Raw genomic sequence first — 69,396 nt, 5'->3', positions numbered from 1 at the left:
CGTTTCTGCTTAAATTGGCTGGAACTGGCTTCTGTGAGGTGCAAACAAGCATTCTGAGTGATGCATATTCACTGGCCCTGGGCAGCAAACCCCCTCTGGAAAATAAAAATGTCGGCCTCTCCCAGGAACAACCTTACTCCTGCTGGGGGGAAATGAGGAATAACTTACAGCTAAGAGAGCAGTGGGACTGCACCTAGAAGGGCTTGCTAAAAGGGATGGCGAGGGGCCCAAAGCCACCCTGATCTCCCGCTTAGTTGCCAAACACCCTCGTGCTCGACTCTGACCCGGCACACAGTACTTACTTAGTCTCTTAGTGTCTTCCTGCGACCTGAGCAATTTGGCATTGGGTGGAATAAACCAACTAGCCTGACCCTGGGAACAAGACAATTCTAATGACACTGAAATCTTATTTCCCTTTCTCTCCCTTCCACTCACCCTGCTCCCTGCTGCACCGCTGAAGACCCACTCACTGCTTAGAGGAGTTTTTTATTCCTTGAGGGTGGCTTTGGTGTGCAGAAAAGACTGTGCATAGCTCTATTTGGCTGCTGAAAATTAGTATTTATTAAAAATAGAGATTCAGAAATGCATTGCCCTTCCTTCAGCTTTTAAAATCAGCTTAGGAAGCTTATTATCCTATTTATAAGTCTAGCAAATATTAACAATCACTCTGAAAGGGCTTTTGATTAATGTTTGGTCCCATTTATACACTTAGTTAATTAAACCTCTTTAACATTTTAAGCAGCATTTGTACATTTAATATATTCCATTCCTCTTTAAGTACTTCATCTGACTGACAAACCTTCCCAAGCACTGAAGTGACTCTCATAAGATTTAATAAATTACGCATGCAAAAAACAGTCAAGCTTATATGCTCTTAAATTTTCCAACTATATGTAAATTTAGAAAGATTTCAACTTAGGGGCGCCTGGGTGGCTCAGCTGGTTGGGCGTATGGCTCTGGATTTCGGCTCAGGTCCTGATCTCAGGGTCCCGGGATAGGGCCTGCATCGGGCTCCACACTCAGCGGGGAGTCTGCTCAAGATTCTCTCTTTCCCGGGGCGCCTGGGTGGCACAGCGGTTGGGCGTCGGCCTTCGGCTCAGGGCGTGATCCCGGCGTTCTGGGATCGAGTCCCACATCGGGCTCCTCCGCTATGAGCCTGCTTCTTCCTCTCCCGCTCCCCCTGCTTGTGTTCCCTCTCTCGCTGGCTGTCTCTGTCTCTGTCAAATAAATAGGTGGAATCTTTAAAAAAAAAAAAAAAAAAGATTCTCTCTTTCCCTCTTCCTCAGTTCCTCCCCCTACTTGCACTCTCTCTCAAATCAATAAATCTTTAGAAAATAAAATAAAATTGCATGTACATGAAGCCTCCTCACTACGGGCTGAATGTTGATGCCCCCCAAAATTCATACATTAAAATCATAGCCCCCAGGTGAAGGTATTTAGGAGGTAAAGCCTTTGGGACATGATCAGCTCCTGAAGGTGCAGTCCCTAAAAATGGGATTAGCACCCTTATAAGTGAGCCCGGAGAGCTCTCCCGCCCTTTCTGCCCTGTGAGGACACAGTGCGGAGACAGATAGCTATCTAGGAACCAGGACGTGGGTTCTCACAGATGCCAAATCTGTAGCTACCTGATCTTGGACTTCCCAGCCTCCAGAACCATGAGTAATACATTTCTGTTGTTTATAAGCCCCCGGTCTGGGGTCTTCTGTTATAGCCGCCCAAACAGTCTAAGACAGTAATATATGCACAAATTCCTTTAACTTGAAAATATTAAAACTACAGCTTTAATTCCCTTAAACATTTGTGTGCTGAATTTTGTGCTTTCCCTGGACTACTAAAATGTCTATGCATAATAGAGATAATTTCCTTCTTTTAACTAAGGTTTTCATCAGTGAGAACTTTGGGGTGGATGCCGACTGGATCCTCACTGGTGGACCAGTCAAGTCCTGTTTCCTCCAGTCTTTAATTTTTTTTTAAAGATTTTATTTATTTATTTGACAGAGATAGAGACAGCCAGCGAGAGAGGGAACACAAGCAGGGGGAGTGCGAGAGGAAGAAGCGGACTCATAGCGGAGGAGCCTGATGTGGGGCTCGATCCCATAACGCCGGGATCACGCCCTGAGCCGAAGGCAGACGCTTAACCGCTGTGCCACCCAGGCGCCCCAAGTCTTTAATTTTCTAAGTTAAAAATCCCTATCCCCAAGGAGACCACTCCCTTAGAGACTGGTGATTGATTACTAGTTTTCAAACCAGAGTCCAGTCCCTAACGCCTATCCAGGGCCCACACCTGATTTTGCATTTATTTGACCCTTAAGGTATCATGTAACTATCAATTTTCCCATCCAACTCTAAAGAATCTTGCATTCTAGGAGTGCCCAGCTGACTCAGTCAATGGAGCGGGTGACTCTTGATCGCAGAGTTGTATGTTCGAGCCCCACATTGGGTGTAGAGACTACTTAAAAAATAAAATCTTAAAAAAAAAAAATCCTGCGTTCTTTTCATATGCTTTTTATGCCTGGGGACTGCACAATCCTCATGGGTAGTAAACTTTCATCTAATTGAATTCCGGTTATCTGTCAGAACTTTGTCTGATTATTCAGTCATGACTCCCAAAGTCATCCCCCAAGATCATCACTGAACCCCGCTCCTCACCCTACCTCACACCCTGTGGTCCCTGAGTTTCTCATTCCCCTGGGAATGGAAAAGCGGACTCCCCTAGGATCTACTTTCCTGGCAAGGCTAAGGAAAATGTTCTTAAGTTTGCCCAGAGGTTGTTTGGGGCTGGGGGGTTACCATGACACTACCGCCTCCTGCTTCCCACCCTTCCTGAGGCAGCCACTGCAGTAGGCAAGGTCTGCTGGGAGAACAACAGGGCTACAGAAGAGGCATTGAAGCCAAGTCCCTAATTTCCCAGAAGGATGAGGGAACATAACCGAAGTCATCACCTAATGCCTGAGCCGAGCTAGAACCCAGGACTCCCGACTCCCAGCTTCATGCCCTGGCCATGGAAACCCAATGCCCCCCAACAACAGCAAGGCCAGCCGAGCCAGGGAGGGCCTCACGGATCACAGCCCCCAGCCAATTAGCCCAAACATGAGAATACGCTACATACGGCCGTCCAGGCTGCTTGGTACACAGACTAGAAATAGGCATGGTCCTGCCCTTTCTAAAATAAATAAACATACCGTGTATTTGTCTTTCCACACTAAGGAGAAGCAATAATGAGGAATGATTTTCAGCTATAGTGGGAATGGGGGTGAGGGCTGGGCCTCAGACAGCAGAAGCTGGAGGAAAGGAAACAGAGCCTGAGGACAACCTCCAGGAGTCCTGACTTTGGGGTAAGTTCTAAATATGGTGGGCCCTCCACAACCAGCATGAAGAAGATCCCCTGTCCCTCTGTCATTACCATTTTGAAGAACCGCTCGTGGAGCAGGGACAGGACGGCTAAGCCGGAACGTGAAGCTTCCTGCTGACTTGAGCCCCAGGGCCATCTCTCCGACTCCCCGTCCGGCCCCCATTTGGCTCCTACAGTTCCTGGGGCCCCGATGGCACTTTCTCTTTCCCACTCGCCACTGTCTGCTCATCAGCGCCTAGTATGCAGAATCCCCAACACCCCTCCCTCCCACTGGCTCAGAAGGAAACCCACCATGCCGCTTTGGACTTGAGGAAATCATCACTAACGGACACCAAGAAAGTGACCGCTAGAAATGAAACTAACAAACATGAAAAACAATATTTTCAGAATTTTTTTTAACAGTTCTACTGGTGCCACCCGTAGATCTGAAATGGGGCAGCCTGCTTGACCCCTTCGCCCTTCCTTCCCTGCCACCTGCTTACCCGAAGCCCTCCATGCACCCCTGTGACCAGGCACTGTGTGTTGTTGTTGTGAGGGGCACAAAAAAGGCTCAGGCCGGTCTCTGCCCATCTTATGGCCCAGAGGGAAGACAGACAAACACGAGCCACAGAGGTGCAGCGGGAGAGGTGTCGTGGCCAGCGCGCCAAGGTGAAAGCCTCCTTGTACACGTTCCTCAACGCCCTCCCTCTTCTCCTCAACACTGTCGTCCAGCAGCTTCCAGGCCTGCTCTCTCTCCAGCTGGACCACCTCCTCTCTGTCCCTCACCTCCCATGATCCTGGCAGCCCTGTCCCAAGAGCTCCCTGCTGCTCCTCCAGCCCCTCCCCCCAGATCCAAGCAGGACCCTTCCCCCTACCCCTGGAGAACATCCCAAAGGCTGTCTGCTTGGTCAGCACTTGACAAAGGATTGTTCAATAAAAAGAAACATTTCCAACTAGATTAAAAATAATCCCAGCAGAGGTCTCAAATATGAAATCTTCCTTCCAGAATGTTAACCCTACAAATATTGGAGTTTGCTCCTTGTACAATGGGAAGCCACACAACCAATCCGGTCCTCTCTCTCAGACAGTTATAGAATTTATTTATCTGGAAACCAAACTCCTCACTTTGGGTTTCCTGTTTGCCACAGTGGATTCCATCCACAGTTCAGTGCCTCGCCAGGACCTGTTTTATTGTTGTTTTCAACAATGGCTTCATCGCCTGCCATACGGGCAGCGCTCGGCACATGCGTCCTTGAGTCCTGCTTTGCCTTTCCACTGCTACTCAGAATTCCCTTTAGAAGCTCTAAGTGCCAACAGGCATGTTTATTATTTGAGTCACCTGATCCCAGAAGAGATGTCACACAGGCTGCCAAATGGGGCACATTATTGCCAGGTTCTGTGCCCCGAAGGAGGGGCTCAGGGCAGTCCAAGCAGATGGTCTGTGAGCGCTGACAGCCAGAAGCTTGCACGAGGGCACAGACACCTTGAGTGAGCTGAATATTCAGCACGGAACGAGGACGTGCCCGCCACCCTCTCTGCTCAAAGTAAAAGAATGAGTTAGCACTTCTCTGGGCCTGACATGGGCTTGAACTTGCCCAAGAATGAAAGCTTTGGGCAGCTCCCCAGAATGTGACCCTAATCCCACGCAGAAAGCGGCAAGGGAAGGGCAACATGGCAGTGGGCCCACAGTTCTCCTTATTAGAAGGGTCCTGTCCCACCTTGCGCATGCCCACTTACAAAGCTGTTTTCAGTCCAAAGCAGGTACCAGTGGGGCCTGTCATTCCAAACACCTCTAACCCCATCAGAGTTCCCCAGAGCTGTGCCACCACCTGGGGCCAGATGGGGCTCCTCTCTGTTGGTTTCCTCTCCTTCCTGTGGAAGGAGATGTCCTCAGTCGAGCTGCCCAATGCTCCAGGAGGATGAGGGTAGACAGCAGTAAAAAGAAAGTCAGAGGAAACAGGCTATGAAGGATTCAGGACAAACTCTCAATGTCCCCCAATGAAATGAGCCCTGAGGGTCCAGGCCCCAAGCCAAGCCAGCTCCATTATCCCTTGCCTTTCTCTCTTCCACGCCTAACTGGGCCCCCACTATGACTTCTTCCTCTGCCCCCCTCAAGGTACCCATCCCTGGCAAACTTTCGGGTCGCTGCAACTTCCTCGGGCCTCTCGGAGCCTCCGCAGGCCCCCACCTTCCTCACCCTGACCAGCATCTCAGCATGCGAGTTGGCCAACTCTGGTCACCAGTACTTAACTAAACTGCACCTGCCTTCCCTTCGTGGGGGGCAGGGAAAGGGGGGTGGGAATGGCAGTTGTCTTCATGGCTCCAGACTCAGGCCTTATTTGTGTCCTTCCGCACTGGGCAACATAGTCACTAACCAGAGGTTCTATCGTTTCACCTACTGTTCCGAGGCCTCTGCGCCTGGTTTTACTGAAGGCCACCCTGACACGCCAACCAGAACCGAGACATATTCCTTTAGAAAAGCCCCCGCCCTCCCATTTCTCATTTTCCGGTTGAGGAATACGCCCCAAATTTCAGCTATTTGCCAAACAGAGATGATAGACACAACCTGTGTCCAATGAAGAGCCGCACTTTCCTGGCTCTGGTCACCACTTCCCCTCAGGGGCTCAGGAAGGAGCCGGTTCTGTCCTGTGGGGTCCTGGCATCCCCCAGACCAAATGGGGAAACGCACCACACCAAGTCCCGGCGTGGAGCCAGGCTACCCGATCAGGGCTCGGGAAAGGGACAGAGTCCTGCATACGAAGCTTCTCAGCCAAGGCCATCAGAGCGTGTGGCCCCTGACATCTCCTTTATCGTCTGCTCTGCACTGGTCTGTGGTCTAGGTTTTTGCGCTTAACCTTGACTTTGCCCCTGGCACAGTTCTTCCGAAACTCCACCTGGACTTGGCCAATCTAAAGGAAAAGGGATTTTGTCTTCACAGAGGCCCAGGGAGCCTGTCAAAGGCCTGATGAAGTTAGAGACCATCGTGTCGTCAGAGACCAAAAGGAATGAAATGCTCACACCTGAATGACAATCCGGGACATCTAGAAGGGCGCACCTCTTCCCTAAGAACACAACACACAGCCTCGCGGTGGTCTGTCCCCTCTCTGCTGACCAGCTTCAGGGCTCTAGCAGGTGGCCTGAACACCGGGGAGGAAACGGAATAGGATAAGGAAGCAGGGCCAGCAAAGGTGGGGCTGAGGGATTCCGGCTCTGGATGCTCAGAGCCACCCAGGGCTGTGGAACTCCGGGGAACCTTTCTGTAACCCCACCGCCACCCCCACCCCGTCTCCCCCAGGCAGGTACGGAATTTGCTTGAACGGAGTTTCCGACCAAGAGATCCAGTGGGTCCACCAGATGGCAGTGCTACTCCTGCCCGGAAGGGACAGAGCCTGCAGTGTGCGCGAGTGGCCACCAGGGGGCAACACAGGGACAACCGGCTTCGCTTGGCTACTGGTTGCCTAGCAACTGTGACGCAATGGGCTCCCAGTTTGCACCCTCTTCAAGGCCTCCCAGGTTATTTCTGGCAGAACAGACTGTTGCACAAGGAGTGGCCTCAGGAATCCTCAAACTGCTACTCTTAAGCCGTGAGAATCTAAAATGGTCCAGGGACCCCAAATGCAGCGCCACCCTGGCGTCTAGGGGGTTGGGCTACTGTCCCTGCTCCTCAGAATGCCAGGGATCAAGAAAAGAAAACATTTTCCATTTCCTTCTACAGCCCCACAGCCGCTGGGGTCAATCTGATTTCCCCAATGGCTAAAGAGAAGCCACCTCCTCTCTCACCCCTCCCCCACGCTCTCCCTTCCAAGCAGGAGCTAGATTAGCAGTATGTGACCTTGAGCCAGACCTTGAGCCTCCTGCGTCCCGGCTGTACTTTCGAGGGCTCAAGGGGGTGATGATAAGGTCCAGCTCTGACCTTCTGTGGTCTTGATTCTCTCCCTTTCCCCCGAGAATTCTGTCCTTGCCTCAAACCTCTCCCTGGTTTTGATGACCCTGAAAAGAGAATTCTTCCAATTCCAGTTGGATAAGCATGACCAGACAGACCAGAGGTGGAACCAAGAAAGTGAGGCAGACACAAGACAAGGAGTGTGGTTATAATGAGCTCAAAGCCTGTGCCGTTCTGGTCTGTGAAGGGGCCTGGGTGAGCCAAGGTCGGTGCCCGGGCAGAGTCAGCGGGCGCTCTGGCCGTGGCGTGAGTGGTTCCGGCACGTCTCTGGGTTGGGAGGAGCCTGCTGGCCCCGGGGCTGGGCTCTGCCTGGGGCCCAGGTGTGGATCACTAAGGTGTCAGGGTCTCTGAGGGCCACCACGGCCGAGGGTCACACAGGCATGTGCAGCTCGTTGTACTCATCCTGGCCGTCCTCGTCAAAGTTTGGCTCAGCATCTTCCGAGTCCAGCTGCAGAGAGGAGAAGGTCGGGGAGGGGCGGGGAGGCGGCGCTCGCCCTCCCGCTCCCCCAGCAACTTCTCAGGCCTCGCGATCTGCGGGAACCATCAGGGACCACAGCCCAAAGCACACGTCCCTCCAGCCAAAACCCTCAGGTCATGGCCCCAGTGACACCTCCTGATAATAGTAAAAACGAGAGCAACTCCCACTGCCCAGCCATCCGCAGCAGTCCTATGCTTTACTTCACACCAAACCATCACGCTCAGTGCTTTACGGGCACTAGGTTTCAATCCTCGCCACAAGTCTATAAGGTAGACTCCATTATCAGTCCATTTAAGCAGACGGAAGTAAGATTCCAGGTGCTTAGAGAACTTGCCTCCGGTCACACAGCTGGCAGGAGGCACAGCAGAGACTGGAAGCCAGGCCTCCCTGGTTCCAGGGCCCCTTGGGCGAACAGGGCCCCCAGCAGCTTCCCTTACCGCCTGCAGCTCCCTGTCCTGGAAGAGCCGGGGCAGAAGGCAACGCCTCAGAGGCACCGTGAGCAGCAGCAGGAAGGGAAAGGCAAGGGAGGCGGCCGTGGACTTGACCACCCAGAGCAGGGCGATGCAGCTCAGCTGGATACAGGTGAACAGGTGCATTCGCCACGTCTTCACCTGCAGAGTGGGCCTCAAGTGTCACGGCGCAGCGCCCAACCCGCTCCCACCCACACCTTTGGGGCCGGAGTTCCCCAGGTCCCCAGACTTACCCTCCACAGTCGCTCTGTCCATCTCCAGCCCTGGCACCCCTCGCACCCCCGCCCCATCAGGCCATCTGCCCACCTCCACGCTGCCCGGCCCTACCTTGGTCACATAGGGTTGCTCAGGATGGTGTTTTGCCGGCATGAGGATAAGCAACAGACGCTGGGACAGCTGGATACCGGACAGGGACGTGACCCCCATGTACAGGAAAATCCCAAAGAGTACGGCCAACGGGATCCGGCGCAGCACAGCCCCCATGACGATGGACAGGCCTGGAGGAGATGACACAGACCTACCTGACCCCTCGGACAGCCCCCATGACGATGGACGGGCCTGGTGAAGTGGGGACCAGCTGGGCCTCATTGCTACACACGAGAGAGGATGGAGCCGGACGGAGAACCCAGAAAGGGCTCAGGGTAAAAAGGCTCAGAGTGTCACGAGGCAGGTTGGGGTGAGAGCAGTGCTAGACACAATGTGTCGGAAGACACGGAGGGGACCTGGGGCCAGCCTGGGAGGGAGAGTGGATGGAAGGCCACAGGGTCCATGAAGGCAGGTGTGCAGAGCGGGAGCTGGGGCCTTGCGAGGTGCGAGGCGGGTGCTCTCACCCACGAGGCTGGCGATGAGCACTCCGGTGACCCGCTGCTCCCGCACCTCCTGGATCTGGGGCTTGTCGCCGGGCGCAATGGCAGTGCGCATAACCGTCAGGGCATTCACGTGGGTGACCGAGCGGACGGTGGCGGCCGTGAGCCAGGGCAACCCAAACAGCCCGCAGAGCCCACCCAGGGAACCAATCAGCAGCAGGTCCAGGTGGAAGCCGGAGCCCTTGAGCAGCCTCCGGGCCTTCTGGCTGACGATGAGCCTGCAGGCACAGGACGGAAGGGCGGCTGAGTGGCAGGGACGGCAGGCTGGTCGCGGGGCAGTGTAGTGGGGAAGGACCAGCGCAGACTGAAGAACCCTCCCTGGGATCTGCCAGCTTCCTCTTCCAAGTTCCCAAAGTGATGTTCTCACCTCGAAGCACATTTGAGCTAAAACCTCAGACTGTGGATATTTAAAACGCCACAAAAGCCAGATGCCAGATCTCACCACATTGTGGTTTAACCAAAATGAGACACATGTGAGCATCACTGGGTGAGAGAACACAGTGCCAGACTGTTGTGAGGACTGCCAAGTGCCACCCTGCATATGGTGGTGGGGACAGATGGAGCTCCTGTCACAGCACTGGAGGGAAACCGTGCCCCGGGCCATGTGCCCCGCCCCCACCCTTGCCACCCATCCTGCTGCCTTCCACTCCTCCCCAGCCTCCCCCACCCAGGGTCCCCCAGCCCTCTCACGCAGTGATCTGAGTCTCCATGAAGATCAGGATGAGGACCAGCAGGGCAGGGACAGCAGCTGCCACCATCATCCAGGGAGGGAAAGGACGGGTACTGCCCAGGGGTGGGATGAACCACGTGCGCTTATGGGGGGACGTCACTGAGAGCCCAGTGGGCACCGTCAGCTTCTGCGTGGCAGGAAGGAAGACGGGGTTCGGGGACATAGCCTCCCCACATAGCAGCTGCTCTCACCCAGCTCTGTGTTCCCAGTGCCAGGGCTCCAGAAAACCCAGATATGAACAGGTTTGGGGCAAATTAGTTTTTCATCTTCCGGAGTCCCTCCAAGGATTAGACACAGAACAGAGAATGACATCCTTTCTCCCTGAGCCCCAGGCACACCTGTCCTTTGGCCCCCAGCTCCATACCTGCTCCAGGAGTCTAGGCTGAGGGTCACGCAGAGCCTCAGACCCCCGGCTGGCCTCATCTGCTGAACCACTCAGCTGCCCCCAGCCCACCCACCCCAGCATGGCCCCAGCAGGTCTCCACTTCACTAAAAAAGCTGAATTCTGCCCATGACCGTGGCCACTGCGGCAATGGGAACTTGTCGTGGCCTCCCTCCCGAGACTCTGGGGTGAGAACCCGCTGCTGGAGGGAGGCGGGGCTTGCTCACCTGCGTGTATGTGTCTGTAATGGAGTAATCCACTAAGACCATCACCAGAATGGAAATGGGGATGCCAAAATCCCCAATGATGCGGCGAGCCTTGAGAGGGGCCAGTGCGGGAAAGGAGCAAAGGGTAGAAGTGAGGTCAACAGACTAACACAGGGACTTATTACTCCCAACTCTCTCGGGTCTGAGCTGGAGCCAGAAATCCCCCTCCCTGCCCCTCTAAATCCCACAGGTGCTGCCCAGCTCAGGAGGGCATTCCTGGTCTGATTGAACTCTGAAGCTTCTGACCGGGAAGGGACTGCACAGATGGAGTTTAGGTCCATGGGTTGACTGGGAGAAGGGGAAAGCCCCCCTCTGGAGCGGAGACTGGCCGTGAGGGCGGGAACTCGGGGGGCAGGGGGAACCCACAGGGGCTCCCCGCTCCTCAGCCACACACCTTGCCTCCCAGGAAGCGGCTGTTCCTGAACTTCCGCAGGAAGAAGGCAATGAGAAAGGTCCCAAGCATGAGGATGAGGGAGAGCAGAGCCGTGTTGGGCTGGTTCCTCGGGCCAGGCAGCCCCTCGGTGGGGGGCACGGCACTCCCGTTTAGCTCTAGCCCAGCCTCCGATGTCCCCTCAGGGGGGTAGAATGGCAGCAATGGGTGCTCCGTGAACACCTGTGTGGGTTACAAGGTTGCCCTAGCACTCACCTGGGCAGGTGACCCTAATTCTATCACCCTGATTTCATACCGCTGTGGGGAGGAGTGCTGACCCCTCACACACCTGGCCAGGCAACAGTATCACAGGATATGCAGCCACGTCTCACACACACCACACACACACACACACACACACACACACACACACACACTCCTCTACGAAAGGACCCCCATAGCGCTGACAGTGCCCCACACCATCACATACTGGATGAATCCTGCTGGAGTTCTAACCTGTACCCTCGGGGTGGGACTCCCTGCCCTGCAGCTCTGACCTAGCCCAGGGTGTCCCGACCCCCCACGCCCACACCCAGCAGAGCCCTCCTCCTCGTCCCCTCTGCTCCCAATGCTCCCTGCTGCCCCCTCCCATGCTCTCCCCACCAGGGCGCTGCCCAGCCCCCCCAACCCCCCCCCCCCCGACCTCTCTGGACCGCCACCTTGTAGAGCTTGTGGAAAGTCTCGTAGATGAAAATAAGCGAGATGAGGAAGGCGAAGATCTCCTGGGTGAAAGGTGAGATGTAACGGACCAGGAAGCTGCCTTCAGCGGCCACCAGGGCAAGGACAAAGACCACCAGCCAGAGGCCAACCCACACGCGGCCGGTGAGGTACTCCAGGTCCTGGGCTCGGCAGAACTGGAGGCCAGGAGGGAGGTGTGGTTACCCACGGCGGTCTGCCCTGGACATCGGGCCCTCTGGGATGGGACAGGGTGGGGGCAGAGTGGGGGGGACCCTCAAGGGGGAGGAGGGGAGAGACTGCTGGGACCCATCACCTGGGCTGAGAGATGGGACATGAGATCTCGGAAGCGGGGGGGGGGGGCAGGGGAGGGCTGTCACCTTGAAGAAGGCTTCTTCAAAGACCAGCAATGGCCCTGAGAAACCAACCACAAGCAGCGGCTGGGCCCCCAGCAGAGAGAAGAGGACGCCAAGCACCGCAGTGGACACGATCAGCTCGGACACGCCCATCAGCCCCTCAGTCTTCTCCCCTGGTGCGGGCAAGGGTCAGCGGGAGGGTCCTGCCTGGCTCCTTCTACCAGGCCCCTCCTCTTCATCTAGCCCACCCTGACCTGGGGACCCGACAAGAACAGAGCAGCCCTGCAGAGCAATCGATAGGTCCCGCTCCCCAGCCCCACCCTCCCACCTCCCTCACCACCACCCTCCCACTCCACCCCCAGCACCCCCCCAAAACACAGGCTCCCCTACCCCTTGTTCACCCTTCCTGCCCCCCTCTCACTTTATAGCTGCCTGCAAAAATGATCCCTGGGGCCCCTGACCACAGACCTTACAGGTGATGCTGGGTCCCCCTCCCCGGCCTCCCCTCCCCCTCACCTAGCAGCCCCCCGAAGGTGATGGCAGGGCTGAGGGCCGCGAAGTAGATGAAGAGCACGGCTGCCACACACTGGGAGTGCAGGGCGTCCCGCAGATCACTGGGGTAATGGGGGTACCGACGCTTCACATCCCGCACAAGCCCCCCAAACACCGAGCCAGTCCGCCGCAAGGGGTCATCTTCGGGGGTCACCTCGGAGCCCCCCAGCTCCACCGACAGCTCTGGGGGAACAAGGAGCTGCTGGAGCACAGACCACCCCCTCCTACTGCCCCCCCCCGGGGGGGTGCTCAATCCTTCCCATCTGGGGCTGGAGGCCAGCATCCAGGAGTTAGGGAGTCGGGACAGGCTGGGCTCACGACCTTAGGAGCTGTGGGGGGGAGAGCGGGGGTGGGGTGGGTATGAGCCCCAAAGGGTCTGACCTTTCCCGGGGGCCACATAGCTTCCCTGGGTGGTCATCTCCACTTTGGTCTGTTCACGCTCCCGCCGCTTCCTCAGCAGCTCCCGCTGGAAGGCGGCCACGGAACGCAGCAGGTCACGGCCCTCCACCTCTGACGGAGGAATCACGATGCTGCCATCCAGGAACTCACTAATGGCGCTCAGGAGGTCCTGCCGGTCGTCCGCCTGGTAGGCAGCCTCATGAAACAGCTGCGGGCAGGAGAGGCAAGGGCTGAGCCCCCCAGAGAGCCCCTGGGAGGGCTTCAGGGAGGAGGTGTGGGGCCGTCACCGAGCCAGAGGCAGGGTGGGTGTTTAGCCACATATACAGGTCCAGTCCAATTGTCAAAATATTGACTCGCTGGCCAGCAATCGGCCACAGCCCTGAACCTCCGAGTGCCTTCTATTCCTCTAGGAGCTTCCAGACTTTTCCACGATGCAACAACTCAAGGGGCAATGCTGGGCACAGCAGGGGCCCCCAGAACCATTCTGACTGGGGAGTTCCCACCCCCTACAAGTTGGGCAGTTAGCGTTCCCCACATCACCCCTGGCTGAAGGACCTTCCTGTCCCAGCTGAGGAGAAGCCACAGCAAAGACCAACATACCCAGGCCTCCCTTTCTAGTCTCATGCCACATTCAAGACTTGGGGGTCTGGGGTTTTTCTCCCCTTTCAACCACCTCCCCTTCCCACAGCCCCAGCCCAGGGCTCCCTTTTCTCCCCTCAGCCAACAGCTCCCTCTACCACCACTCCAGAGCACTGCCCCCCCCCCCAGAAGAGCCCCTGCAGGGCCAAGGATAGAGGCAGTAAGCGACAGGGAAAAAGGAGGGCCCGGGGGGGAGGGGGTACAGGCCTAGAGCACCCAACCCAGGGTCTGCAGGACCCACCTTGTCAGACATGAGGGTGGCAATGGAGCGCCCAAGCTCGTGATAGTCAGTGCTGGTTTGGTTGGGACCCAGCATCACAAAGAGGAATCGAACGGGCACAGGGACCTCGAGCACAGACTCCAAGAGCACAGCCTCATTCAGGCGCACAAAAGCTGCCGCCGGCTGCTCCAGGAAAGGCACACAGCCTGGGGGAACAGTAAGGCACAGGGCACTGGGCAAAGAGGAGCCGCCCAGGCTGGCCCTGGAGAAAACATCTGGGGCCATCATGTACAGTTGAGCAGGTTGAGTACTGCACAAAGAAACCCTGATCTAAATGTTTTTTTATATTTATATGTTTATATATTTATTATAATTTACCAATAGATGAAAAGTTACGAGTTTCCAAGAAGGAGTGCTTCTTTTTAATTCTCACAAAAGTGCTCTATGGACTAGCGGCAGTCCGAGATAACAGAAAACTGGATGGGAAGCAGGCAGAGGACTGGAAAGCGCGAGCTGGGGGCGAGACAGGTCAGGAAGGGTAGGGACGCACTGGGGGCCTGGCCAGCGGGCCAGAGCTGAGGCCGAGCAGAGCACGGTGGAAGCACACACACCCAGGACCCCTGCCTCCTCACCCACGAGCACAACGGTAGCCTCAGCATCTTCAGGGATCTTCTCCAGCAGCTTCAGACTTTTTCCCCGGTGACCATCTCCCCCAGGCATGTGGAGAGGCTTCTGAGGACGCAGAACTGGAATAGGGCTGGGACCCTGACCGGAGGCCGTGGCAGGCCCTCCCATCCCTTGTTCCAGCCTTGGACTATGCCCTCCAACCCCTGGACCTGGGCCCTGTTTTTTCCCCTCCCCAGCCAGGAAAGGGACCATTGGTGATGTGCCCCACATCGAGAGGAGACTGCTCAGGTGCTGGACCCCCCTCCAAGCTGGCCACTACCACCTCTGCCTTATCCTGTTGAAATGGGAGCCATGGGTTTGCCACATTGTCCCATTTAAACCTCCTGTTTCTTTAGGGCTGGGGCCCTCATGCATGTCTCCTATAGATCCCCCCACATGCCTCATATGGTGCCAGGTATCCAACCTTCCCAACCCGCGCAGGGAAGCTAACGGTGGCCTCCAGCTAAACCAGAGTGCCCTCAGTCCCCCAGCCCAGGTCCAAGCAAGGCGACTGACCTCCTTAGCATCAGGGTCATGAGGCCAGAGTGGGGCTGGCTCCCCCACGTCATCAGCCATGGTGGGCACGGCGCCGTCAGGGCCATGGCTGGGGGTGGGGTGATGATTCCCCAGGACCGAGTTCACGCTGGAGCTGGACGGGTTTCGGGGAAAGAAGCCACTGTCCTTGTCATCATTGGGATGGCTGTGAAGAGGGCAGAGGGGGCAAGGCAGGTTAGGCAGAGAGGCCCTTAATGCAGAGAAACGGAGGGTCAGGCTTTCACCCCTTCTCCCTCCATGTAAAAAAAGAAAACTTTCTCGTGGCTGGTGCTGTCCGAGCACAAATGAGGAATAAGCTTCCCATCGCTGGGGTTATACAAGCAGAGGCTAGAAAGCCGCACAGGAGAGTCTGTGCTCCTGGAAGGGCATGGGCACTAGATGGCCCCCTCCCAGCCCCCCCACCCTGGCACCTGTGTTTCAGCAGAAGGGTGCGCAGGACGCTGGCCCGGTCCTCTGGACGGATCTGGTCAGACACGATCATGGTCTCCACCACAAGGTGGGCGATCCCCGGCAGAGTGGTCTGCTCCAGGTCCAGGAGGGCAGCTCCTAGGGGCACAGTCGGGGGAGGGGGCGCAGTCCCATCAGAGAGGAAAAGCCACCCCACCGCCTTGCTCCCCAAGGGCAGGAAGACACGCCGGCTGAGCTGAGCACCCGATGCGCACGGGGCGATATGCTGTGCCACCGGCACAGACGAGCCAAACACAGGGACGTGCAGACGGAACACAGAGCAAGGGCACAGCCCCTCCAAACCCAGGGAGGGGAGTCACTGGTTAGCCTACTGCATGGGGACGGGGAGCCTAGAGTGGCACAGCCCGGCCCCTCCGAGCTTAGGGCTACGCAGGCAGTCGGACTCCACATCCCCAAGTGGCAGCCAGACCTCACCTGGGCGCCGGCCTCCAGGGAGGAGCTCCCCAGCGCTGGACGGCCTGCCGCCGGCCTAACTCCACGGTCTGTGAAGAGGGCACGCAGCCCAGGGCCAGGCCTGCAGGGCCCCTACCATGCGCGATAGTCCTCCTGAGCTCCAGAAGGCTGCGGAAGGAGAGCGAGGCCACGTGGGGCTTCCCCCAGCGCTCTGTCTCTTCCTCCACGTCCTCCTCGAACTTGATCCAGCGCGCCGTCTCCCGCCAGTGGGGCTCCTGGCTGCGGTCCAGCGTCAGCTCGTTCAGCTCCACAAACACCTGCGGCGGACGCCAGGGGTGAGGGGCCAGGGGCCGCCCAGCGGCATCGGCCGCCCGGTGGCATCGGAGCCGTAGCAGCCAGGCAAGGCTGGGGGGCGGGGAGGAGGGCAGGGGAGACTCAGGGGAGGAGAGGGGAGAGGAGGCCACAGGTCCACCCCTCCGGCTCCTGTACCTCATGAGGCCTCCGATCCAGCTGCTTCTTCTTCTTCTTCCTGCGAAGGATGGGGGCCAAGCCCCCAGGGCTGCCCCTCCCGGCCTGCGTCCGAGACGGCTTCTTCACGAGGTGCCGCCTCACGCCGGGGTTATCCTCTAGCCGGTGACCTGCGGGCAAGGCAGGCCTGGTGGTCCCGGGGGTCCAGCTCGGGGCCTCGAGGTCAGAGACAAGCCCTTCGGCCCCCTGCTCTAGTCAGCCGGGGGCCATGTCCACACAACCCCATAAGTCAGCACGGCCATGTCACAGACAAAGACACGAAGGCCCAGAGAGGGGGAAGGACGACCCCACAGTAGCACAGGGGACCACTGGCCAAGCCACTGTAAAAAGGCAAACCCCAACTCAGTCCACAGCCCCGGCTGCCTACCCTCCCCCACAGCCACTGCCTCTCACTCCAGAGCACCGTCACCTGTATCGAGTCACCAGGGCCCCCAATACTTTCCCTGTGTCCTCTCTTGGCACCCAGGTCTCCCCCACAGATACACATCTGGCAGACTCAAGCAGAGCTCTGGCCCTTCCTCCTTGCTTGCCCCTTCCAGGCCTGCGGCTGTGAAGAGGCCAGCAGCCCGGTTACTCACAAGGTGGTCCCCCTGCCATGGGGCTCAGCTGGCCCTGGGTGGGTTCCCCCAGGTCACCGTCCTCAAGGTCCAGCGCCAACATTTCTAAGTCCTCTGAGGCCAGAGAGTCTCGAGGGCTGGGGGCCGGAGCCATCCAAGAGCCCTGGACCTCCGCGTCCCCAGGCCCGGGGCTCGGTGCCCTGTTGGGCTCTGTGACCTCCTCCAGCAGGCTCATCATTCAACGGGTGGCCGAGCCCTCAGGCCCCGCTCCTCCCCAGAGCCCTGGCTCTCCTAAAAGGTGGGAGCCTGGACCAGTGGTCTTAGTTCAGCCTGAGCCTTCTGACTCCCCACAGCCCCAGGCCGGCTCCCTGCTGCTTCCAGCCCCCACCCTGAGTCTGTAAACACGCCCTCCCCCTGACCCCCCCCCCACCCCACTGCTGCCATCGGATTGTTCCTGTCCCTGTCCTCAGGCCCTGGCAACTTTCCATGACGTACTGAGCTCAAAGCCCTCCCCACCAACCCCTGCCCACACACTGTGCTTCCAAGGGGGAGGGAGGTGGGTTCAGTGGTGCCCCTGGCCTGGGCACAGAGCCCCGTGGGTGATGACAGGTGGCACAGAAACCAGGGCACTGATAAGATGGAAGGAATGTGCCGCGATCACAGCCAGGCCCTGCCAAGGGTGGTGCGACGAGTCAGGGCCCCCGATGTAGGGAGAAGCAGGACCTGGACGAGTGGCTCACCCTCAGGGGGCCAGCGTGAAGAAGACAAAAAGAGTTTTCCCTGAGAAGAGGAGCCTTGGGGGGAGGGGTATATAATGTCTCCAAAGGTCACGTGGAAGAGGGGTTGCCTTATTCAGGGGGTGACTCAGAGGACAGAATCAGGACAGAAGGGCAGAGGTGTCATGAAGGGAAATCTCAGCTCTGGCAACCAGAGAGGTGGCTTCGTGAGGTAATGAGCTCCCCATCCCTGGCCAGGTTCCAGGAGACAGGGATCCTGCAGAGGGGACTCAGCGCTGGGTTGGGGAGAGCACGGAGCTTCTCCAGGGCTCCCCACAGGCCGAGCACCCGTGGGGGTGGGCCAGGGGGGCTGCCACGGCATGTCACTCACTCTTCATGTCGTCCAGGTCCGCAGAGCCCAGCATCTGGGCCTCCGCCTCATCCGTGGGCACCTGCTGCTCCGGGCCTCCTGGGGTACCCAGGGCACTGCCTGGGCACAGCCGCTCCCCGCAGGTCATAGCTGGCCGACGGGCTCCACGGCCGGCTCTTCTCCCCAGCGACTCGGGAGACCCGGGCCCGGGGGCTTGAGGAGCTGAGGAAGCACCATGGCAGCCTTGGACTTGACAGGGAACCACGGTGGAGATGGGCCAGGTTAGGGGGTTCCTTTGCCCTCCCCCAGCTTGGGGTGGGGCCTAGAACAGCCCCCTGGGCGCTAGACACAGACTCTCTGGTCCGAGAAGGAAGCTCACCTCCACCTCCTTGCCCCCCTCTCACTGTCCCCCCCCCTCGCCCCCCTCCTCTCTTTCTTCCACCTGTATCCCTGTCCTCCTCTCTAGTGACTCCCTGTCTCTCCTCCTTGTCAATCCTATGGACAGAGAGGGGATGTGCCCCTCCCCCCTTCCTCTGTTCCCTCTCCTCTCCTCCCCTCTTCTTCTCCAGGGTCAGAGCTGGGAACCCTCCCCAGGGTCAGAAGGGAGCCTGGGACCTGCTCTGGGCTGGGCTGGAGGCTGGTACCTGACTGACTGCTGGGGGCTCTTGTCAGAGCAAGGGCCCATGGATGGCAGGGGCTTGGTGAAGGCAGCCCTCCCAGACAGGCCGGGACTGTCATCCTCATCACTTCCGATGAGAACTGTGGACGAACCAGAGTGCCCTGGGTCCCTACACCAGCTCAGCCCCCAACCCCTGACTCTGCTTCTCCCAGGCAGTCCTGGCCCCCTCTCCTGCGTCCCCTTCCCCTCCTCTCTGCACCCCTCTCTGAGGAGCCAGCCCTGCTTCAGGGACAGACCCCTACCTTTGCTTTCTGTGGGGACCCTGAGGGCAGGGGCTCCACAGGTTCTGCGTCAGATTCCCCTTCTTCTTCCTCCTCCTCCTCCTCTTCCTCCTCCTCCACTCCGGCGCCCCCCTCCTCCTGGATGGGAGGGGTCCCCTCCGAGGGGGGAGCCGAGGTTTTCTCCTTCTTCCTCTTCCTCCTGGTCTGCCGGGCAGAGGTGGGGGGCAGTCGCCGCAGCTTGTGGGGTGGAGGCAGGCGCGCCGAGAGCGGGGTGGTGGGTGTGGTGGGATGTGTGCCGGTGAACTGGGGGTGCAGGAGAGCCGGTTGGGGGTCCCCACAGCAGAAGGGGGCCCCCACCACCCTTGGGGCACACACCTTATTCTAGCCCAGGGCCTCAAACAAGGGCACCCTAGAACTTCCTCGAGAGCCAGGCTCCCCCCAACACCTGCGTCCATGTCCTGCCATTGGTAAGGCCTGGGAGAGTGGGGGAACGGGAGTCAGGGAGAGGGCGGGTCGTGAAAAGGGGGCTGGGGGAAATGGGAGGACAAGATACAGCGAGGGGGGAAGGCAGAGTTAGAAGAGCTGAGGGAGGTAAGGAGGCAGAGAGAAGAGAGCAGGGCCGGAGGTATGGCAAAGCCTTAGGGAAGATGAAGGTCACCGAGGGACACCTCAGGCCCATCTCCCTAAGTCTCCCCCTGCGTCTGGGGCCCGGCTCCCCTGCAAGGTGGACAGGCGATGGGTGAGTGAGGCAGGATGACTTAACATGGCATGGTGGCCCAGCACAGCGTCCAGCACAGCGTCCAGCACAAGATGGCACTGGGTGACCAAGCCAGTGGTGAGCACGGTGATGGCGGCAATGAAGGTGATGGTGGTGAGAGCGGCCACACTAGGGGTCCCCAGGCTACCCACACTCAAAGTCCCGCTCGCTGTAGCTGCGGCTGGGCTTCTCGGGGTCCCAGGCCGGGGGCTTGCTGATGAGGTCCCCAAACCTGCTCACAGCCAAGGTCTTGCCCAAGTCATCGTCCTCCTCCTCCAGGTCTGGACTCAGAGGGGGCTCCTCCAAGGGCACCCGGACCTGCAGGGTCAGACAGCCTCTCCTAAGGACCCTTGACCCACGAACGCCCCACATCCACCCCAACTCCAAACCCTGGCTGGGGGCGGGGGAGACCAGCGGGCTCCACCTTCAACCACCCCCTCTCCCTGCGCCCCAGCCTTGGGTCAGCCTCCCAGGCGCCCAGAGCTTGCGAGGAGAGGGGGCAACAGAACTGAAAAAAAATACCGAAAGGCCCTCCCTTTCCCCATCCCCTCCAGCCCAGCTCCATCTCTGGATGTGGGGGGTCCCAAGGTCGGCCAGAGGACTCCCCTCTCCTCCTTGGGGTCCCTCCCCTCCTCTTCTCCCACCCCCGCGCGCGGCAGTCACCTGGGGTAGGGGGGAGGCGCCCCCGGGCGGCGGGATCACTCCGTTGGCCATGGCCGGGGAGGCGGCTCGGGAGCCTCTCGCTCACTGAGGGACCCGTGACCGGGTTGAGAAGAAGGGGGCGCTGCGGGGGCCTAGTGGGGAGCCCTGGGGGAGGAGGGCGGGGTCAGGAGCCTCGCGCGGCCGCCCTCTCCCCCTCGCCGAGCCCGATCGTCCGCCCGCCCAGGCGAGGCCCCGCCACGCCCGCGACACCCCGGGGCCCCGGCCCTGGCCCGCCGCGCCGCGCCCCGCCCCGCCCTGCGGTACCTCGGGGCTCCGGAGCGTGCGGGGCCTGCGCCGGCCGCCGCGCCCCATCTCCCTCCCGCGCGCGCTCTGGGGCCTGGCGCCGCGCAGGGCCGCACGGCCGGGGGGCGCCCGCCGCGGCGGCGGCGAGCCGTGCCGGCCAGGCGGACGCAGGCGCCGGAGCCCGCAGCCCGGGGCTCCACCTCCTCGCGTTCGGCTCCGCAGCTCCGCCGCCGCAGCCGCCGCAGCCGCCGGGCCGCACAATGGGAGCGGGCGGGCCGTGACTCACCCCGCCCCGGCCGGCCCGGCCCCCACGCGCGGGCCCCCGCAGGACCACCCCCCCCTGCCCACCAGCCCCTTCTCCGGGCGCCCCACGCAGCGCCGGGGGCGGGTGCACGGCCCCACATTCCCACAATCCCTAGGTCGCTCCCCTACTTTGCTTTTAGCCTCCCCTCCCTCCCCTCGGGAGCCCTGGAAGCGACCCCTGCACCACACAAGCCCCTCCAACCTGGGGAACGGAGCTCACAGACACCGGGAAAAGCCCCCGCCACCTCCCCCTTTAGTCCCAATATGGCCTCGGATGCCTCGCTTCTGCCACCGGGCACCACCCAACATTTGACCTTGGCACATTACCTCCCCTCCCGGTTTCCCCCTCTGTGGCCCAAGGGGCCTGGAGTAGGAGTGTTCCAGGGTTCCATCCAGCTCTAAGATTCTGTAGCTCAGTTTCCACATCTCCTCTCCCCTCGTCCGCTCCCTGGGGTCACATCTCCTTTTCCAAGGGCAAAGGTCTTTGGAAGGACCTGCTGCATCCCAGTTTGATCCTCTGGTGTCTGGCTGAAGCGGGCCACCTAGCACGAGGCTACACCCCATGACAGCCCCTCGACAGTATGTGTTGAAGCCACAGGGAAGCCAGGTCCCCGAATCCTTGGGAAGACGGAAGAGGATGTGGGGGCAGAACTGGGGAGGGAGCTAACGGGCAGGAGAGGGTGAGCCAGCCGCTCAGGAGAGGGAAACAAACGCCTGCAGAGAGGGGGTGCGGGGGAGAGCCAGGGGATTGGACATGATGGTGCTCTGCGGGGGAAGGAGGTTTAACCCTGTGACCTTGGACGTGCAATATACCCTCTCCCACCCCTGCCTTCATCTGGGTCTCAGCTCAACCCAAAAGAAGATTTTCAACGTTCAAGCACAAGGGGAGAGGGGAGGGCAGCTAGGGTCTGTGAACACCCACTGGCTTTGATGCGCGCTGGACCCTCTCCATACTCATCTCAGCCTTCCCACAACAGAGACGGCAGAGAGCCTTATTACCCCTGCCCCCTGGGGTCACAGCTGGGAAGCAGGCCAGGCAGCAGGGGTGTGTACAGGGGACTGTCAGAGCCACAGCCATTTAACTGCCACCCCTGCCTTTTACACTGAAAGAAATGTGCTTGGCCTCCCCATCCCGCAGGGTGTTGAGAGACAGAAAGAAGACAAGACGCCAGTGTAAGTGGGCTGCATGTACGTGGAGCACGTGAACTGTGCTCCAGAACTCGAGGTGCGAGACCCGTCTGTGATGGATTGAATTGTGTCCCCACAAATGTCTATGTTGAAGTTCTGATCCTGTGACCTCATATGGAAATAGCATAGTTACGGACGTTCGGGTGAGGTCATACGGGTAGGGTGGGCTCCTTTTCCAATATAACTGGTGTGGAAATGTGGACACAGACGTGCACTCGGGGAGGACACCCAAGGGAAGATGGGAGTCAGGCTGCCGCAAGCCAAGGAACTACCAGAAGCTACCAGAGAGGCCTGGAACAGATCCTGCTCTGGCATTTTCAGAGGGAACACAGCCCTGCTGACATCTTGATCTCAGATTTCCAGCCTCCAGAACCACGAGATAATAAATCTCTGTTGTTTGAGCCACTTAGTTTGTGTGACACGCTGATACACCATCCCAAACCTTTACACTCCGAGCCAGGTGACTTGGTTCCAAGTCTCTACCTTGAGGATTATTTACACAGGGCCCTCACCTCCTGAGAGATACTCAAGAGCCTTGGAGCCTTTCCTAGTCAGGAACGTTGCAGAGGATCCTCCCCAGTCTGCCTCCAACACCTTGGTCCTCCTCGCGGCCCCCGGCCCCTGGCTTCTAGGCCACAAGCTTGGACAGCGGCTACTTTGCTACCAAGACAGCCTGAGGAGGGTCCTGCCAACCTGTGACCCCCAGTGTACTGGGCCCTCGACACCGTGGCCTTAAAAGCACCACGTGATTCATGCTTCTGAGGCCCCTGCCTTCCCCCAGGGAGCCTGCTGAGCACAGACCCTCATCTTCCTGGACCCCTCAGACTCCCATCCTCTTCCCAGCTGGGGACTCTCCCACCCCACCCAGAGTCAGCAGCTTTGGTCTCTAGCCTCGGAAGTCCCTCCCCTTATCCCCCAGGTGTTGGGATGATGGGGTGATAGCCCCCTCAAAGAATCCTTAGAGGCTTATGTTCATCTCTCCTTCCAGGGTGGAGCTGGAGGAGATGCCGATGGCCGCCAGTGGTTGTATGCCCGCTCGTCCCGTTAGACATCAGTGATGCTTTCAGTACTCCCATGCAGATGTCCCGGCCTCCTGGAGGCTTTTCCAGTTGTGTTCTCCGGCACCTGTAATCGTCAGTCCCCAGTACAGTGTTCCCAACGGAGTCTTCATTCCTGTGACAAGAGTGTTTCTTGCATACACAAAGGGATGGCCACTGTGTGTGAGAGAGAAAGGGGACGGGAAAGGCGACAACGAAGATAGAAGCTCAGAGACCCCCCCCCTTGCACCCTCCTTCTCGGCCCAGGCTGACTTGGGTGCCCCTACCCTGCAGGCAAAGGCCCGGAATGCTCGTCTGACACACACAGCACCGCCAAGGTCTGTCCCTGATGTCCAAGAGCCCAGGAGCCATGCCACCACACCACCCAGATGTGGACACACAAGCACAGTATCCCCGGGGTCCTCACACGTGGGCCAGGAGCCCTCTGCGGTGGGTTCCTCTCCCAGCCGTTCCCTGCAGTCGCCGTCTTGGGATCAAGCATGTTGGGGAGGAGACGGACGTAGAGGATATCTGTCCTCTCTGGCCACCCAAACCTTTGCAAACCCTCTACACTTTGGTCATGTCCCATGGGTGCTGTCTCTCCGAGGGCGAGGCCACGCGCCCCTTGCAGAACTCCCTTGCAGTTAGGGTAGAGACTGGCCTGCAGGAGCCGGGAAATCAGGAGCAAGCGCTCTGCACTTGTGCGAGTGCAGGAGGGGAGGCTGGTGGCTCCTCTGAGGGTAGCAGGGGGTTTCCGCTCGCTCGAGAAGCTCTACGGACCTGGCTAGTCCTTATTCCTAGCTCTCTCTTCCACCCCGAAACACCCCCCACTATTCATTAGTTCCTTGAATCAATCCCTTTCCAGCTTAGAGTCCCTGTCGTTGGCAGTCATTCTGATAGAATTCTGATAGAATCGGGGGAATGGCTCGGAGTCCAGGACACAGGCTGAGCCGGCAGCAGGCATGAGAGGTACCAATACCAGGGAGCTGGTAGCAAGCACGTGAGAGAATGGCCATCTTTTTTTTTTTAAGATTTTATTTATTTATCTGAGAGAGAGCGCAAGAGAGCACACGCAGTGGGGAGGGGCAGAGGGAGAGGGAGAAGCAGGCTCCCCACTGAGCAGGGATGTGAGACTCGATCCCAGGACCCTGGCATCATGACCTGAGCTGAAGGCGGATGCTTAACCCACTGAGCCACCCAGGCCCCGGGAGACTGGCCATCTTATTAGCAGGCCTGGACAGTCCCTGCCTCTCTTATTACTATGTCACTCCTTACCAACTCCGTTCCTTAATCTTCTGTGTTTTTTTTTTTAAGATTTTATTTATCTATTTGACAGAGAGAGACAGCGAGCGAGAGAGGGAACACAAGCAGGGGGAGCGGGAGAGAAAGAAGCAGGCTCCCAGCGGAGGAGCCTGATGTGGGACTCGATCCCAGAACGCTGGGATCACGCCCTGAGCTGAAGGCAGATGCTTAAGGACTGTGCCACCCAGGCGCCCCAGAGATTACTTAAATTAAAAAACTTAAAAAAAAAAAAAAAGCGCTCCCCCATCCCTTAATCTTGATGCTAACACAACGATAACTTCCTCACCTTAAATGTAGGTAGTGCTGTCCCGGTTACAAACCACTTTGATATTCACAATCTCATTAGTTCACAACAACCCTCTAAGGTAGAATGTCTTAATCCCCTTTGATGCAAGAGAAAACAGGCTCAGAAAGTTCAAGGGGTTCTGTAGGCAGCATGGCCAAGAATTGAGCCCAGGGCTGAGGCGCCAGGTGAGCTCATCAGTAAAGCACATCTCTCTTGATCTTGGGGTTGTAAGTTTGAGCCCCATGTTGGGTGTAGAAATTACTTAAAAATTAAAAAACAAATTTTTTAAGTTAAATCCAGTGGCTTCTGGTTTAGTGTGTAATATTTATCCCCAAACATGACAGTGCCCCCCAGTCCCCACACCATGTCCTGATGCCTCTTCCTGAAACTGTGGAACTTTCTGTGCCATGAGCACAAACTGAAATATACTGCTAACTTTCCAGACGAATTTTTTAGGGAGATTGCGTCTTTGCTACTAGAGGCTGTACAGGGCAGCAGTTAAGCAGGAGACTTAGTGGTCTGAGTTCATAGTCCAGCTCTGCTGCCTGACAATCACATGACCTTGAGCAGGTTATTTGCCCTCTCTGGGCTTCAGATTCCCCATCTGTAAAGTGGTAATAATAATAATAATAATGGGGTTGTTGAAAGAATGAAATTAGTTTGTCCATGTAAAGTGCTTAACACAATCTGGCACATAGTAAAGGCTGAATAATTGGTTACCACCTTCACTACTATTATAAATCTAAGAGACACAGAGGCGCCTGGGTGGCTCTGTCCATGAAGCCTCTGCCTTCAGCTCAGGTCACAATCCCAGGGCCCTGGGATCAAGCCCCGCATTGGGCTCTCTGCTCAATGGGGAGCCTGCTTCTCCCTCTCCCTCTGCCTGTCACTCCCCTTGCTTGTGCTCTCTCTCTCTCTGTCAAATAAATAATAAAATCTTAAAAAAAAAAAAAAAAACCTAAGAGACAGAGTACTGAAAAGACCTCAGGTAACTTAGAATATGAAAAATGATAAAATGTACACACATAAAATAAGTGGAAATTGCCTTACACTTAGGACAATTTAGTCTTCCAGCCAAACTGGAGATACTACTCCTGCAAATTCCGAGGAGACAGAGAGACCCAGAACAGCTTTTACCTCCACCAGGGTAGATTCTGACCCTCCTTGGCCAGTGGACCAGTCTTTGCATTTGTAATCCTCACTCAGCAGACTTAAGTTTCTGGAAGGTGGGAGGGCATGGGCTCAGCCCCCTGCTGCCGTTTAGACTCGCCGAGAATCCCCTCTGGCCAAAAATATCCCCTCCCTGCTCCCCAGAGCTGAGCACCCAGTGCCATTTGCTACTGACTGGCTTCATGGTGAGTAAGACCTTATTTTTACAAGAGAGATAACAGAGCTTGAGAAGGAGCCCCAACTCTGGAGTTAGGAAGCTAAAATAAAAATAAAATAAAATACCAGTTCAGTGCTGGGCACAGAGCGATGCTCAACAAATGTCAGTCTTATTTACTCTTGCTGTTGGCCGGCAGTGGTTTATTCCATCGTAGCCAGTGTCCCTCAGTAAACCTGGACTCAGATTTGAAACAAATCCAATCTCAGGAGGGCACTGCCTATCCCAGAAGGTTCTCCCTCCCCTACAGAGCCCACCTTTCAGCTCGAGTGCTCAGACTCTTTGTGGCTAGACTGACGTTGTGACATATAAATCTACGTCCTTTCTCTCTGCTCCCCCAACCACCGAGCAGGTAGCCTGCTTTCAATTTTGTTGTTTTTTGAGAATGGATAGGACGGAAGCCCGCAAGTCTGTTTGTCATTTGTTCACCCAGAGCCAAAGTCTCAGGACACCTAGGGAGGTTTGCAGAGGAGGAAAAAGAAAGGGTTAGCAAGACATGCAGGGTCTTGGCCAGAAGTCAGGGAGAGGCCAGAAGCTGTCCCAGACCCCTTGTCTTACCCCATCGGCAAAGCAGGAGATGCCCGCAAGATGTGGGGGGTGGGGAGAGTGAGGTCAGTGAGTCCTGCCAACCTCAGGGGATGGGGGCTTGAAATAAAAGGTTTTGAAAATGTTGTAAAGCAGTATTTCATGCATACCCAAGTGTGTCAACCGAAACCCACATGCTCACCAGCTCTGGAGTGTTCATCAGTGAAAAAACCTGACACGATCCCTGTCCTCAGGCACGTTATGGTCAGCAAGCAAGCAACACGTCAACTTGCAAACACTTACAAAATATGGCCGAGTGCCAGTTACAGAGAACATTCAGGTGACATAGTTAAGGACGCGCTCGGTAAACAGGGGACAACGGAGCAAAGACCTGAAGGATACCAAAGAATCAGCCATGGGAGGAAGGGTGTGTTGGGGACACGGGGCAAGGGAGAGCCTTCCAGGCACCTCGGGACTGGCTGCGTGGTGGGAAAGAACAGGCATGGAGATTTGAGCGCTGAGGGTCTAGCTGGTGTTCTTCTGGTAGCTTGTGGCATCGCTAGAACCCAGGGTACGAGGGCACAGACTGAGGGTCTGACCGAGGGTGGGGACGCCTGGTTGGCTCAGTCGGCAGAGTGTGCAACTCTTGATCTCAGGGTTGTGGGTTCGAGCCTCACATTGGATGTAGAGAGTACTTTAAAAAAATAAAATCTTTAAGGGCACCTGAGTGGCTCAGTTGGTTGAACATCTGTCTTCGGCTCAGGTCATAATCCCAGGGTCCTGAGATCAAGCCCTGCGTCGGGCTGCCTGTTCGGCAGGGAGCCTACTTCTCCCTCTGCCCCGCTTCGCTGCTCATGCTCTTTCTTGAAGAAATAAATAAACTCTTTTAAAAAAAAAAATCTTTTTCAAAAAAGGAGATAAAATACAATGACTGAAGGTGAACCAGGGTGGGCAGTCTAGAAGGTCTAAGAGGCAATAAATACCACTTAGGAAAGAGAGAGAGGTCCTGAATGTGCGATCCTGCACCTGCTTGGTGGGACTCTTAACCTGAGCCTCAGCTTCCGCACCTGTAAGACAGAAATCATGCTTTTCCCTCAGGCTTGCACTGAGCACAACAGTGTCCATGGGATGGTCAGTACAAAGAGCGACACGAAGTAGGTGCCCCACATCGGCGGCTGTGACGGTATCCTTCTACTGTGGTCTCACCCCTCCTGCGCGAGCCAGCTCCGAGGCGCCGCTGTCCCCTCCCTTGCTGGACCAGCAGCTCCTTGAAAGCAGGAGCAGGTCTGATTCACCCTTCTGTTCCACCCTCCCACCTTCTCACCACAGAGCGCATTTTAAGAGCTCAATCAATGTCGTGGAATTGAAGACAAGTGCGCGCGTAATTATAGTAACTCATAAACTGAGGAATGTTTCTGCGGGGCACAGAGAAGTCACCAAGTCCAAGAGGATCAAGTGACAAAGGACGGGCCAAGAAACAGCACGGCGAGGCTTGCTCACATCGCCGGTAGCGTCTGGGGCTCTCTCTGGGGCACACCAGGGAAATAGCCACTCATAGAGACGAGCAGTGAGATGCAGGCTTCCTTCTTCCGCTTACAGAGGGCATTTCGAGAGGCAACCAAGTGGGTTGTAGTAACCCAGGGGCAGTTTTCACAAACCAGCGCGGATTCAAAGCTTGAGGGCTCCCACAGCCCGCCACGGGCACCGCCGCGCAGCACAGTTCAGTCATTGATTAGTCCCGTCCTCGCTGCAGATGAAGGGGCCACGGATCGGCAAGGGCCGCTGGCCCCTGGTGAACGAGCGAGCCGCGAAACTAAGGCGTAAACGTGGACCTTTTGGCTGGAAATCGCTGTGCCTTTTCCTGCGTGACCACCACACCACCCTGACTGGTGAGCACACGGACACAGTCCTGCGGGCACCCAGAGACGGGCAACGCACAGCACGGCACTGGGGCTGCACTGCCCACCACAGCTAACCCGTCCGGGGAGGGTCTGCTCAGAGCCTCCGTGGCACCCCTGCAAAGGAGGAAGGATGTCACCCCTCATTCATTCCACATGAAAGGACTCATCAGCTAGGATGGACCCTCTCCCGTTGAGAAAGAAAGAGCCTTCAAGCTGACCGACACCCCACCTTCCAAAGTCTCAGGAGTCAACATTTAGACCACTCAGTTTAGGGGGTGCTTGGCTGGATCTTGGGGTCATGAGTTCAAGCCCCACATTGGGGGTAGAGTTTAAAAAAATAAAATTTAAGAAAGAATAAAAAAATAAAAATAAATTAAAAAATATATTGTTCCGTTTTGGCCACTGACCCCTTAAGACCTCATCTAAATTTTTAAATATTACTTTTGAATCAAAATGCATTTAGGGAGTTTAGAAGTATTTTTAAAATTAAAAGTAACAGAGCCTTAATACTATCCCTGACCCCTTCTGCCCTGTTCTCATCTTCATTCCCCCACCACCAATTTGTCCCCCTGGAATTCATTTATACAGATAGAATATACGTGAGTATATTCTGTCCTACCTTATTTCTACCAAAAACATGGCAGAGTGCCGTTATGGACGGTTTTGTGGGAGTGAATTCTTTCTCTCCACCGCTTCAGGCCTCTACCGCCAGCAAGCCCAAGGCTGGACAGCCAATCAATAAGCACTTGTTAAGGGGGGAAAGGCCAGACCGAATGGACCAGTCGATCTCGGGGGCCAGTCCAGGGTTTGGGAGAACGGACAGCCATGCACAAGCGTCAGTAGCAAAGAGGCCCTGTTCGCTCAGTGTGGCAGGTGCCAGAAGCAGATGCGTCCTGGCGCCTGGTGAGACGCACAGCTAAAGGCCAGACATTTCCAGGGGTGGCAATGGCCTCACCCTTGACCGCTTCCTGGGTGGCCAGTACCAGCACCTGTCTTCTGGGCGCTCCAAAGAAAGAGCATCCCTAGGACGAAAGGTGCAGAGGACTTTGCTGCACTGTTAAAACAAAGACGAATGCAGAGAATTTAAGCACAAAGAAATGGAGGACACTCCTCTTCCACTGCTCTGGCCTCACGCCGCTTGGCAAATCATCCTTGAACGACTGCGGGTGATTCTGCCCCATCTGGACCATGACCTGACGGGACTTCCGGGGAAGCGCTTGTAAATGGGTCTGACCTCTCTGAAAGGGAGCTCTGCGCCAGGGGCTGGGGAAGGCCTTTCTCAGGGCCAGTCCTGGCTTGTCTGCAGACAGTGCAAACGTGCTGATGGGGAAGGGGGGGTGCGCACCGCCAAGAAAGTGGACTAATATTTTTGGGAAGTTATAATTTGCTTCAATTAAAAATTCAGGCCAGCTCTGAGCAAACAGAAGTAGGTGAACTTATTTTCTGAACCTCTGCACTGTCCTTTCTGGGCCCCTCCACCCTTGTGCCGGCCTGTCACCAAGGGCCCTGCCACCCTAGCCAGCATTTCCCGACTGGCTGGTTCGGAGATGCACACCGCTGCCTCCCCACTCTCCGTCTCCACCAGACCAGGGTCCTGCTAGGGGAGGGGGAGAGGGAGAGAGACCATCTGGCTCCACAACACAGGGGAGAAGCCTCCCCCGGCTCTGGGGCCTCAGCACCAGCCTTCCCGGTCTGGGTCATTTCCATACACAGGGCTCTTTCCTTAAGCTAAGCGGCTCTAGATGTTGTGATCAAAGGACTGTAAGAAACACTTGGGAAAATGAGATGCTTTAAACAATGCGTGGACCGTAGGAAGGGCTCACTGAGCCACAGCTGTTGGATTATTACCTTCCTCATTATTTAGAGGTGTGCCTCCATAAATCTTCAAGGCAGGCTTCAGTGCTGGCACCGCCACCCCCTCTCGGCAGTCCTGGCGCAGAGAAGGCAGTTGCTTTCTTGGGGGTACATTACAAGCCACTGGAGAAACCCCTCCTGCCCTAACATACACTCTAGTGGGCTCTGCAGTGGGACCTGTGTCCTATTGATCTCTGTCCAGTGAAGGAATAAATAAATCCATCCATTCAGTATACTTACGAATACGTAACAAGCATGTTTCAAGACAGGGACAATGCTGACCCACATGAGGGTCAGAAAAGGCAGAACAGGGGCGCCTGGGTGGCTCAGTCGGTTAAGCGTCTGACTTCGGCTCAGGTCATGATCTCAGGGTCTTGGGACTAAGCCCCACATCAGGCTTCCCACTCAGCATGGAGTCTGCTTGTCCCTCTCCTTCTGCCCTTCCCCCAAGTTGTGCACTCACTCTCTTTCTCTCAAATAAAATCTTAGAAAGAAAGGGGGAGAGGGAGGGAGGAAGAGAAAAAGAAAAAGGGAGGAAGGGAGGGAGGAAGGAAGAAAAGGCAGAACTAAGGAGTGGGCTCTAACCAATATCAAAATCTTCTCCGGGGTGCCTGGGTGGCACAGCGGTTAAGCGTCTGCCTTCGGCTCAGGGCGTGATCCCAGCGTTATGGGATCGAGCCCCACATCAGGCTCCTCCGCTATGAGCCTGCTTCTTCCTCTCCCACTCCCCCTGCTTGTGTTCCTCTCTCGCTGTCTCTATCTCTGTCAAATAAATAAAATCTTAAAAAAAAAAAAAATCTTCTCCCTCCTAGGGCCCCACAGTTCTTTCCGCTCCTGAGGATCCAGGGGCTTCTCTATTGTACTTTTGCTCCTTTAGAGCAGGAGGCTGAGTGTCCTCCAGTGCATTGATTATTTCCCAAACGATTCCATTCTCTGGGGCCCCAGGGTTTGCAGAGGGCTGGCTGGGTCAAGGGTGGAATTGGGCCCCAGGAGCCCAGTTCAGTCTTCTCTAGCCTACAAAACACCCCAACCCCAGGCCCCACCTTGGACTTCCCTAAAATAGTTTTACAGTGAGGCCTGACCAAATCTCCAGAGCATATCCCTCCCCCATGAACTCTAAGTCAAAGGCCTTCTAGTGGGGGGGTCGAAGGAGTAGCCCCTAGACCCCCTTTACACTCTAGGTCCACACCTTCCAAGCCCTATGTTGACCTTTCCAATGATAGTAAACAGAAATTCCAGAGACATGGCAGTCCTCCAAATTCAGGTATACAAAAATGACCTTTTTCTTCATAACTTTATCCTTGTAACAAGCCCCCATTTCCAACCAACAGAGGAGTTGATCTGGTGACATTCAAGTCAACTCAGCCTCATCAGTGATTTCAATTCAATCGATTCGAGTCTAAAGTGGTCACATCCCCACTTGGGGGCCAGGCTTACACCATCCTCCTGCTGCATTCCAGCAACGATGGACAGGCAAGCTCTCTGGCACGCTCTCAGCTGTCTTCCTCGCACCCCAGGCACCCACAGGATCCCTGGAACCCCTCCCTTCTCCATTCAAGACAAATCTGGGCAACTAACCTGCCAAGTGCTTCCAAAAGGCCGTCTTCATGTGCCCTGGAGGCGAAGGGAACATCTGACAGCTCACTGTCCTCCCTAATTCCAAACATGGAGTTAGACCCAGGGCCCCTCCCCCCGGGAGCCCCCAGTGGTAAGGGAAATCGTTTCTACACTGCTCCTAATGCCCTTCACTAAAACTGTCCCCCCTCCCCATTGTAGAGCTCTTGAAGATGAGGGCTCATGGGACAACAGGGCTGCTTGGGCTGTCCACGGACGGAGGGCTAAGAGCGGGGCAGTTTCTGTTAGAAGAGATGAAGCAATAAGCCGCCTGAGTGACACACGGAAGGACCCCTCATGGCATCGGGAAGGGAAACAATTTTATTGATACCTGAGAAAAAGTGCAGGAGAAACATTCCTACTGACCATGTTGCCTGTCCCCTTGGGCCAGACCAGGCCAGGCGACTTCTCTCACCCCGCTCTTGTGCCGTGGGTCATCTGGGGCCTCGCTGACGAGCGCCCACAGGCCGGAGAAGTCTGCAGCCAGAGTCGGGGAAAGCTTCCGCAGCCATGGCTCCCGAGGCCAGGGCGGGGTCAGCCGGGAAGCCTCACCGATCAAGGTCTAGAGTCTCTTGGGTCACAGTCCGGAGTCCGATGGAAAACAGCTCCTCCCAGGGCTCCCGGATCCAGGCCAGCAGGGCCGTCAGCTGCTCCGGACACACAACACGAAGGGCCCAAAAGCTCTCCAGCCGGGACACCTGACAGAGCAAGTCGTAGTGACGGGAGACTCATGGAGGCCCCGCCACCCCTCCATGCCTCAAGGCCTGCTTCCTTCCCCAAACCTACGTCCCTCCACAGAAGACCCTGGCTTTGAGCTTTTTAAGCAGAACACTTACTGAAGCACTCCCCTCCCCCCACAGAAGGCCTCCACGTTTATTATCTTGTTTCTTTAATCCACCCTGTTTCCCAGAACGTAAGTTCTGGAGTCAACTCCAAGGAAGTGGTTGGAGTTCGATTCCTGCATCGACACTTGTAACTCGGACAAACTGGTTAATGCCCCCAAGCCTCAGTTTCTCCATCTGTAAAAGGCCGAATGACAGTACGTCCTCCCACAGAGGCTGGGAAGAGCAGAGGGCTGGCACCTGGGGCCCAACCAGAAGCGAACTCCAAGCAGCAGCCCGTGCGTCCCTGAAGGCCTCGCAGCCAACAGCAGCTGGGCTCCAGGTCTGCGGGCTTCCACTGCCCACAGCTGCCGCCCTCTCTACCTGCTGCTCCCCCAAACCCAATGAGCCCCCCAGCTCCTCATGCCCTACTTCTCCATGTTCCCTCCACCACAGCTGCCCATCGCAATTCCACACTGCCCCCCCCCCACGCTCACACACCTCGTCGTAGAAGACCAGCCGCAGGTCCCCCGGGGCCGTGCGATAAAGCAGCACGGAGCTCAAGCTGCTGAGAGGCCACTGCTCCCTGACACGCACAGAAGGGCCCAGCCCAGAGGGCAGGGACGTCTCAGAGGCTTCGCCCGATGCTGCTGGAAGAGCGGGCTCTGCCTGGGAGCCTACAGGGTTTTCCTCTAACAGGTACAGGGTGGACAGAGTCATCAACAGGGACACAGGGCAGGTCGCAGGGCCTGGACGGAAAGAGACAGGGCGAGGCCCGGAGTGGAAAGCCACACAGGAGCCCAGATGCCCAGGGCAGCCTCCCGGTGCCACTCGAGAGGGGTGAACCACACCCTGCCAAGGTCGTCACGGGGCAGCCTGTGCCCCTGGAGGCCAGGGCTCTCCTTTTTCCAAACTCCAGTCATCTCAAGCCTCCAAAACCTCTGAGGCCCAAGACAAAGGGCACGTGGCCCACACCCACCCCAGTGAGACAGATCCCCCGCCTCCTCTGACGGGATGAGCGGGAGCAGACCCAGAGCCAGCTCCACTTCACGCAAAGCCTGTCCCCCAAAGCAAAGGTCTCTGACTGAGGACCCAGGAAACCTGCTGGCCCCACCCAGAGACGCCAGAAGACCGAGGCTGTCACGCGGATGTGCCTGTGAGTGAGAGGAAGTCCAGATTCCAGAAACTGAAAATGCTACAAGGGCACAGACAGGCAATGGGGGTGCCTTGCCAGGGGCCTGGGCAAGACAGAGGACAGATGCCTCACCTTCCACCAGGAACACCCGAAGGTAGAAGAACAGGGGTGGCTCCGAGGAACAGTCTCTCTCCAGCAATGGCCTGGGGAGAAGGAGTGGTCGGCGTAGGAAATACCGAGCGGGCAGGGAGGAGGGGCCAGGGCGAGAGGCGTGGGCATGAGGACAGGCAGGCCCAGGCGCTCAGGGCCACCCGTGGCTGGGGCTTGTGGAGGGGGCCAGCTCCGAGAGGGGCTGTCTGGGCACCAACCGCGGCCTCGACCTCCTATCCACTCACCAGAGGTGGTGCTTCGGGGTCACCTCCTCCTCTCTGGCACGGACACTGCTCCTCCAGCTGGGGGGCAGAGCCTGTAAGACATCTGGACAGAGCCAGCCAGGGACAGGGAACCTCAGAGACTCCAACTCTTCTATCCCAACCTCTCCACCTCTCAAGGCCTTCCACTCTCCTGATTTCTAGATTTCAGAAACCTCCATAAGGGATGAGTCCCATTACCTGTCTGTCTCCACCGTGGCTGCCAGACGCGGGCTGCTGTGAGCCCTCGGCCCCCACCCGCCCTCCCCATACCCCCCTTCCCTCCCTCTTCCCTCTCTCACCAGTGAGCTCATCTAGAAAGGCCCGGCAATGCTTGGCATCTCGGGGCAGCAGGACGCAGCTGCCTGCGCCAGCAGCCCACTCCAGCCGCAGACTCTGTCCTGCCAGCCCCAGCTCGATGCCACTCAGGTCGTGCAGGGGAATGGCCAGGGTTGGCTGCAGCCAGCTAGCTGGAGGCCCACTGTGGAGAGGGAGGGCCAGAGTGGGGGCAAAGAGTGAGTGCCATTGAGACCCACAGGGAGCCCTGCCCCGTCCCTGGCGGCCCCACCCGCTCACCATATCTCCCCTGTCACTTTCAGCACATAGAGCCTGCGGTCAGACACCACCACAAGACACACAGACTCCCCAGGGTGGCCGGCCAACACCAGTGGCACCTAAGGGGAAGAGGAAGGCGATGAGAAAGAGGGGATGAGGGAGGCGGCTGCCCGGCTGAGAGCGGAGTCACTGTGGCAGACCCTCCCCACCACTCATGCGTCCAGCCTCGCCCACCACCCCCTGCACCCTGACACGCAGGCAGGCTCAGCGGGTTTCCCTACCTGGCAGCGTGCCCCCTTCGACCCACCCTCCACACTCTGCCGGACTACCATAAAACAAAACCAACTGCCACGCCCCTGCCTCCAGGGCTCCCGCGGCCCTTGGGATCAGGTCCAAACTCCTCGGCAGACACTTGAGGCTGCCCCTGAACTGGCCCCTGCCTGCCTCCTCAGACTCCTCCCAGGGCCCCTGTCCCTGCTGCCCCCCCGCTGCCCCGAGAGCAAGTTTTTCCCCACTAGCTAGTCCCTCTCAGGCCCCTGACACAGGCGCTGCTTCCTTTCCCCAGATCATCCTGCCCCCTCCTCGAGCACTCATCCTTCAAGACCTGGATCAGATCTTAGATCGGCTCTCCAAGACGGGGAGGCTCCATCACTCAGGCTGGATCCGATGCCTCAGCTGGATTCCAGCACTTTCCTATCTCACAGTTGTCGGGTTTCTCACACCAGAATATAAGACAGATGGCAAGACTGATTGACTCTAAATCCTAGCGTCTTGCACATGCTAGGTGCTCGCAGAGGGACCAGTAACACTGTGTACTTAGAGCAGTGACAGGAGGCCCCGTCTGAGCGCCAGGTGCTGTGCTCGGCAGCTTTCCGACCCTGGCGCTCACCGACGCTACCACACTCCATGAGGCGGGCATCGCTATCCCTGTGGCAGTGCCAGCGACAGCCTTCAACATCGAGGACCGTGTCCACAGCCACACTGAGAGCGACCGCGGGAGCTGAAACCGGCCGCCTGACCCGGTGCTTCCGGAGCCCCCATGCTGACACCGCTGGCTGCGGGGGACACAGCGGGCACTCTGGCCGGCGAGGGACACAGGGTAGCCCCAAGCTGGCACAGACCTTGATGCAGCACTGGAACTCCTCCTGCGCGTCGGCGAACACCTCGACATCCAGGAAGAGCCGGAGTCGGTGGTCCACAGAGCGGAGGCCGTGGCGCTCGGGGGCTGCGGGCGAGCAGTGGCCGTCAGCCTGCCCTTCCTACCACCGCGCTCTCACCCCCCCAAACATCACCTTGGTCTCATTTCACCTCTACTCACAGGGACTGAGACTCCAGCTATGACGATCTCGGAAGCCCGGAACCGGAGATGGGGCCCCGTCAGCCCTGCCGCTGTGGTCACTGTGGTCAGGAGGGTCATGGACAGTGCTGGCCGTCTGCAAGGGAGCTGGCGATGGTTCGTCCTGTCTATGCTCCCTGTGGGTGGTTCCCAGGGACCGAGCCAGGAGAACCACATGATCACTACCACAGTTTGGACACACGGCAGGAGATTCTGGAAGGAAGGATGAGCACAGTCCCCGTGAACCCCCCCACAATGCCATAATCCCCCTCCACGCTCATCATGCTCCCCACCCCCCTCGGACTCACTTTGCCCGACTCATCTCTAGCTTCCTACTCTCCCCACCAGTCCCAACCCCCCCCCCCACTTCCTGGGCAGGCCAGTTAACCAACCACTCTCCATCCCAGTGAGGAAGGAGCAAACCCAGCCCCACGGCCCACAACCTCCTCAAAATATACCCCACCTTCTTATTTCAGGCCTTCTCAGAGAGGACCAAACTCTGCCAGACCCTGCTCTGGTCCCCTCCCACACCCTGGGGCTGTCATGTGCTCGGAAGCTGCCCCAGCCACGACTGAAAGCCACGGATCAACGGATCAGGAAGGCAAGGTGCCAGGTCTGGGTCCAACTCCAGGCTCCGTCACCTAATGGCTGTCATCTAAGCAATTATGACAAGTCACCTAAGCTCTCTGATTCTGGTTCCTCCTCTGTAATAAGGAGTGATGACAGTGCCTGTCCTGTAAGGTCGTCAGGATGGGTTAACGAATCAGGTAAAGGATCCAGGTCGGGGATTAGCAGCGAGAGAGAAAACACTCTTCGATCAGCTACAGTGGGCATATGCTGGGTCCTTTGACAAGAGAATCAAAACTCTCTGGAGCCCAAGTGGCAAATGAGGAAAGCAAGAACCCAAAAAATGACACACGCGGGGGGAGCCTGGGTGGCTCAGTGGGTTGAGCATCGGCTCTTGGTCTCTGCTCCGCACGGGTCGTGATCTCAGGGTCATGGGGATCAGCCCCTATCAGACTCCACAGCCAGCGCGGAGTTGGCTTGAGAGTCTGTCCCCCTCCTTCCCGTTCTGCCCCGCTCCTGCTCACACATACACGCTCTTGCACTCTCTCTCTCCAAACAAATAAATAAAAATCTTAAAAAAAAAAAATTGGGGCACGGCGCAGTCGGTTAAGCGTCTGCCTTTGGCTTGGGTCATGAACCCGGGGTCCAGAGACGGAGTCCCATGTCAGGCTCCCTGCTGAGCTGGGAGTTTGCTTCTCCCTCTGCCTGCTGTTCCCCCAGCTTGTGTGCTCGCCCTTGCTCTCTTTCTCTGTCAAATAAATATTTTTATAAAAACCTGACACACCCTGCCCAAGACTGAATGGCTGAGGCTAGTGGCGGCAGCTACCACTTACAGAGGACCTTTATGTGGTGCCGGACACTGTGCCTGGTGTCTTTTCGTCATAGTTAAATCTCCTAACAGTACAGAAAGTTCACACTCTTCTTTGTTCTGAAGAGGTAACCGAGACTCAAATAAAAGAAGTACACAGCACTTAGGAAATATCCAGTAATAATGACCCATCGAACGGACCTCAGGGGCCACGCGACCCTGTGCAGTACAGAAAGGTCTTGGAGGGAATGGGGGCTGGTTCCACTGCACACATTGTGCTTCTGGACTTCTGGGGAGGTTCAGGGTGGGGGATGGTAAAGGGTCTATTTTCTCAATAAAATTTAAACCCCTGATCCAGCTCCTGCTAAGAAGACAAAGTGGCTAATAAAAGTCATGCATTTCGGGGCTCCTGGGTGGCTCAGCCAGTTAAGCGTCTGCCTTCGGCTCAGGTCATGATCCCAGGGTCCTGGGATCTGGCCCCGTGTTGGGCTCCTTGCTCAGCAGGGAGCCTGCTTCTCCCTCTCCCTCTGCCTGCCATTCCCCCTGCTTGTGTTCTCTCTCTCCCTGACAGAGAGAGAGAGAGAGAATTTTTTAAAGTCATACATTTCAATACAAACAGTATGAGAATGTCTCTTTTCTCTTTAGAGTTTTTAAAGATGTTGTTTCTGACTGATCTACAGTGGAAAAATCTCTCACTTCAAAGAACAGAGTGTGAAGCGATGCCATGAGGCACCACTTGATCTCAAGTAGTTTACAAGGTCAGTCAAGGCAGGATAACCTCAGCCAACTCGAAAAGCACCATACTCCACAGCCAAACATGCTGAGGACAGCACTACACGCAATACTGCGGTGAGGGCTCAGGAGCTTTCATGGAGTTTCTAAATATCAGCCAAAAGAGTGGAAAAAGCCTGCAGGTTATGAAAAAATAATGAGTATGTTTCAACAGTTACGGAGATTGTATTTCCTGACTTTTAGAGAGGAAAAAAAAAAGGATTTACTTTCTTCTTTTGTTCCTTGTCTTTTTTCTTTTTTTTTTTTTTGGTAAATGTATCAGGCAGACCATTTTATTTTTCCTCCAGACAGAAGAGTTGGTCCCCACTCCTTCCTTCCCTGGGGTTCCCCCTCTATATTCCCTCCCTCAAAGCCATGGCGTCTGAAAGGGTGGGAGTCCCACAGACAGGAAGGTCAAGGGCAAGGCACGTACCTGTCTTTTGGAACAGAGGCCTCCAGCCTTCCTCACTGTCTAACCCCAACCTGGGCTCCTCTGCTTTGAACTCATGACCACAACGCAGACACTGGAGTCTGTCCCTCAGTGGGTCTTTCGCTTCCCCAAGCTCACACTGAGCCGTGGTGGCTGCTGGGGTTAACACAGCAAGCAGCTCCTGAAGCAGGGTGGGCCAGGAGCAGCTGTGAGCAGTGGACCCTGGCCCTCGGCCTTTCAGGCCTCCCCCAGTCCCCTGGGCCTCGCTCTAGGCCCCGTTACCTGGAGAGCTGCGTGGGCATCGGGCTCCAGCACCACATAGCGACGCAGCTGCCGGTCAGGGCAAATGTAGGAGAAGCGCAGAACAAGGACTGGGGCCCCGGGGAGCGTATCTGAGCCCTGCACACACAGAGGGCAACCAGGTAGAAAAAAAGGAAGGAGGGGATCAGAGAGATCTGGGTGATACTGACAGCACGGAAGAACACCGTAGCTCTGGACGTCATGAAAATGCTCTTGCTGACATCCACACTCGAGCTCTGCAGCCCTACTCCTCAGCCCAGCCTTCCAAGCTGTCCTTCGCCCCCCACAGCTCCCCTGCTCTGCTCCAAGTGCCAATGAGAGACCGTGGGAAACTCGCGACCCAGCACCTGGCACCCAACAGCCACGCTGTCCGGGTCGGCTCCTGCAAAAAGCCCAGCACCTGTGCCAGGACCCCGAACGCCGTCGCTCACCTCGAGCGCCGCCTCGCTCTCGGTCTGAGGCTCGGGCTCCACCTCAGCTGCCTCCAGGCTCTGAAGCTCCAGCCGGGCCAGGGTGCGAGCTGCCTGGAGTTCCACCTCTAACAGGTGGCCAGAAGTGACCCGGAGAAAGCATTCCCTGCCCCGCACGCCCTCGGGCCCTTCCAGGGGACACACCAACATGGGGCGACACAGTTCCGCTGAGAAGAAACCAGGAGAGCAACCCTGTAAGAAGGGAGACGTATCCCCGACTCTGCCCTCCCGTCAGCTGGCCCTCCATCCAGAAGGATGCCGCCGCCCCAAGTCTGGGTTTTCCCAACTCCCCCAGATACACCACCAGCACCTGGCTCAGTCTCCCCAGCAGCCGCTGAATGAGCACTCACTGCTCACCTTCCACTTCATCCCGCTCCTGCCCCTCCTCGTCCTCCTTTCCTTCTTCCTCTTGTCCCTGCTTCTTCACCTCCCCTTCCTGCAGGGGCTCTGGCAGGAGCTTCACCCCCTCTGCCATGTCCCGCGGTGACTCCTTCTCTGGGGGCGGAGGTCCGGGCACAGACCCGGGGCTCAGGCGCAGGGTGCTGAGGGCAGGGGTCTTGGAGGTAGCCAGAACGGGGGTCCCAGAGGTCTCCAGGTGATTCCTATACTGCAGCCAGTCACAGCCAAACCGCTCCCGGAAGCTGTTCATGAGTTCAAGTTCCCGATGCTGCTGCACAAACCGCCCTGGGCCGTGGGGAGTGCGCCGCTTAGCGAGCCGCGCCCTCACCACGACCCGCAGCAACCCCAACTTCTTCTGCACCTGCTCCTTCGGGTGAAGTAACAGGGTGTATGACGTGATGAGACTAAAGGCTTCCCCTCAGCGGCACATCCCAAAGCGTATTCTGTGGAACACTGCTCATGAGCAAGCTGGAACCACACAGCAGACGCTGCTGGCGAGACTGGACATGCACGGGAGCGGACTGCAGGTCCAGGGATGTGCTGGGGCAGGGTGCCTAGTTAACTCTGGTTAGCTCAGCTTTTCCCATGAAATCCTTTCAGCAAGTGACGACCTTTTGACATCCTACACAATTCATGTTCCTTGAAAAACACTTTGGAAAATGCCGCCCGGGGCGGTCTCTTTTTTCATTAAACTAGAAAGAAAGAGGGACGCCTAAGACACTCTCTACAATGCTCTGCTCTACCTCAGACAGACTTCCTCTTACCGAAAAAACCGGGGCCGGAGCCTGAAGACAGGACTAGGGAAAGGGCAGCTGGGGCCCCGCAGACTTACCAGCTGGGGAGGGGTCCAGGGTCCGGGGCTCTGGGTCTGTATCGCTGGGCTCTGAGATACTTGCTCGCCTCACACGGACTCGGCTCTGAAGGTGGACAGAGGACCGAGGCTCTGGGAGAGCCGGGGCCTCCCACCCTGCCGTCCGTGGCCACACTCCCAACTTTACCCAGAAAACCCCCCCCACAAGCAAGGATGAGGCCTTGCTATTCCCAGCCCGTCCATAGGGATCCAAACCCAGGCACTGTTTACCTTAACCTTCCGGTGTGAGGGCTGGGCCATAACGCCCCCTGAGGAGATGCTGTCACTCAAGTCAGGGCCACCTGAGGTTTCAACAGTACTCCCCGCTGACCAGGGCAGAGGTGGGGCCGAGGAGCCAAGCCCTGAGGATGTGGAGGTCTGGCGTGTGACAACAGGAAGGAGAGCGAGGCTGGAGCCAGAGGTGCACTTCTGCCCTGCCTGGCTGGCCGCGGGATGGGCCCTCCTTTGTAGCTGCCCAGAAAGACCCCTACCCTGGGATCCCTGTCACGTCCTCCCAAACCAATCCGGGATGGCCTACTCCCGGCGCTCCCAGCATACTAACCTGAAAGTCAGTCAGTGACAAGACTTTCCCATCAAGAAGGAACTGAGCAAAGATAAAAGGGGAGGGGCGGTGTGGGTGGTGGAACGCCTGCCTGCCCACCCGCCCAGGGGAGCCCTCCTAGCCCCGCAGGGACCGGCAGGCTCAGCGCGGGGGAGCAGCCTAACAAGCAAGGAGCCTGGGGCTGTGGCCCGTCACCCAGGGCTGGGGTGGGGGGCAGACGAGGGGGCGGGGGGGGGGGGGGACAGGCAGGACAGAGAAAGCAGAGCAGACAGGAGAAGATCGAGAAGATCGCTCACTCCGGCTGCAGCGTCCCTGGCACGGGGCGATAAGTACTGGGCAGTGGCCGCTCGGTGCGCCGGGTGGAACCACAGAGGGTTGCCCTCCAGGTAAAGCTGAAGGGCAGGAAGAGGAGACTGAGATGGGCCTCGGACCTCCCTGTGTGAGGAAGGGCACTCACCAAAACAGCCTGGGAGGGAGGGAGAGGCGCAGAGCCGGCCCCCAGGTCCTGGAAGCACTCGAGACTCAGGACGCACCTTGCGGAGCTCGGCCAGCAGCCACAGCGGCGCCAGCTCCCGGTGGCCTTCCAGCAGGTTGTATGCCACGTCCAGGTGCCGCAGCCTCCTCAGCTGCTCCAGGCCTGGGGTGGAGGCGAGCAGGGAGGAAAGGCATGTATGTATGGGGGTGGGGGGGGTAGAGCAGAAAGACCAGCCTGGGCACCTCAGATCTACCCGGAGCCCCACCTGAGGCTCTGGAGGCATGCGGGTCCCAGGCTGAGTCTCACACTGCCTCTCTACCCCTCCAAGCTCGCCCCACCCTCTCCTACCCCCGGCCCCCCACCTCCCTCCCCACACTCCCCACTCACCCTGCAGGCTCTGGAGCTCATTGCCTCGCAGGATCAGGGTCCCCAGAGCCGCACCCGAGGGTCCCATTCTCGGCACCAAACGCAGGTGGTTATAGGAGATGTCCAGATGGTAGAGCTCAGACAAGTCCTGAGAGGGGGTGGTGACAAAGATTCTCTCCTTGACCAGACTCTCGCCAGGCTTCTCTGAGCCTTCTTTTCAAATAGACCTCAACCTCGGCCTATAAAGACTGCATACTTTCCACACAACTGAGTTCATCCCATCCTCCACACACACACACCCCCAAACATTAACAGAGTTGAACAAATCCTAGCATAGTTCCTGATAGCTCACAGTCACATCCTTGGGAAGACAATGCCAGCTCCCTTACCTTCCCTCCTAGAAAAATCCGAGGCTGCCAAGAGAATTTAGTTTGTTCCAGCCAACAGCTGAAGACAGAGCCCCTGTCTCCCAGCCTCTGTAGGAAGGTAGGAGGCTAATTCTGGCAAGCGCCAGCCAGCAAACCCAGACCCTGACAGATTTCATATGGACCAACCCCCGCTTCCTGTTTTTTGTAAATTTCCACTTCCTTGACTTTAGAGGAAATTGACAGTTCGGTCAAGGAGAGAATCTGCTCAAGCCCCTGCCTTCTCACGCCCAGTCCCTCACTCTCCCTTGAAAACACCCATTGATCTCTGCACAAATTGGATTTGAATTTAGTTCATGCTGAAGTTTATTACAAATTAAAATGGTTTCACTACTGATTACATACCATGATAGCTCATTACTACCATAATAGCATATTACGGACTAAAATCTGCTCTCACCACAGTAACTACTGTCCAACTTCATCTCTGACAATGAGACTTGGGAGAAGCTTCTTCACCATCATCCCCAAGCTACCTTTTCTGAGCTAACATCACACAACCTCCATGACCACTCTAATACTACAAAAGCAGGCACTCCTAGGATTTCTGCTTGACAAGTTGAGGAACTCAAAGGTCAGTTTGCCCCAAGTCACACAAGGATTAGGAATTGAGATGGGAACACTGGCTTCTGTTATGCTACAGCCAGAGATCCCAAAGAGTACTGCCTCCAGGACGTAGCCCTACCTGCGGGAGGGTGGGGGACAGGAGTCAGGTGGGAGCAAAACCAGGTCCAAGAAAGAGGGTCAGAGTGGAACTGTCAGAGACCCGAGTGGTGCCAGGTCCAAGCAGCCTGCTTACACTCACCGTCAGGAAGCCCTCGCAGTCCTGAACTTGATTGTGGCTCAGATTCAAGAAGCGCAGAGCTGACAAGAGACGCTGGCGGGGGGGGGGGGGGGGGGGGGAAGCAGAGAATCAGACACCTCCAGGCAGCCAGCCGGCCCTCCTCCCTAAGCGCCCCCCCCCCCGTCTTTTCCCAACCCCCCTTCCCTCAGAGGCACTCACCAGGGAGCTGTCTAAGGAAGTCAGTGCATTGTAGCTGAAGTTGGCAGACAGCAGAGCCAGCCAGGGCAGGGCAGAGCAGAGGTCACCACCGCAGGCTGAGAGGAGCTCCTGAGACGGGGGTGCTCCATTACCCCCGCTGTCCCCTCCTCCCTGCTCCAAGCCATTGTCCCCCAGCTATTCCTTCGTTCTTTACATACTAAGCTTGGTCTGCAGAGACAGACTGAAAACAAGCCCAGGGCCCTGCCCCCAGGAATCTGTTGTGGGGAGAATGGGGAGAGGGACATGAGAATATCGAATACAAGATGGTAGGTGTGACCATAAACATACAGACAGGTACACGGCGCTACGGAAGTACAGCAGAGGGGCAAGGACACTGTCTGAAGGGAAGCGGGAAGCAGGGAAGGCTGCACAGAAGAGAGACCCGCAGAGCTTGGTCGTCTCGGTCCCTGAGAACCCTCCCCCACCCTTACCTCTAGCGCCTGGATGCTCCTGCTGCAAGTCAAGGTCTCCAGCTGGGAGTAGATGCCACCGAGGCCACGGAGGCAATGGAGAGGGACACCTCGGAGCTGAGGGGGAGGGAGGCAGGGAGCGAGACAGACAGAATGTCACAAAAGACTGAGGCTTCACCTCCCTTCCTCCTTCCATGGGAAGGGAAAAGATGACAAATCCAGCTATGGTTCAGGGAAGCGTTAAGTGGAAGAGATGAATGCCATGTTACCGCAGAGCAGTGGACACACTCAGCCCTGGCCCGCCCACCAAAGGGGGCCAGCTCTTTCCCCGTTCCCAAAAAGTTGTCACAAACTGGGTTTCGTGTGCCAGCAACCCCCAACACTCCATACCTCCAGCTGCCGAAGGGACTTGAAGGGAAAAATCTTGATGGGTCCGGGGAGGCCAGAACCAGGGACGTGGACCAGCTAAAAGAAAACACCTCATATCACTGAGGCCAGCACATCTCCCTCTCCTTGGCCTCTCCTCCTTCACAGCCACCCACAGCTCTCACACCTTCTCGATCTGGGCCCTGCAGACTTCTTGCACCTGTGCCCCCCCCCCAGCTCTTGGGCTCTTTGTACATCCTACTCCATTCCCACCGCAGGACCTTGAGCGAAAGAGTTTTCTGTAGCACATCGAAGAGGAACTGAAGCTGGAGGATGGCAGGGGAGTCGGCGGGGTGAGAGGGCAGAGCCACAAAGCCTGTCTGGCCAGGGCCCCATGGCCCCAGGTGCAGCTCGAATATGTGGTTCAGCTGCTGCAGGGTGGCGGTCAAGAGGCTCAGTGTGCTACAGCCAGACAGGACCACGTCACCTGCAGGGAAAGGGGCAGACAGGAAGGAGAACAAATAACAAAGGGGTCTTTCCCTTTGTTCTGAGACTCTGTGACCCCAGGATACACCCACTCCAATCCATATTGTAGATCTCCCACTGCTGGGCTCATACTCGCTCCTCCCTGCTCAGAAGTCTTCAACAGCTGCCCACTATCTTCGCAAAAAGTCCTAACTCTTCAGTCTGATGATAGGAGTTTGCGTTCACTAAACCCAACCAACTTTTCCAAATTTCCTTTCACCATCTGCTCAAGAGTCCAGTCTACTCACAGTGCTGGGCATACAGTCAGCTTGGTTCACAGATTCCCCATTTTCTGGTACACTCCGTCCCACTCCACCCAGTTCGAGACCTTCCTCCTCCAAGCAGGCTTCTCAATGTGTACCACTGCTGCCCCTTTACACTGTAATCACTCATTTTACATAAAAGCTGGTTGGGTGTTTCACCTTTTTTTTTTAAGTAAACTCTTCACCCAACGTGGGACTCAAACCCACAAGCCCGAGATCAAGAGTCGCGTGCTCCACCGCTGAACCAGCCCAACGCCCCACGTATTTCATCTTTACTTCTCTTTCTCATCACAGCAGTAATATGGGCACTTACAGAAACTTCTAAACCATCCCAAAATGCTTATCATAGAAAGAATAACCACTCAGTATAATACTGAGGTATTATTCTCATCTCCATGTTAAAACTGCTCTATGTGGAAGGAACCGAGATGCCCTTCAACAGATGAATGGATTAAAAAGATGTGGTCCACTGATACAATGGAATATTACTCAGCCATCAGAAAGGATGAATACCCACCATTTGCATCACCATGGATGGAACTAGAGGGGATTATGCTAAGTGAAATAAGTCAAGCAGAGAAAGACAATTATCATATGGTCTCACTCATATGTGGAACATAAGCAACAGCACAAAGAACCATAGGGAAGGGAGGGAAATATGAAGGGGGAGAAATAAGAGAGGGAGACGAACTATGAGAGACTATGGACCCCGGGAAACAAACTGAGGGTTTCAGAAGGGAGGAGGGTGGGGGGAGGGGGGTACCAGGGTGATGGGTATTAAGGAGGGCATGTGTTGTGATGAGCAGTGGGTGTTATACGCAACTAATGAATCACTGAACACTACATCAAAAACTGATGATGTACCATAGAGTGGCTAACTGAACATAATAAAAAAAAAAAAACTGCTCTCTCTAATGAGACTGTCATCCTTGAGCACATCTTTTGATCACCTCGGTACCCATTGCTGCACCTAAAAAGTATAGCTATGAGGTAGGCATGGAAAAATATTTTTCTTACCAGTTTTTTTTTAAAAGATGTTGCAAAGATATTACAGAGAGGTACCCTATATCCTTCACCCAGTTTCCCCCAACGTTTACATTTTATGTAAATATGATACAATATCAAAGTCAGGAAACTGACATAGTTCTATGCCACTTTTTGGTCACTGGTGTGGATTCCTGTAACCAACATCACAATCAAGATACAAAACTATTCCATCACCATAAAAATCTCTTGCCAGCTCTTATAGTCCCACACACCATCATCCCTAACCCTTGGAGTACCAGGTCAGATTTGTGCTGAACAAACTGATAAATCCTGCAACCTTGCATGACAGATGTTCCATGTGCTAGACACTAAGGATAGATGCAGACAGGGTTCAAAGACTCTTCCCACCCTCAAAGAGCTTCCTATGGAGAAGAGATAAAACATGTACATGGTTAATAAAATAAGCCAGAAAGTAAAACTGCTCTAAAGAAAGACTCCACAAACACCACCAATGGGAGTACCGAGTACAGAGTGCCGGCAGGCAGCTAATATTAACCGGGTGGTATGTGGCAGACAACTTTGCTACCTCATTTAAACTTCACTGGAATCTCCTAAAGAGAAGCATTACTGACCACCCCTTAAGGAGATGGAAACTGGGGCTTGGAGAAGAACACTGATTGAGCTTATATAGATGGAAGGAAGTTGCTACTTTTGTCTGATCTCAAATCAAGGCTTCTTCTACCACAACTAACATCAACCACACGTTGAACAACCACTGTGGCTCCACCGTGCCCAGGCACGGACAGAAGAAATTGTAGTAACAATAGCTACCAGTTTTTTTTTTTAAGATTTTATTCATTTATTTGACAGAGACAGCCAGTGAGAGAGGGAACACAAGCAGGGGGAGTGGAAGAGGAAGAAGCAGGCTCCCAGCGGAGGAGCCTGATGTGGGGCTCGATCCCAGATCGCCGGGATCACGCCCTGAGCCAAAGGCAGACACCCAACGACTGCGCTACCCAGGCGCCCCAACAGCTACCAGTTTTGAGCTCTTACATATTATGTCCTAAATGCTTTACGTGGGTTAAAATTAATCCCCACAACAACCTTTTGAGTTAAGTACAATCGTTATGCCATTTTCCTGCTGTGGAAAGCTGAAGCTCAGAAAACTTAAACAACTTCGCCACGTTTGAAAGAGTTGGGATTCCAACCCAAGTGAATCTGACTCCAAATCTCGTGCTTTTAACTATACTAAGTGCCTTGCCACAGAGCAATGATTATGCCAGTCCCCGCTCTCCAGAGGCTTACAGCCAAGTAAAGATCACTTTCCTCTGAGAGTATCAGAGAACGCATGGAGTAAGTGGCACTGGTCTCGAAGGATGGCTAAGGTTTGAAATGTCAAAAACAAAGGACCCTGTAAGCAACGGGACCAGAGAGAATAAACTTCGGCGGAGTATAAAAAAAAAAAAAAAAAAAAGTGAATTGACGCCTGAACCCTCGTAACTTTAAACAGCTGTAATTCTATCATTCCCAAGGGGGTAGTGTCTCCGGAAGGCAGGGTGCACCCCCACCTTGCCCCAGCCCCCGATCAACCGTGTATCCACTCACCCGACTCCCGCAGCAGCCCCGCGAGCTTCCACACCAGGGAGTCCCGCTGGGCGGTCGTCATGGCCACGGGACGCTGGGGGCGGAGCCTGAGAAAAGAGGAAGCGGAAGAGCCTCAGGTGGGTGGTGGTACCAAAAGCCCACGACGTTCGCGCAAACCGAGGACTCGCGGGGAGAAAGAAGTAAGAAAGAGGGCCAGGAAAAGCGTCCTCCCGGATACCCTTCCGAGGAGCGTAAGGCCTGGCCACCGAGACTGACCTCCTGTGCGCTCCTCCCACCAGCTCTACAGTCCGACGCCTATCAATAATGGCAAGGAAGTCCCGCCCCGGAAGGAAGGCGGGCAGGAGGGACAACCGGAAAGCACGCCTGCGCTGCCGGAAGCCACGGCCTAAGTCGTGCTTACGTGTCGGACGGGGGTGGGGACGGCTTGGTGCGGAGGGGGCGGTCCCTTGGTGGTCGGACCTGCCGGGGGCTCGGACCCCAGCCCAAAGCTGGGTCTCTCCATCCTGGCCCCCACCCCCGCCCTGCTTGTGCGCCCCGCTCAGCATGGGTCTCCCGCTCGGCTTGCCAGGGCCCCTCCAGGCCTGTGAGGAAAACCTGACTCGTTATTTGCAGACGGGGTGGGGAAGCACAGTTTGGGTAAATGGAATTTTCTCTTAAGTGAGGAAAGGACTTGGCCAAAGCGAACATTCGTTTTCGAATTAGAGGAAAGCGTGTTCGCCATATGAAGTTTTTTGGTATCTGCTGAAAGAGCTGGGGCTTGCCAAGATGCCACCTCTGGAGTTACTTTGGACACTCTTTCCTTGATGCTTCTCCAAACTCATTGCTCTTTTTTCCTTCGCTAGTGTCAGACTCACATTGCAATTGGTAATGCCTCACGTGTATCCAGTCTTTTGCTTTTACTGTGTTTCTTTTTAATAACCCCTGAACCTAAAAATTGTTATGCCGGGTTTGAAAATGAGAAAGCAGGTTCACCGAGGCTAGGTTACCTGCGAAGGTCGTTCAATTAGTAACCAATTTCATCAAGACTGCCAAAGTTTCCTGGTTCCAAGTTTCTTGTGGTAGCTGTTTCACCTGGCTCCCTGTCAAAAAAGGACGTCAACTACTGAACTAGATTAAGTAAAGAAAAACGTCTTTTAACAGAATTTGGTTTTCAAGGAGAGGTGTTGTTTTTTTTTTTAATAGGTGCCTTTTCTGCAGAGGGAAATCCAAATGAATCATATGCCACTTGAGGGTGGAAATATGTTATCTTTATCTCAAGTTCCAAAATTTTAAGGATCTTATTCTCTACAGCCAAAATATTTTAAATGGCAATTTATGTCCCTAAACCACACAATTTAGCGTTTATGGGTTACTATGTGATCTGAGCCAAAATGAAGTAATTGGAAGCACATCATGAACAGCAAAGCAGTAGGGGTTCAGTATATTTTTGTTGCATTATTAATCCCAGAGCAGTGATGATTGTCAGTCTCTGTTTATCAGTCACCTGGAACTAGGAAGGGAGGGTTCTCCCATACCCTTTCTGCCAACTCTAACCCTCCTAGGCAAGAAGAGACAGATTGTTTTGAAATTCCTGACATTACGGAGCTGGAGCTTCGAAATCTGTTTCAGGAGTGTCTCCCCAACCCGCTGATTCTGAGAACTGCGCCATATATATTCTGAGAATTGCTCCATTCATATGGATAGACCCTGTAGCCAGATTTGCTCTGCGTCGCTTTGCTTCCCAGAAATGTGAAAGCGGGACAAAGAGAGCAGCAAAGAAAGCTATAAACTACAGAGAAAGAGAGAGGAAAACATCTACTCAGAGAAGCAGCACACAGAGAGAGACTAAATAGTTCTTGTTTCCAGGCCCTCTTGTGAGGCCCACTCCCCCTTCTGCCCTCAGGCTGCAGAGGAGGCCTTGGCCACCTTCCAAAGAATTCCCACCCAACTGTTTTTTGTTTTTTTGGGGTTTTTTTTGCCTAAGTTAGAGTGTATCTCTGTAAATTGCTACCATAAGAACCTTGACTAAGACAAAACCTTTAAAAAAAAAAAAAGGCTGAAATGGGGGGAAGAAAAAGATCCCATTTGCTGAAACGGGGAAAAAATATATACCTGGAACTTTTTGAGAAATATATGAAGGAAACCAGAGAACTTTAAGGACATTAAAAATGACCCAAATAAATGAAAAGTTAACATGTTTCTGATGAGAAGATTTGATATTATAATGATGTCAATTTAATGCCATTTCCATCAAAATCCCGATGGGGAGGTTTTGGAACTTAACAAGTTGATTCTGAAATTCCTCCGGAAGACTCATGAGCACAGCCAAAACATTTTGAGGGAAAAAAAGAATAAGAGGCACTAATAGGGGCCTTGGACTAGCAGTAGCAAAATGTCCTGTAGAGAAAGCGGCAGTAACCACAGAGGCATGATACTGACAAAGAGGTAGACAAAAATGGTTAGATCGATAGAGCACAATACAGAAATAACCATGATTACACGGATTTTTTTTTTTTTTGCTATACATGATAAATTGACTTAATGATGTAAATGATGAGTTGTTCAATAGTTTGAGGACAATGAGCTGTCCTAAAATCAGAAATGCTCAGCTGCACTTTCCAAGCATATGACTAAAACCTCCCAGCACAGCACTGGATCTGGTATTTAAAAGGTACAGCTCATCCAACTCGGGCTTCACTGCTATGTTAATTGTGTGAGGAGAGCAGTGAATTGTAAGCAGCTGCCACTGGTAGCACCCCCCCCCACACACACACACCTTTAATTTCCCTGGGGTAGCCTCTGCAAAATGCTCGTGATCAAAGGGGTAAGGAAAGGTGAGCTGGTTACCAGCTTAGGCAGCCGGGGTGGAGTTCTAGAAGGGAGGAAAGAGTCTTCATACAAGAATGACAAAGTCAGAGGCGCCTGGGTGGCTCAGTTGAGTGTCCGACTCTTGATTTGGGCTCAGGTCATGATCTCGGGGGTTGTGCGATCCAGCCCCTCCTTGGGCTCCAAGCTTGGCACACAGTCTGCTTGAGATTCTCTCTCCCTCTTCTCCCTGCCCCCCCCGTCCCCCCCCACATTGGCACTCTTTCCCTCCCTCTCCCTCTCTCTCTAAAATAAATGAATAAAATCTTAAAAAAAAAAATTGACAAAGTCAGCTACCAGAGAATACAGACCTCAGAGTCCTGGTCCCTCTTGTTTCTGATACCTTTGGAGCAGGCAGGCCCCAAGACTGTTGCCCACAGGGGAACAGAAGTAACAGTTCATTGTTAGGACATGAGCCATTGTCCTAGATCTGGACCTCACTGTTGTGGTGCTCCAGCCTCCTGCAGCAAATCAGATGATGGAGACCTAAGGATTTCTCCAGAACGAAAAGTTCACACTTGAGATTGAGTTGTGGGTAAGGAGGGTGAAATCGGATGATCTACTTGTTTCATTAACTAGGTATCTTCATGGAGTGGGAAAGGGGGGCAAATGGAAGAGAATGAAGAGGTGTGAATATCACCTGCAAAAACAGAGTTGTGGTAAAGGAGTTTTCGCTCAAGGGGTGTCCATGTGCCTGGCACAGACAGCCCCAGGACCCAGTGGTCAGAGGCAGTTCTTGCTACATAAGTTACCACACATTGATTCTCTTGGCACTGCTACCAGACCTAGCCACAAAAGACTGCCCAGGAATTGGCCCGGTTACCAGAGTCAAACATATGGAACAAATCAGCAGCATTACAGGAGGTCTGGCATGAGAACGCCGCGTTAGACCGTGACCAAGCGAGCCCATCAGAGCCTGGTTCCAGGCAAGACTGAACACAAGGCCCATGAAGGGAAAGCCAGAGAAGCAGAAGCAAAGCGAAGCTCGGGATTAAAGAAGCCAGGGCCTGAAAATGGCTGCCTGAAAAGGGAGCAACAAAATGACAATATCGCAGTGACCCAGCAATAGCTCGGAAAGCCCAGCCTGGGGGATTTCACAGTTCTGCAGAAAATGAACGGAGGGAGTCCCTGAGTGGCTTTATAGTAAACCCAAGGTCGCTTGAGAGTGCCTTTAATTCTTTTCATTGTCTCTCCTGGAAACCGCTGGGATCCCATGGGAAGCGGTTTCAGAAGAGCTGTAAGAAAAATGGGAACCTTGTGGTTAAAAGAACCAAAAAGCTACATCCCTCATTCAAACTGCTTGGGAAAGCACAGAAGCCAGCTAGGGAATGGGGAATGGAGGCAGCTGGGAGAAGAGAGGAAAGCAGGCAGGATCCTGGAGAGGAAGAAAACGTTCGTCTCAGGCATAAACCCCCAGAAGGCCCGTGGGCCAAGTCGGCTACATATGTGACACGTGTGTCCTCCATCGCAATTCTTCCTGCACACAGGGCTGGAGAAGGGAGGGCCCTGGTCCACAGCAGGGGAGGGGGCTGCAAGTGCAAGGGCGTAAGACCTGCAGTGGGGGACAAGGAAAGCCAAGAAAAGTGAAATCAAAGGGCTTCGGGTCTCCAGGGCCTGGGAAAGGGGAAGGCACCAGCTACTTTGCAATCTCAGAGCCTGTGTCGAACTTCAAAAAGGGAGAGCAGCCTTTCACTCTCTCATTCGTTCCACAAATATTGACGGAGCCCTGACCGTGTGCCAGAGCCTTTGCTGGATTCCTGGTAAATAAAGGACACAACAGTGTGGCTCTTGTTCTCAAGAAGCTGGCAGTGAGAGGGAAGGACAGACATCAACAATTACGTTTCAACATTGCGTTCACTTCCTATGGCTGTTGTAACAAATCACAGCCAGTTCAGCTGCTTAAGACAGCCGGCATATGTAACCTTGCAGTTGTGAAGGTCAGCAGTCCAAAAGGGATCTCAGTGGGCTAAAGGAAAGGTGTGGGCGGGGCTGTGCTCCCTTCTGGAGGATCCAGAGGAGAATCTATTTCTTGTCTTTTCCAGCTTAAAGAGGCTGCCCACTTTCCTGGCCCCTTCTATCTTCACCGCCAGCAATGGCCAATTGGGTTTTTCATCACATCAATCCCCCTGACACTAACTCTTCTTCCTCCCTGTTCCACATTTAAGGACCCTTGTGATTACATTGAGCCCACCCAGATAATCCAGGCTAATCTCCATATTGTAAGGCCAGCTGACTGGCAACTTTAATTCCATCTGCCATCTGAATTCTCCCTTGGTATCTAGCATAACAGGTTCCAGGGATTAGGACACAGACATCTTGGGGGAAGGGAGGAGGCCATTATTCTGCCTACTGTCAACATGGATGCGTGTTATGGTAGAGATAGTGCTATGGGAGATGGTTCCAGTCCCAGATTGCAAACGGAATACAAGCTGTAGCTTTTCCCTCCCTTCCCAAGTGGTTGGAAATGAAAACACAAAAGATATAAAATTAAGTAACATAGGGTTGCCTGGCTGGCTCAATCGGTAGAGCATATGACTCTTGATCTCTGAGGTTGTAGATTCGAGCCCCACGTTGGGTGTAGAGATTACTTAAAAATAAAATCTTTAAGGAGCTACCGAGGGTCTAGGTCCAGGCAGCCAAAGAGTGTGGTAGGTAACGGTCGTCAGCGCAAGGGTCATTTCGTAGCTGGGAAGGGACTGCCCTCGCCCGTGGTGATGGTGGTTAGCAAGACGAACAAAGACGTGCAGATGGGAGCAGCGATTAACCAAAAGTTGATAGAAACTGGAGAAAAAGAAAGCCTCAAAGAGTGGCTGAGAGCTAAATTAATTGAATGTGGCTGGAAGGACGAGTTGAAGACGCGCTATAAAGAGGTAATTTAAGAAAAAGGACTAGAACACGTTACTGTTGATGACTTGGTGGCTGAAATCACGCCAAAAGGCAGAGCCCTGGTACCTGACAGTATAAAGAAGGAGCTCCTACAAAGAATAAGAACATTCCTTGCTCAGCATGCCAGTCTCTAAGATTGAATTAGATTGTGTTGTTTTGTGGTTTTATTTCTGAAAGTAAAACTTGCCACAAGTTAGGAATCGACTTCCCAAAATAAAATCCTTTTTTGTATGATGGTATACAGTTTTCAGTAATGATGTATACATTGTATTGATTTTTTCCCCTAAATGTGTTATTTTAATAAATATCTCATGAATGGGAAAAAATTAAAAAATAAAAATAAAATCTTTAAAAATAAGTAATATAAATGCATAATCACCCTGGGCAACAAGGAGAGCCCTTGGTGGATCAGAAACCATGAGAATTCCCTGAAAGCTGGCTGGCAGGTAGCAACCGGTCGGAAAAGAAAACCACAGCCCCAAATGTGCAGAGCGACCGACTGACTGCTGCAGCAGTTGACAACAAAATCACTCCAGGCTCAGAGAGGGTGGGTCCTGGGGGCTTTGGGGCTCAGAAGTCACCAACAAGGCACTGATGACTCAGGGTGCCACAACAGGTGCAACCAAGCATGTTAACCACCCCCCACCCCCTCCCCCTTCTTGTCTTCTGGGGCCAAGAAACTCCAGCAGGATTACCTGCCTCCCGTGAGAGCAGTGAATATGAGATCATTAGGTGAAAGGAAGGACATGGTTCCTCATGGCTGGTGACACCTAGGAGGAAAGGGAAGCACCATTTGCAGAAGATGAGGGGTCAAAATACCCCCCATCAGTATACGCCCACTGCCATTTATTGACAATATATCACAATGTGCACCATGACATTGTCTCATCCCCCTTTTGCTAAAGAGCCTAGAAATGGAGAGCACAAATGGTCTAACAGGAAATCGCTGATAAAAGATGAGCCTCTGGGACGCCTGGGTGGATCAGATGGTTAAGTCGGCCTTCGGCTTAGGTCATGATCCCTGGGTCCTGGGATTGAGTCCCACATGGGGTCCCACATTGCTCAGCAGGGAGCCTGCTTCTTCCTCTCCCTCTGCCTGCCACTCCCCCTGCTTGTGTTGTCTCTCTCTCTGTCAAACAAATAAATAAAATCTTAAAAAAAAAAGCTTCTAATGAGCAATTACCAAACATATGAAAAATACAGAAAGTGTTTATTGAAAGGAAAATCTAAGATGTACAGAGGATCGATGTAAAACTTTCAATATCAGTTAATAAGAGTTCTGAAGTAGAGGGGTGCCTGGGTGGCTCAGTCGGTTAAACATCTGCCTTCAGCTCAAGTCATGATCCCAGCGTCCTGGGATCAAGCCCCACGCTGTGAGCCCCGCTCTGTGAGCCCCGTGTTAGGCTCTATGCTCAGTGGGGACTCTGCTTCTCCCTCTTCCTCTGTCCCTCCCCCCCACTCTCTCTCCCTCTCAAATAAATAAATAAAATCTTTTTTAAAAAAGAAGAGTTCTGAAGTAGAAAATACAATGGGAGAGGAAGTTTTATTTATTACTTTTTAAATTTATTTTATTTAGATTCAATTAATTAAAGCATAGTGTATTATTAATTTCAGAGGTAGATTTCAGTGATTCATCAGTTTTATATAACATCCAGTGCTCTTTACATCACATGCCCTCCTTAATGCCCATGACATGGTTACCACCACCCCCAGCAACCCTCAGTTTGGTTCTTTTTTTTTTTTTAAGATTTTATTTATTTATTTGACAGTGAGAGAGAGAACACAAGCAGGGGAGTGGCAGGCAGAGGAAGAGGGAGAAGCAGGCTCCCCGCTGAGCAGAGAGCCCAACTTGGGGCTCAATCGCAGAACCCTGGGATCATGACCTGAGCTGAAGGCAGATGCTTAACCGAATGCACCACCCAGGAGCCCCTCTCAGTTTGTTGCCTATAGTTAAGAGTCTCTTATGGTATCTCTTGCCCTCTGATTTTGGCTTGTTTTATTTTTCCCTCCCTTCCCCTATGATCCTGTTTCTTAAATTCCACATATGAGTGAAATCATATAATAATTGTCTTCCTATGACTGACTTATTTCGTTTAGCATAATACCCTCTAGTTACATCCACGTCGTTGCAAATGCCAAGATTTCATTCTTCTTGATGGCTGAGTACTATTCCATTATATATAGACCACATCTCCTTTATCCATTCATCTGTCAATGGACATCTGGGCTCTTTCCATAGTTTGGTTATTGTGGACATTGCTGCTATAAGCATTGGGGTGCAGGTGCCCCTTCAGATCACTACATTTGTATCTTTGGGGTAAATACCTAGTAGAGCAATTGCTGGATCTTAGGGTAGCTCTACTTTTAACTTTTTGAGGACCCTCCATGCTGTTTTCCAGAATGGCTGTACCAACTTGCATTCCCACCAGCAGAGTAAGAGGATTCCCCGTTCTCCACATCCTCGCCAACATTTGTTGTTTCCTGACTTGTTAATTTTAGCCATTCGGACTGGTGTGAGGTGGTATCTCATTGTGGTTTTGATCTGTATTTCCCTGATGCCGAGTGATGTCGAGCACTTTTTCATATGTCTGTTGGCCATTTGGATGTCTTCTTTGCAGAAATGTCTGTTCTTGTCTCTGCCCATTTCTTGACTGGATTATTTGTTCTTTGGGTGTTGAATTTGACAAGTTCTTTATAGATTTTGGATATTAGCCTTTTATCTGACAAGATATTTGCAAATACCTTCTCCCATTCTGTAGGTTGTTTTTTGGTTTTGTCGACAGTTTCCTTTGCCAGGCAAAAACTTTTTATCTTGATGAAGTCCCAATAGTTTGTTTTTGCCTTTGTTTCCCTTGCCTTTGGAGACGTGTCTAGCAAGAAGTTGCCATGGCCCACGTCAAAGAGGTTGCTGCCTGTGTTCTTCTCTAGGATTTTGATGGATTCCTGTCTCACATTTAGGTCTTTCAGCCATTTTGAGTTTATTTTTGTATGTGGTTTAAGAAAATGGTCCAGTTTCATTCTTGTGCATGTGACTGTCCAATTTTCCCAGCACCATTTGTCGAAGAGACTGTCTTTTTTCCATTGGTTATTCTTTCCTGCTTTGTCAAAGACTAGTTGACCATAGAATTGAGGGTCCATTTCTGGGCTCTCTATTATGTTCCATTGATTTATGTGTCTGTTTTTGTACCAGTACCTTGATGATTACAGCTTTGTAACATAGCCTGAAGTCCAGAATTGTGATGCCACTAACTTTGATTTTCTTTTTCAACCTTCCTTTGGCTATTTGGGGTCTTTTCTGGTTCCATACAAATTTTAGGATTATTTGTTCCAGCTCTGTGACAAATGTTGAAGGTATTTTGATTGGGATTGCATTGAATGTATAGATTGCTCTGGGTAGCATAGACATTTTAACATTTGTTCTTCCAATCCATGAGCGTGGAATGTTTTTCCATTTCTTTGTGTCTTCAATTTCTTTCATAAGTGTTCTATAGTTTTCAGGGCACAAATCCTTTACCTCTTTGGTTAGGTTTATTCCTAAGTATCTCATGGTTTTTGGTGCAATTGTAAATAGAATCAATTCCTTAATTGCTCTTTCTTCCATCTCATCATTAGCGTAGAGAAATGCAACTGATTTCTGTGCATTGATTTTTTTTTAAGATTTTATTTATTTATTTGACAGAGGAGAGACAGCTAGTGAGAGAGGGAACACAAGCAGGGAGAGTGGGAGAGGAAGAAGCAGGCTTCCCAGCGGAGCAGGGAGCCCGATGCGGGGCTCGATCCCAGGACTCTGGGATCACGCCCTGAGCCAAAGGCAGATGCCCAACGACTGAGCCACCCAGGAGCCCCCTGTGCATTGATTCTATATCCTGCCCCTTTGCTGAATTCCCATATGAGTTCTAGCAATTTTGGAGTGGAGTCTTTTGGGTTTTCCACATAGAGTATCATGTCGTCTGCAAAGAGTGAGAGTTTGACTTCTCTGCTGATTTGGATGTCTTTTATTTCTTTTTGTTGTCTGGTTGCTGAAGCTAAGACTTCTAGTACTATGCTGAACAACAGTGGTGAGAGTGGACATGCCTGCCATGTTCCTGACCTTAGGAGAAAAGCTCTCAGTTTCTCCCCATTGAGAATGATATTCGCTGTGGACTTTTCGTATATGGCTTTTATGATATTGAGTTATGTTTCTTCTATCCCTACACCATGAAGAGTTTTAATCAAGAAAGGATGCTGTATTTTGTCAAATGCTTTTTCTGCATCTATTGAAAGGATCATATGGTTCTTGTCCTTTTTTTTTTTTTAAAGATTTTATTTATTTGACAGAGATAGAGACAGCCAGCGAGAGAGGGAACACAAGCAGGGGGAGTGGGAGAGGAAGAAGCAGGCTCATAGTGGAGGAGCCTGATGTGGGGCTCGATCCCACAACGCCGGGATCACGCCCTGAGCCAAAGGCAGACGCTTAACCACTGTGCCACCCAGGTGCCCCTCTTGTCCTTTCTTTTATTAATGTAGTGTAACACATTGATTTATGGATGTTGAACCACTTTTGCAGCCCAGGAATAAATCCCACTTGGTCGTGGTGAATAATCCTTTTGGTGTACTGTTGGATCCTATTGGCTAGTACCTTGCTGGAATTTTTGCATCCGTATTCATCAGAGATATTGGTCTGTAATTGTGAGAGGAAGTTTAATTCAAATAAATAAGAGAGGAAAACGTCCCAGGGTTGAAGAAAACCATGAACCTTCAGTTGGAAAGGGCCCGCCAAATGCCAGTTAGGATCCTTTTATAGAACCAACATGCAGTTCTATTGTGATGCAGTTGCAGATGCCAGGCATGGAGGAAATCCTGACAACTTCCTACAAGGGGGAAAAAAAGGTGAACTACAAAGTTATAACCACTGTATTGACAGGAAGTCTCTCATTGAAATGCAGGAGCAAGAAAAAAAAAAGGAAAGAATGTTTAAAGTTCAGAAGAAAAACATCTTTTTTTTTAGTGGAAAGAGTCCTTTATTTTTTTATTTTTTTAAGGAAGCGCTATGCCCAATGTGGGGCTCGAACTCATGACCCCAAGATCAAGAGTCACATGCTAAACAATGAATCATGGACACTACATCAAAATCTAATGATGTACTGTATGGTCACTAACATATCATAATTTTAAAAAATAAATAAATAAATTTTTAAAAAAACAAAAGAGTTCCATGCTCTACTGACTGAGGCCACCAGGTACCCCAAGAGGAAAAATCTCTTTGAATCTAGAATCACATACACAGCCCAAACATCGTTCAAGTGAAAATAAAAGGACTTTTTCAGCTGGGAGGGGACTCCAGAAGTTTAACACTTATAGACTTACTCTGAAGTAAATATAAAGGAGGATAGATCAGCACTAAGAAAAAATGAATCCAATGGGTAGTAAGGAGGGCATGTATTGCATGGTGCACTGGGTGTTATACGCAAATAATGAATCATCAAACTTTACATCAGAAACCAGGGATGTACTGTACGGTGACTAACATAATATAATAAAAAAAATTAAAATTAAAAAAAATGAATCAGAGAGGAAGAAGTGAGGAGGCAAACTGCAGGGGTAAGCAAAGACTTTAGTAAACTCATTCAAACTAAAAAGTAGGAAAAAAGAGGCATGCAGGCACACACAGGAGATAGGGAAGGAGGAAAAAAAGAAACAATCAAAGGATAAGAGTGGAGGAGATGGCTGGAGAGGCCTGGAGGGTAGGAGAGGAGGTCTACAGGGCCGAGGGCCCCAAGCACACAGGATTTGCAGAACTTTCCTTTTTAAGTAGGCTCCACACCTAAATAGGGCTTGAACTCAAGACCCTGAGATCAAGAGTCACATGTTCTATCAACTGAGCCAGCCGCGGGCCCCAGAATTTACAGAATGTAATAAGAATGTGAAGACCTGGGGCACCTGGGTGGCTCAGTTGGTGAAGCATCCAACTCTTGATCTCAGCTCAGGTCTTGATCTCAGTGTTGTGAGTTCAAGACCCACGCTGGGCGTGGAGTCTACTTAAAAAAAAAAAATGTGAAGACTTTGCAAAGAAACCCCAAAACAACCAAAGTGATGATGTATCAAGAAATAACTTGGCCTTGGGGGCGCCTGGGTGGCACAGTTGTTAAGCGTCTGCCTTCGGCTCAGGGCGTGATCGTGATCCTGGCGTTCCGGGATCGAGCCCCACATCAGGCTCTTCCACTAGGAGCCTGCTTCTTCCTCTCCCACTCCCCCTGCTTGTGTTCCCTCTCTCGCTGGCTGTCTCTGTCTAATAAATAAATAAATAAATCTTTAAAAAAAAAAGAAAGAAAGAAAGAAAGAACTTGGCCTTGGCAGAATTAGTTAAAAATGAAATGAAATGCAAATCTTCCAAATGTGACAGGCCTACAGTTACAGTTTTTAAAAGCACACGCACACCCCCTCAAAGGCTTTCCTTCTATTGGAGATACGTTCCCTTGGATAAGGTGCTGACCACATCACTCCCCTGTAAGGTTCTATGCCAGCAAACGTGAGTACAAAGGATCCCATGTAATTCAACCTTCAACTGGAAAAGTTGTGAATGAACTTTTCAAAGAGGCAAGGGAACGTGGGACTGTCCCTCTGAATGAAGCCACAAGAGCTTTGAGCGATGACAAATCAAAGTCATTTGCATGTAGTGGGTACAGAGTGGGGCATTCCTTTCATAAGCTGTCTGAATACATCTATGGAGAAAATCAGCTACAAGTCGTTCAAATTTTGCTTATAACAGTTTCAGCAACAGCTTCAGTTTAGATGATGGGGAGTTGAAACCATACAGTGACCCAACAAATGCTCCAATTCTGGAGTCTGTTTAGAGAAGGGTGATTCTGCGCGTATGCCTGAAATCCAGCAACTTACATGAGAAATTCTTTAAAGGGACATTACTGCTGGCAGAAGACTTCAAAACAGACTCCCCTTGAACTTCAGTGCCCGGTTCATGGTGGCCAAGTGAATTTGGACATGGAGAATCCTCATGATGAAGCACACCTAAAACCTAGAATAAGGTTCAGGGCTTTTAGTGGAGAAAAGCAGGCCTTACACCTGAAAGAGTCAGCACACCTTCCTCTCCAGAAGAGGAAGAGAAGTCAATACTTAATGCAGTTGTGCTTATCGATGATTCAGGGCCAACCACAAAAATGTAAACCGGGGGTACCTGGCTGGCTCCCTCAGGAGACAATGTGACTCTTCATCTCAGGATCATGAGTGTGAGCCCCACACTGGGCATAGAGGTTGCTTAAAAAAAATTCTCAAATCCAGTTAAAATGATGACAGTCATCTGATACAAAGATTCGATAGTGCACACAGGTCCCTGGATGTTGGGGACTTTTTTGGACAGTCTTGTCCTGAATTTGCAACTTTTTTTTTTAAGATTTTATTTATTTATTCGACAGAGAGAGAGACAGCCAATGAGAGAGAGAACACAAGCAGAGGGAGTGGGAGAGGAAGAAGCAGGTTCCCAGCAGAGAAGCCTGATGCGGGGCTCAATCCCAGGACTCTGGGATCATGCCCTGAGCCGAAGGCAGATGCTTAATGACTGCAACACCCAGGCGCCCCTGAATTTGCAACTTAAAGAAGACTTTATTCTTGTGACTTCATTTCCAGGGAGCTGATGGAAAGCCTACCACAAGAAGCAGATATTGTTTTTTTTTTTTTAAGATTTTTATTTATTTGACAGAGAGAGACACAGCGAGAGAGGGAACACAAGCAGAGGGAGAGGGAGAAGCAGGCTTCCCGCTGAGCACGGAGCCCGACGCGGGGCTCGATCCCAGGGTGCTGGGATCGTGACCTGAGCCGAAGGCAGACACTTAACGACTGAGCCATCCAGGTGCCCCAGAGCAAATATTCTTAATAGAGTTGACCCCTGAACACTGCAGGGACTAGGGGTGCTGACCCCTCCCCCCACAGTTGAAAATCCATGTATCACTTCGACTTTCCCAAACCTTAACTACTAATAACCTACTGTTGACCAGAGCCTTGAGGATAACATGAAGTTGATGAACATGTATTTTGTATGCTATATTATTATATACTGTATTCTTTTAATAAATCGAAAGGAAAGGAAATGGTATTAAGAAAATCATAAGGAAAGGAAAACACATTTACAGGACTGTACTGTGTTTATCAGGAAAACTCTACGTATGAATGGACTCACAGTTCAAACCCATGTTGTTCAAGGATCAACTGTACTATGATGCTTGAGCAACTAAAATAATATTGCTCCTGGGGCGCCTGGGTGGCTCAGTGGGTTAAGCATATGCCTTCAGCTCAGGTCATGATCTCAGGGTCCTGGGATCGAGCCCTGCATCGGGCTCTCTGCTCAGCACCGAGTCTGCTTCTCCCTCTCCCTCTCCCTCTGTGATCTCTCTCACTCTCAGTCTCTCAAATAAATAAAATCTTTTTATAAATAAAATAAAATAAAATAAAATAAAATAAAATAGCTCCTATCCATGAAGTAGTGGGTAGGAAAGATGATGTGCCATATTAATTAATATCTTTCTTTAAAATTTTTATTTATTTATTTTTACTTATTTATTAAAGATTTTATGTATTTATTTGTCAGAGAGAGAGCACAAGCAGGAGGAGCAGCAGGCAGAAGGAGAAGCAGGCTCCCTGCTGAGGAAGAAGCCCCAGGTGGGACTCCATCCCAGGACCCTGGGATCACGACCTGAGCTGAAATCAAGAGTCAGATTCTTAACCGACAGAGCCACCCAGGCACCCCCAAGGTTTGTTGTTGTCGTTGTTGTTGTTTTTAATAATCCTTACACCCAACAGGGGCTTGAACTCACAACCTAAAATCACGAGTCTTGCCCTCCACATACTGGAGCCAGCCAGGCGCCCCAAGAATACTTTACAATGGAGTCATTACAGTCTCTCTCAGAGCCTGTTCTGATCACATTCATTTATTCATTCAACACAGTCTTCTAGGGAACCCACTATATACACTGAAAACTGTTCTAATTGCTCAACTCAGAGTATATTTTACTCCAGGACAAACTAGTGTAGAAACTCAGGAGTGTATTTTCTGTCAGACACACTGGGTCTAAGGAATGACCAGCATTAAGTGTTTGCATTTCTGCTGAAGCCAAGCATTTTGTGATGAGGTCAGAGAAATCAGGAATGATAGAAAAGCTTTTTTCGTCTTCCCAGATATCACTTCATCTTTGGTCACTACTCCTGATTACTTTCCTATTACTGCCATAACAGATTACTACAAATTTAGTGCCTTAAAAGAGCACAGATTTTCAATCTTACGATTCTATACATTAGAAGCCCACCATGGGGGTTGCTGGGCTAAAATGAAGGTGACAAGGATGCCTGGGTGGCTCGGTCAGTTAGGTGTCTGCCTTCAGCTCAGGTCATGATCCCAGAGTTCTCGGATGGGATCGAGTCCTGCATGGAGCTCATTGCTCAGCAGGGAGCCTGCTTCTCCCTCTGCCTGCTGCTCCCCCTGCTTGTGCACGCTCTCTCTCTCCCTCTCTGTCTGACAAATAAATAAATAAGCTCTTAAAAAATAAAATAAAATAAAATAAAATAAGTGACAGCAGGGCTGCATTTTTTTCAGGAGGCTCTAGGGGAGAATCACTTCCTTACCTTTCCAGCCTCTAGAGCCTGCCTGCATTTCTTGGCTCGTAGCCCCCTTTGCGCACCTTTCCGCCCCTTCTCTGCAACAGCCAGAGAAGGTTCTCTGTGCTTATGGACTCGTGATTACATTGGTCCACTGGATAATGCATTATTATCTCCCCATCTTAAAGTCTGTAGGAACCTCAATCACACCTGCAAAGTCAGTGGCCTTTGCCATGTTAATTAACACATCACGGCTTCCTTCTGGTAGCTCCGGGGGAAAACCTGTCCTTGCCTCTTCCAATTTGCAAAGGCTGCTGGCATCCCTTGGCTCAAGGCCATATCTCGGCAATCTCTGCTTCTGGCCTTCCATCTTTTACACTTTTGATTCTCCTGCCTCCCTCTTACACCGATCCGTGTGATCACATTTTTAAAGATTTATTTATTGATTTTAGAGAGGGGGAGAGGGGGAGAGGGGCAGAGGGAGAGAGAGAATCCCCAGCAGATTCCCCGCTGAGCGAGGAGCCCGATGTGGAGCTTGATCTCAGGATCCTGAGATCATAACCTGAGCGGAAATCAAGAGTCCAACGCTCAACCGACTGAGCCCCCCAGGCACCCCCCTTGTGATTACATTTAGCTTACCTAGATGATCCAGAATAATCTCTTCATCTCAAAATGCTCGACTTAATCATATCTGTAAAGTTCCCTTTATCATATAAGGTAACCTATACACAGATTTGGGGGTCAGGACATGAACATTTTTGGAGGGCCATTATCCTGCCTGCCATGGTCTACCTTTGCCCCCGAAGTTTGCATCCATCCCAAATAAACGCACCCCATCCAAAGGTGCTCAAAAGCCTCCACCCATTACAGCATCAACTCAGAGTCCAAAATTTTATCCGAATCTCACCATCTTGAAAGTCCCCAATCTCATTATTTCAATTATCTGACGTTTGGGTGAGGACTTGGGTATGATTCCTGGGGCACAATGGCTCTCCATCTATGCCCCCGTGCACCGAGAGAACACGGTCTTGGCTCCCAGATATAATGGTAGGACAGTCCTAGAATAATGGTTCCAGACATTCCCATGCAAAAAGCAGAAAATGGAATGAAGGAAGGAGCCACCAACGTCCCAAACAATGTAGAAATCCAGCCAGGCAGCCAGCATTCATTAGGTTTTAAGGCCTGGGAATAAACTGTGACCCCTAGGTCCGTGCTGTGGGCCTGTGACTCCTCCTCAGAGCTCTTCCCTTTTCCATGAGCGGTGGTGGCACGTGTTTGTAGCTGACGAGTTTTATCAGCTTGTTTCCTGCCTGGAGGTCAGCAATACTTTCACACAGGCTGCGGAGTGTTTGCTCCGTTTAGTCATTTTCCTGAGTTCTGTTCATTAAATTCCTGCAATCGTTGTAACATTTAAAAATGTATAATCCTCTCAAGAAAGATGTCACAATGATGAGTAAGACAACCATGGGTGAGATCAGTCGTTTTGCATGATGTATGTGACCAAAATGTGTGACGTGTCTGGCTTACCGATAAAGAATGTTTTCATTGGGGGAAAAAAAAAAGGACACGGCATTTCAGAGATTGAAAGTGATTGACTAAAAAAAAATGAGGGGTGCACCTGGGTGGCTCAGTCAGTTGATGGTTTGCCTTCGGCTCAGGTCATGATCCCAGGGTCCTGGAATCGAGCCCCGCATCAGGCTCCCTGCCCGCAGGGAGCCTGGTCTCCGTCTCCCTCTGCCTGCCGTTCCCCCTACTCGTGCTCTCTCTCTCTGTCAAAGAAATAAATAAAATCTTAAAAAAAAAAAAAAAGAACCATGAAGGGCCTTATTTTTTTTTTAATTAAAATAAATAAATAATAAATTTTTTAAAAATGACGGGGTGCCTGGGTGGCTCAGTCAGTTAAACATCTGCCTTGGGCTCGGATCATGATCGCAGGGTCGTGGGATCAGGCCCTGCATCAACCTCCCTGCTCAGCAGCGAGTCTGCTTCTCCCTCTCCCTGTGCCCCTCCCCCCTGCTCCTGTGTTCGAGCATGCTCACTCTCTGTCTCTCAAATAAAAAAATAAAATCTTAAAAAAAAAAAATGACAGAAAGAAATTGCTATCTTCACAAATGTCCTGGGGCTAGAATGTCTTCCTTATCAATGGACACAGTTTATCTCTTCGAAAGGGCATATTTGAAGAACAGTAGACTCTCGAACCAGACTTCTGGAGTCCCAGTCCTGGCTTCACCACTTATTAGGGATGTGACTCTGGGGAAATTGTTTAATCTCTCTGTACCTCAGTTTTCTCATCTGTGCAATGGGTATGATTTCAGTGCCTGCCTCACAGGATGGTTATGAGGATTGCATGAGCTTTTACTTATAACATGCCTGGCACGTAGTAAGTTCTGTATACGTGTTTGTTATATAAATAATTAAATTAACAACAGAAGATCATTTGGTGCGGGGAGTGTGATTTCTAAGAGGAAAAAAAAGGTAATGGTAGGACTGGAAATAAAATCAAAAAAAGCCCTCAGAACATAAGGGAAAAGAGTTTCAGTGCAATGCATAAGGCATGATACCATTTGTGGGGGAAAAAGCTATTTCTACAAGGTATGTGTCTGTATGTAAACTCATAGAAATGCCTCTGGCAGGATACTTAGCTCTCTGGAGGGGACAGCCAAGGAGAACCTCAGCCTTATTTTGCACATTTGAACCGTTACCATGAGAACATATCTGTGTGTTCTTTGTGAAACTTTGTTTTGCTTTGTTTTTTTTTTTTTTGAAAATCAACGTTAAAAAACAAAGCTCTGAGGAAGCAATGAGGATGAGTGGGTAGAGCTCTGCCTTCTGGGAGTGAAGGGAAGTCACAGAAGAGATGACATCAGAATTGGATCTTCAAGGAGGCGTCGCCTGAAGAAAAGAGATTGCTGAAGGCGGCGCAGCTGGAGAAGAAAAGGATGTATTTGAGGCAGGATCGGAACTCGAACAGAGTTCTGGCATGTGTGGCTGGGCGAGGAGAGGAAGGGAGGGTCAGGTCTGAGATGGGGCTGTGCAGATGGGTTTAGGGTCGGTCATAAAGGGCTGCTGTACACTCAGAGGGGCTTGAACTTTGTGGAGACAACTTTTTAACCCGCGTCAGGGATATGATCACAAAAGAAGTATCCTTTGGCAGCCAGGTGGCAAGTGGACCGGACAGGTAGGGAACGGATGCGTGGGGACTGGTTAAGGAGGCTGCTGCCCTCACTGTCCCTCGGGAATTGCTCCAGAAGTGACAGAATAGTGTCAGAATTGGTCTTGATTTTATTTTATTTTTTTTTAAAGATTTTATTTATTTATTCGACAGAGATAGAGACAGCCAGCGAGAGAGGGAACACAAGCAGGGGGAGTGGGAGAGGAAGAAGCAGGCTCATAGCGGAGGAGTCTGATGTGGGGCTCGATCCCATAACGCCGGGATCACGCCCTGAGCCAAAAGCAGTGGTCTTGATTTTAAAGAGAATTAGGAAGAGGTATCCATGGTACCTGAGTCTCAGCATCGACTCCGAGTTTTTGTGGTAACCGTATCCTGCTTTGGGTAATCACCTTTTCTCACCTTTAGCCTTTGTGCTTTTGGCTCTGGGCTCCAGAGGTAGGACACGGGATATAAGTCATTATCTCATTCTGTCCCCTCAGCCACCTTTCCTGGAGGAGCACATGATCCCAAGCAGGACAATCAGGCCCACCAAGACCCATTCTGGGACATCCGGAAGCCAACCCCCTCCTGAGACCAGGTGTGACATGATGGGAACCTGGAGCCGCTCAAGCTGCCATGTGCCCCAGGGAAGGAGAGCCTAGAGCTGGGTCTTGGCAGCCTCTTTGCAGCCCCACCCAGATCAAGACAAACCTGAGCCAGCCGTGGCCACAGACTTCTCACAAGCCAGTGATTTTTAAATTAAATTTAATTTAATTTAGTTTGGGGATGCCTGGGTGGCTCAGTCAGTTAAGCGTCTGCCTTCAGCTTGGGTCATGATCCCAGGGGTCCTGGGATCAAGCCCCATGCAGGCTCTCTGCTCAGCGGAGAGTCTGCTTCTCCCTCTCCCTCTGCCTGCCCTGCTCTCCCTGCTTGTGCTCACTCTCTCTCTCTCTCACTGACAAATAAATAAACAAAATCTTTTTAAAAAATTAATTTAGTTTGGTTTAATTCAGTTCGAGTGGCGTTTTCTGTCCAAACTGACTCTGAATTAAGAGTATTCAGCGTTTCTAATGATTAGCCCTGGGAACGAAGAGCATCTCTGAAATCTATTGCTATTAGTCTCTTGGTAAGAAATGAGGATGTCCTTAGCCACTGCCAGTGCCTCTTAGGGAGGGGAGGAAGTGTCATTCTGATTTGCTAAGTTAACAGAATCTAATAAGGCTTTAAAGATGCTGGAAGGGGTGGCCCAGACCAGTGTGACTCCCAGACTTTGGGATTTCACAGAATTCAGCAGCAAAATTAAAAAGACAAATCTTAGGGTTCAAATTAGAATGCCAAGTGTTTTTTGCTTTTTTTTTTTTTTTTTTTAGATTTTTTTAAGAGAGAGGGTGCGCAGAGGGAGGGGCAGAGGGAGACAGAAAACAAGAGAATCTCAGGCAGACTCCTCACTGAACACGGAGCCTGTCCCAGAGATCATGACCTGAGCCAAAACCAAGAGTCAGACGCCCAACTGACTAAGCCACCCAGCTGCCCCTAAAATTGCCAAGTTTTAATTTTGTTAAGTAATCATAAAAGAATATATCATAAAATACCATAAAAGAAGTGCTTTTGCTCTCTCTCTCACACACACGTATACACACACACACACACACAGAGAAAGGATAACTTTCAAATACAGGATATCCCTTTAAAATGAATACCTCTGGCTTTGGGAAAGACTACATTGTACTCCTGTCTCTCTCTCTCTGTCTCACATACGTGAAAACTTTTTACTAGCAATGCCTAGTGGAGAATCCCGTGCCCCTCGGTAGAGTCCCCACCCCTCAGATGTCATCCACATCCCTGGGACAGGGCAAGTTTGAACAACACAGGGTCCCAGGCCTAGGAGGAGGGTTGCAGATCCCAGGGAAAGGTCTCACTCAAGGCAGGGAGGATCGGCCAAGGGAAGCCAGGCAGCGAGAGCACGAAGCTCAGAGAGACTTGAGGAGAATCTCCCCTTCCCACCACTGCCCGAGCCCCACCAGCCCTCTCGCCCGTCCACCGCCTGAGTAGGGAGACCAGGAGCCCAGGCTAGTTGCAGGGCTGGGTCTAGAGGAATGTGCTGGGAGAGACCGGAGACTGTGAACAGGCAGGGTCCCCCCTCCCGAGCAGCAGCTGCCTCGCTGGGAACTCAGCATCAACAGACACCGGGGCCAGCTCCTGAGTGTGGAGCTGGGCTGCTCTCCTGTGCCTGGAGGAAGAGTAGCTCTGTCAGCTCAGCTCTGAGAGGGGGAAGACGTTAGCCTAGGGGCGAAGGGATGGGAGTCTCTCCCCTCCACAGCCCCTTCCTGGGGCAGGCACTTACCCACCCAGTGAAGCGGGGTTCGTAGGTAGGAGTCTTTGATGAGTCACTGGTAGCACACATGCGCACTGTGGTTGTGCGGTCAATACCAGAAAGTGCTCCAACTTTCAGTCACGGGGATCTGAACATCCCCCCTTTTAAAGGGAGACTGGATGGAAGCTGCTGGCTGAGAGCCAGGACCCTGGGGCAAGGGCGGAAGGACGATCAGACAGAGGAGAGTAAACTAAGCAGGGAGGAAGGCCAGGGAAGCAGGGCCCTGACAAGGCAGGCAGGAATGGACTGATAGGGGACACAACGGGAAGAGAAGAGGACTCTTTGCACCCGGCTCTGGACGCGGAGCATGTGCGCAAAGAGCATACACAGATGGACACGGGAGCCTGTTTCCTCGGTGGCAGGCTTTGCTTTTCCACACCTCTGACATTGAGCACTGAGTTAAGAAGTCAGTGTAACGATACACAGGGCACATTCAGGAAACCAAAGGCCGAACTGAATTCCAGTTCGCCAGGCCGCACGGAGTCCGTGTCAAGAGCCAGTGGTAGATTCAAGGGCGTCCCGGGAGCCTCAGCAAGTTAAAATCCTCAGGTCTTCATGCTCCCCCCTCTCTGCCCTTGTCAACTTTCGGACCCTGCCGACTCATCCGTCTTTGCCTTATTTCCCACCCAAGTTCCTGAGAAACCCAGGATCTAAGCTGCTCCGAGCGTCTGTCTCCAGTGGGCCCCTGAAAACCA

General features: G+C 53.1%; 2 protein-coding genes and 2 pseudogenes across 5 annotated transcripts; 2 read left to right on the top strand and 2 right to left on the bottom strand.

The window, feature by feature from the left end:
• Nucleotides 1–7,392: 7,392 nt before the first annotated feature.
• On the bottom strand, nucleotides 7,393–20,718 carry SLC4A3 (solute carrier family 4 member 3). Its single transcript, XM_057305093.1, is given in 25 exon segments — nucleotides 7,393–7,722; nucleotides 8,190–8,363; nucleotides 8,550–8,719; nucleotides 9,053–9,306; nucleotides 9,779–9,945; nucleotides 10,428–10,517; nucleotides 10,861–11,079; nucleotides 11,556–11,750; nucleotides 11,952–12,100; nucleotides 12,444–12,662; nucleotides 12,861–13,086; nucleotides 13,759–13,943; nucleotides 14,370–14,469; nucleotides 14,920–15,103; nucleotides 15,369–15,504; nucleotides 15,956–16,136; nucleotides 16,309–16,457; nucleotides 18,012–18,126; nucleotides 18,128–18,212; nucleotides 18,635–18,749; nucleotides 18,902–19,160; nucleotides 19,162–19,193; nucleotides 19,800–19,965; nucleotides 20,311–20,454; nucleotides 20,614–20,718. Coding segments are annotated over 24 exon segments (3,699 nt in total). The 5' UTR covers nucleotides 20,362–20,454; nucleotides 20,614–20,718; the 3' UTR covers nucleotides 7,393–7,644.
• An 11,571-nt stretch (nucleotides 20,719–32,289) lies between these two features.
• On the bottom strand, nucleotides 32,290–68,782 carry STK11IP (serine/threonine kinase 11 interacting protein). Of its 4 annotated transcripts, none has more exons than XM_026491846.4 (25): nucleotides 68,672–68,782; nucleotides 47,865–47,950; nucleotides 44,766–44,971; nucleotides 44,509–44,583; nucleotides 44,140–44,235; nucleotides 43,670–43,777; nucleotides 43,472–43,543; nucleotides 42,263–42,389; nucleotides 41,934–42,037; nucleotides 41,697–41,792; nucleotides 41,401–41,442; nucleotides 41,070–41,216; nucleotides 40,821–40,905; nucleotides 39,947–40,273; nucleotides 39,551–39,756; nucleotides 39,102–39,218; nucleotides 38,823–39,000; nucleotides 36,226–36,456; nucleotides 36,029–36,132; nucleotides 34,929–35,026; nucleotides 34,655–34,833; nucleotides 34,338–34,419; nucleotides 34,075–34,145; nucleotides 33,309–33,556; nucleotides 32,290–32,684 (listed from the first exon to the last, which is right to left on the bottom strand). In XM_026491846.4, exons 2-25 carry the CDS (start codon nucleotides 47,923–47,925, stop codon nucleotides 32,535–32,537), a joined length of 3,210 nt encoding a protein of 1,069 aa, XP_026347631.1. In that variant the 5' UTR covers nucleotides 47,926–47,950; nucleotides 68,672–68,782; the 3' UTR covers nucleotides 32,290–32,534. The 4 variants fall into 4 exon arrangements, with proteins under 4 accessions (XP_026347631.1, XP_026347630.2, XP_057161071.1 ...); XM_026491845.4 differs by lacking the exon at nucleotides 68,672–68,782 and adding an exon at nucleotides 48,120–48,193; XM_057305088.1 differs by having other exon boundaries at nucleotides 32,290–33,556.
• LOC113250417 (transcription and mRNA export factor ENY2-like) lies at nucleotides 53,341–53,819 on the top strand (annotated as a pseudogene).
• On the top strand, nucleotides 58,385–61,222 carry LOC123000668 (UBX domain-containing protein 2B-like; annotated as a pseudogene).
• Nucleotides 68,783–69,396: the final 614 nt, after the last annotated feature.

Source organism: Ursus arctos, unplaced genomic scaffold (assembly GCF_023065955.2).
Source record: "Ursus arctos isolate Adak ecotype North America unplaced genomic scaffold, UrsArc2.0 scaffold_1, whole genome shotgun sequence".
In the NCBI taxonomy this organism is placed as follows: domain Eukaryota; kingdom Metazoa; phylum Chordata; class Mammalia; order Carnivora; family Ursidae; genus Ursus; species Ursus arctos.
This window is presented reverse-complemented; position numbering and strand designations above follow the sequence as displayed.

Bases quoted from the DNA above. Each gene is read 5' to 3' on its own strand.
- STK11IP (XM_057305088.1), bottom strand. From the start codon at position 47,925: ATGACGACCGCCCAGCGGGACTCCCTGGTGTGGAAGCTCGCGGGGCTG. The intron at 44,972-47,864 runs GTGAGTGGATAC...CTTTCCCTGCAG, and splicing joins GGGGCTGCTGCGGGAGTCGG to GTGACGTGGTCCTGTCTGGC. The intron at 40,906-41,069 runs GTAAACAGTGCC...GTCCACCTTCAG, and splicing joins CCTCACACCGGAAGGTTAAG to AGCCGAGTCCGTGTGAGGCG.